Consider the following 72,089-nt stretch of genomic DNA (forward strand, 5'->3'; position numbering starts at 1 on the left):
AAGAAGAATGTCCAAGACTATTCCACAGGTTACTGGGTATGTCAAAAGGCAAACACTGCCAGGTTCACTTGTGTAAGTTCCAAGCCTCTGCAGTATATCTTCTGATCACAACTTCAGAGCTGGAGGTTTACACTGTAGAATACGATGGGCAGTAGTGTTTGCAATGGGGTAAAGCTGCTGTGCCACACTTCAGGGATTCCCAGCCTGATCCCTGCTTGTCCTGCTAATCCTTTGTAAGGACTTTCACTAAATGAGCCTCTGTTTCCTCTGCATTACAACTGTCTGGAATAGAATAGGAGGGCCGTTCTCCCCGCCTTGTTTATTTAGACAGCAGATTCAACTAGAGAGAGTTTCTTTTCAAGTGCAGGACCTCTTTTCCAACTGTGACCATCTCACAGGGGTTCCAATAACTCACAGCTGGCAGACAGACAGACAGACAGACAGACAGACAGACTTGTTGCTTACAAGCCAGCAGGTACATTCAACTGTGAATACTTTATTTTGAAAAAAAAAAAAGGTCAGATAGCAGTAAATTAAGATTGGTTTTAAACATAACCTATAGTAATTGTTTTTATTGTTTCTGAACATTTTCAAATACGCTTTTTAAATGCCTTGTTAAATTCAATTATGCATTATAACGTTCTTAATCTTTCTAATTTTGGATAACAACCACTCCAGCTGCTCGGTCTAGCTTTGCAGTTCTGTGGGTTTCAATGCAGTTGCTAACCTAAGCCACAATACTATGCACTACTGACAGAAATGAAAATTGAAGCTAAATTAAAATAAGCCTGGAGCCTTTGCCAGTGGTTTGAAACCTCTTTCGTTCCAAATACCAGACTACATTATTAAAGGCAATCAATAAGTATGTAAGTGTTAGCTACATGAGTATAGGACTATTCCATTAATAGATCAGTTACACTAGAGAAGTCATCAATATCAGACTATTGGCAAGCCCAAGACTTTTTCTGATGAAACAGTTGTGTACAGGGATAGGCCCACCTCCACAGACACCTGAAGACGGCAATCAAAATAAAAACACTAACTTAAAAATCTTTAATAGAGAAAACAAGAGGGTGGGAGTGCTTGAAACAGGCTGAAAGTAACTGACTGGTCCGATGTTTACATGCTGTGTGCTTAATTGGGTTAAGAAGTAGGTTAGGGGCAGAGATTTGTACAAAAGGGAGTGTGAAATTTCTCGAAGACGATATATATATATATATAGAGAGAGACACACACCCACCCACTCTGCAAGCCGAAACTTTTTAGAGGGGTTTTCAGAAAATGCAAAAGGGTTGAATTAGCCTTAAAGTGAACCAATAATGGGCAGCAAAAAGCCCAGAATCGATGCTCTCGAATAAAGCTGTTCTTGGGCCTGACAGCACTAAGCGAAGGGGTATTCATTTCAGTCATTCCCATGGTGGCCTCTGCTGTCTAAATGAATTGATCATGCTGTTTAACGACAACAATTTAACTGAGAGAGCTGTGTTTGGGAAAAAGCTTTTAACAAGCTGTCAGACACGCAGAACAAAGAGGGTTTGAGTGAATGATGCTGCAATGGTAAAGCAGGAGTTATTCTTTCTCTAGATCAGTTATACAAGGACATTCAGAACCTCCCTTTTGCTGAAAGTAGCATCCCAAGCACAATTCTTTGGTTCTAGAATGTGATGAGCAGATTGGTGGTTTGGTAAACAGACACCAAAGAATCCTACCTAAATAAACAGGTGAACAATAAGGAAACGTGTCCATGGGGGTATTTTTCTATTCAATGTTTTATTATTATTATTATTATTATTATTATGATAAGAAGCCACTGAGATAGACATCTTATTTCCAAGGAGGTCCTATAGACAGAAGAAGCTGCAATTCTAAGACGTAGGGGCCTATATGATTTGGCAAGTTATCAGCTACTTGGGTGCATAACTGCAAGTAGTAGAAGGAACGTTATTACTTATTGTGACAAGTTTCAAAGAGGGGAGGCATTGTCAACAGGGTCAGCTGTCCACTAAGGAAGAGTGAACAGAAGGAAAAGTAAAAAATGAATGTTGTGGGAAACTAGTTAAAATGAATAGTGAGGGGAAGGTGCTGGCTACTACTGTCAACAGTTACCCCCAGATGATCCAGGACAGGTTAAAACCAGTGTGTGCCCTATATTTCCTGGTTAAAGTGAACAAGTCTGGTCAAATTGGGCTGCCGGGATTCACGCCCCTGTGATAAGGGCGAAGGAGGAGTCAGGGGAGCAGGGGTAGCTGCAGATAAAACAGCCCTTCAAAACCTGGAATAAAGAATCAAGAGACTTCATAAAATGAACAGCCAGTGCAACCAAATGGAGAGTATTCGGTGGCGACTGCACAGGGCAGGAAGCAGGAAACACTGCTGTTTTTTTGGACCCTTTGAAAAAGGACCAAGCACCCCCACCCCACCCATTTGGATCTCCTTCTTCAACAGTATCATAACAGATTATAAAGTTTGACCAGATATCTCAGAATGACCTGGGGCCCCTTTTGAAAAACTGCAAAAATTGTTCATGTCTGCAAGCAACTTATTTCTTGCTGGTATAATATAGTATGGTACCGTTAAAATGGGCTTCCACAATTAATAGTCCTATAGAGTGGAGTTGGATGAATCTATACTATCACAGAATATATTTCTTCAGGTCCCAAACTGTAGAAGACAAATGTCTGAACCTCTGCATCCTCTATGAATAATTCACAGAAACCAGCCATATTTATTTAAATATAATCGTAACATACACAGGAAACTGTGAATATAAATACAACAGATAAAATCCAACATCAATATTGTAACAAACAAAATGCTAAATCAATGCATCCTAAGAGCCTGTCTGAAAGTACTGGGGAGACTATTGAAATTGAAAAGCTTCGCTTGAAACATGTGTATTATGGTAAGCGCTCTGCCGTCTCCTCTTTGAAGTGTTAACGGTATCTGGCGCTGTAACCTACAGTCCTACAAATGGCTTCTGTATATAAGAGGCTAAAACTATCCTCTTTGAACTTACTAGTCAGAGCGGGTCTTCCCCCCTTTCTCAATGACACGCCGTCAGATACCAATGTTATTTATAACAAGGCACCTCCATTCGCGCAACCGGACCGTGCACACCGAGAAAGTGGAGAAAGGAGGTACGCAAGAAAAAACTTTTGTGAAAAACAGCGTTACTAAATATAAACCATTTCAGCTGCATGTGGACTGACAAGTTTTTCGATTGCATAGCTGAAGTCACACTACACACGTGTTTCTTTTTTTAAAAACACTTTCTAAAAGCGTTGTTATTATTTTCATTCATTTGTTTTAGGCAAAGCTGACTATTACATGAACTAATAAAGTGAGATAATAATAATAATAATAATAATAATAATAATAATAATAATAATAATAATAATAATAAACTTCAATCTTAATATCTGCGTACTGCATTTAGAATTTTTTGTATGTTTGTTGGGACGTGCAAAAAAACGAAAAAGAAGGTTACCTGTTGCAAACGTTTGTAAACAAAGCAGGCAGTAGTGACGCTTACGGGCTTTGGCTCTGGGAAAGAAAATCATACGTAACAGCACGCTATTAAAACCCGAGGTTATAGTAACTCATACCAAAACAAACTTAAAAAACACATACCACATATGTGGATTTACATGTTACTTAGCGGCTACTTGCAGTGTGGGAGTCGAGAGCCCTCCTGTGGACAATAGCTAAATCTACAGCGGACTTTACAAACGGGAACAGTTCACCTGGAGCTTACCGCACCCTGCATAGTTTTGGACCACTCCCCCCCCCGTATTTTTTAAGTCCAGTCCTGTCATAAAATAATTACACTGTAAATTGCAACAGCACAATAAAAAAAAATGAACATTTATATTACAGTTCCACTTTCGAGAAACAATCCAAGATAATGTTATTACTTTTTAAAAAAATATTTCATAGTAATATGTATTATTTCATATCACGACATATTCCTATATAGTAGTGTTACATCTGAAAAAGTTGCGCAAAACAAACCAAATTAGTAAACAGTACTGTGCAGTACTGAGAGTCTTAAAAAAATAAATGGACTCTCGGTTTCCACAAGGAATTCGTAATATATATTGACAGTGTTGTGTTAGGTCTTCATAATGTGTTATATTCCAACCATCGGGTTCCTACACGTTCGAAACCATAGCCTACCAGTGTTGAAAACCACAAAGCGATCAAGTGAATAAACAGTATAGCAGTATAGTAACCCTTACCTGAGGGGTCCAGTCTGTTGATAAAAACATCTTGACATGCACGTTTACTGTAACCTTCCGTATATACCTACAGATGTGTTATTCTTGTGGTCTGTATAGTATCCTTGTACAGCAGCAACACATATTGAATTGTACTCTATTTGCAATGAACTCTGCCTTGGTTTTAGTCACGATGGGTAAGACTGTGCTCAGTTGGCAGGTGCTTCCACCCCAGTGATCATGGAACAAGATTATTTTGATCTGGTTCCATTACAAAAACCCTTACAAAGCTTGTAAACATTTTCTACATCCAATTACTGACCATATCATTTACCTGAAGCCTCAATTTGTAGTTTTAATCCAATGTTATGGTTAGTAGAAAGTGTGGCTCAAGAAAACATCACCTGGTTCATTGCTTGTGAGGATATTTTGTTATAATAGGGCCATTTACCAAGTCTCATTACACTTTCCAAGTCGTACTATAAACACTTATCCTTGGTTCCCAAAAGTTTTCACTTCCCTTTAAATTGGGCTGGATCCCATTATAGGATCTCATTAAAAGCCACTAATTGCTTGCCCATCAAGGGCAGCATTATAATGAAGGTGAAATTAAAACAAAAATAGTACCAAATTGGAATGCATATAACACAGTACCCTTCAAACTTTCTTTTGTGACTAACACACTTCCAGCAAAACATTTACCAAAAACGTGTTTATCTTAAACCAAGTGTAAGTGAAACTTCAGTACATTTCAGAGGTTTTCTGATGGATTGCAATTGCCATTTCTCCTTATCACTTCCATCTTTGAAGGCAGTATTACTTTTCAGGTGAAAAGAATATCCAAGTTCTAATAGATGTAGGGCTTGAACTTTGTGTTTTTATTTTCCAAATCTCTGCCTCCCTTTAAATGTCAGTTAGTAGTTGTCTCTGCATCCTAATAGAGAAAAGTTATAATTATAAACTGGGTTTAAGATTATTTTTTCTTCTCTGCTACTAATGAAGGAGATTTTAAATGATGGATTTACAATCAGTGCACACTCCGTACTGGGTATTTTACACTGAGAAGAAAAAGTCAGGACAGCTTAAATAAGTGAAAATAACAAGCACAACGATAAACTAGGCAACCGCAAGAATCACATGCAATTAGAATTAGCAAGGAGCAGTTATCATTTGTCACATCTGTTTGAATAAAAAAAAAATTAAACTAAACAGAACCCAGCTCAATCAAGATATGAAAGGAATTAACAGCTTTTTCTGAATTTAATTACAGAATCAGCTCAAAATAAGCTTAAAGGGACATCATGTGATCAAAAATAAAACCCCAAACGTCAAGCCCAAAATACATGCTACTGCAATTGAAACCATCGGTGCAAGTACATGGTCATCTGGGCTTAGAAAAGTTTTCAAAGTAGTTTAAATGGAGGGCAAAGTAGTAATGTAACAAGGTATTAATCCCTTTCAACACTGTGACTACAGAAATACCAGAAGCTTATACTTGGACTGATACCCTGCTCCGGTTAAGGCTTTGAAACTACTGAAATACATTCACATGCACTTGCTGACTCTTTCCTCGACCTGTATAAAAGATCTGCAGTGTAAGAGTTTACTTGCACAGACAGCTTCTAGTCAAATACTTTACCACTGAACATACACCAATTCTCAGGAATTCAATAAACCTTCAATTTTACTAATTGAAAAATCAGTGTTGCAAAAAGAAAGCTACAATAGTAGGAACAAATGACGGATCTTGATGTCAAGTTTATTTACATAACATTGGTGTTAACCATGTGAAGTACTGTTACAACTGTTAATGGTAAGAAAATAAAAGGCACTAATTTGTTTAAAAGAGACATGGATATTCTGTATGCACCCTAAATTATGATTATTGGTACTGTAATACTGTTAATCTGACAAACAAAAATAATACAATTTAGACATATGCCCCCTCCAAAGTCATTTTTGAAAGCAAACGCTTTATATCGGATCATGACATTTACAGTCCAGATGCAATATTTAAATACTAGTAGTTATTGTTCAATCACAGGGTTAGAACATATGTTGTATTAGCATTACACAGGAAGAAACATGTGCATTCCAGAGCGACACAAAGCAGCGTTTGCCTTTCCCTTAACACAAAAAAATCTAATTTAAATAAGGTTAGGATATCATGCAGAGGCGCCAGACAGGCACTTTCCCTTTTAATTCTTACTCAAGTTTGCGTTATGAATTTATTTCAGTACAAGTAAAAGCGCATGACGAGCGCAGATGTCATTACAAACTTTTACACTTTGACAACCTAATTTAACATTGGTTTCCTCTTAAAAAAAAAAAAAAAAAAACACATGGCTAGGGATAATCCACCAGACAGCCGCATGAACGATGTGGTTTCTTTGCAGACAGCCTCTAATGCAGTACTCTAGCAGCCTATAACAAAGCAAGGAAGAGAACATCCAGCAGCACAAGGCATTAAAGGGGAAACACTTCAGCAAACATTTTTTTGGGCAAGGGGGTTAAAACAGGTGATTAATCAATGACAAAAATGAGCAGCTGTGCTTTTTCAATAAACAGTTTCTGAAAAATACAACAGGGTTGTGTAAACTGGTCTGTGGTAAATGGTGCAGGAGAATGGAGCCTTCTTTGTTGTTTTCTAGGTACACCAATAAACTCTTGATCATGTAACATTGTTAAAGGAGTAGTGATTAACTCACTCTGGACAGAAAGCCCTAAACTACTGACCATGTCTGGAATTAAAGAGCTCAGGTAAAAATAGGTTATGGAGGTTTCTTCAAAAGGGACAGTCTTTACCATCAAACACATTACAGATAAAGAAAAACAAATACTGTAGGAGCCTGCAGAGCGTTTCCCTTTTAAAGCTTATCACAAACGCAGTGCTTATAAAAGTACATCCTCCATGATTGTGTTTCATAACCGTCCGATTTCAACCAAAATATCTTTTCGGCTGTTGCTACAATTTAATCAGGAAGTTTATGGCACAAAACGTTAACATTTTTACACCTTTCCTAGACCCTAATTTACATGCAAGCCCCTCTGTTTCTCTCTTCTGAGATTAACACAAGCTTCATTAAGGGAGGCAAACTTTTTGTTATCTCTCGGGTGACCTTGATAATGGTTGTCTTTGCTGCTCAAGAATGACTGCCTTGCTTCAAATAGGTATGGCTTACCTTATCCAGCCTGTGCCAAAGACACCATTTTACAGTTGGCCACACTGACTTTGCATTATTCTACAAGAACAGCGGCTGCCTTATTCTTACGTTTAAGGTACAAAAGAGAATGACAGACCTTTATAGCACAGTAATTCATTTCGCTGTCCAACTTTTTCACCTGTGATTACATTTCTTTCTCTTCCTTAAAAACGTCATTGTCACAAAGCTGAAAAAACACATTTGACTTCAGTCAGCCGCTCAAAAAAAACCTACAACTGTAGTCACTTAGTGAAGACACACATCAAACACCACGACTCAGGAGTTTTGTAGCCAACAGTTAAAAAAAAAAATATTAAACTCATAAAACATTCAAACTACTTGTTAAACCTGATTTTAATTATTGAAAGGGGTTAATGGCAGTTTATAGGCAGCGTTCTGAATTGTCAGACGTATCCCATCTACTGCATCAGATTAAACGTTGAAGACTTCTCGTTTGACTGAGAAGCTCATAGAAGCAATGCACCAAACAATGTTGATAACAGGACGGGCGAATGGAGGCAGCAGTGAAGATGTGAAGGAAAAAAAAAAACTCATTCGCTTTCTTCTGGGTTCTGGGGGTCAATTATTTTAACATGAGTGAAGGGGAACAGACCTCTTCGGCCATTCACCTCACCCTCCCACTGGCCACTAATGTTCATCCTTGTCACCTTTACAATGTCTCCGACCTGTATGGGAATAAAGAAAAAAAAAAGTTATCAAACTTAAAGCACAGCTTTAGGTTTTATGAATGTAGAATTTGAAAGTGTAAGCTATACAAATAAGTAAAATAGAGAAAAATGGGCATCACGTTATTAAAAGGCCAAGTATCAAGTCAAATCTGGCAACAAATATTTACAGCTTGATGTTTAAAATGACTCCAGACCACAGCAGCTCTGGAATTGAAGCCCCTTGATATAGTTCTCCCCTAGAAACTACCCCAACGAAATATATATATATATATATACACACACACACACACACACACACACATATATATATATATATATATATATATGAATTCAAGATTTTAAAAAAATTATATTGCAGCAACATAAAACATTTGATTTTAGGGTATTGTTTTCAGAGGTTACTAATCTATGGCAGCATTCCAAAGTCAATGTCACCGATGTTGGTGATTAAAAACTGATCTTTTGTGGCATAATTTAATATGAATTGATACATTTAATATCAAGTACTGATTATAATTGTACATTAGGATAAAGAAATAGAACCATAACTCAGTAGTGATTTTACATATACACACACGGTTAAAGATTATGACTAGGATATAAATCAAAACGCAACAGAAATAATTTCAAATTAGGCTTCAGATTGGAACTCATGCATTTGATGGTTCTTCTGACACCTTTGTGTAAAGCCCACACAACCTGTGTAATCCAGACACCGCCTCCAGTATGAGCACACCCTGATGAAACAGCCTGAAAACATGTCACCAAGATCATGAAGAATGCTTTCAGTTTCCAGTTCAAGCAGGAATTCACTGCCCCGAGCAACACTAGTTAGAGATGCATTCCACAGCTACTCAATGATCTACTTGCCACACCTTTTAGTAATCTGAAGTCTTAGCACACGTGGAAACCTATTGAGAGAACTTTCCCAGGTATCACTTCCCAATGTGTGAACAAAGTGCCAAATATAAAGACTTACAGCTACTACTACTCTCACTGTTAAAATGTATGCAGGTCAGAAAAGAAGCACTACCCAATTTCCACTTTGTCAATTTTGCAAATAATCTAATCGTGGAGCACTACAACATAATCTAAATACACCTTTTCAAGGGCTTGTCTAAACATTCCCCTTTATTGAGGAATAAGCATAATAGTCTACTTTCTAGTTCAATCTACCTTACCTATAAAAGTTATACAAGAGCTAGAAGTTTAGAATTGAACTGAAAAATAAGCATGTCAAATAGAGATGTTAGCATTATACAGCAGCAAGTGTTTTAATAGCCTTTCCATAAACACAACTGCTGTACAGGTGTAGTCTTTTACATGTGTGGCATCAATGTAGAAAACAAAGTATTAAAATGTTTAATATTTTTATTCTTAAAGTTTAAACATTTATGCTTGTTGTTAAACAACACTTGCTTGTTGTGCAGAGCTGTAGTTCTGATTGCTTTCGAAACGTCTGGTATCTGTTTAGAATTCAAAATGCAACCTCTAATATGCCAGATTCAGACACTAACATCAGAGGCCTGTTGACTACTGCAGAGTCAGCAGTGCTTAGCATTTGTGGGTTTTGTCTTTGGTCAACATGTATTGCTTTGATGTGGACTGCAGCAAGAATTCATTTAGCTCAGCCCTACCTCGCACAGCATTTTCAAATAATTTCCCGTGCTCTGCACTAAGTTTAGCAGCTAATGGTTAGGCTTCAATATTTATAATCCTGACTAAAATGTCATATTTTGAATCCTTTTACCACCTATGTGTCTTTTTCAATTTGTCAGGACCGGCAGTAATCCGGTTCAAAACAGGAAATAGAACTCATTAACAACTGATAGAATTAAATGCAGGTATTACTCATATGAAGACAGGGAAGAAAGGAGCCTGAATTTATTATATGTCCTAAAATAAAAAGCTATTTTTAGATGAAGCTAAATGAAGCTCATTTATCTCCCAGGCAGAATCCTTGTGTTTATGTCCTAAATACTATGAACCACATACGTCACAGACATTTTGAACCTAATTATTCTACTTCTAAAGTGCCATTTCATTTTCATTAAATGTAACCCAATTTGCACTTCCCTCCAAGGAAATGAACACCAATGAGCCAGCAAAAAAAGCAAAGGAAAAAACATTGTTCATTTGTATTTTTCTTCTTCAACTTGCAAGATATATAAAAAAATAAACAAAAAAAAACCCTTGATTAGACTCCCTACACAGGGAGAACAGACATTCCTAAAGAATGATTTACAGTACAATGTGTGTGGCATAAGTGTTCAACCTGTGTAACAAATCTCTTACCTCTAGTGCCAGGGCTGTCTTGTCGTACGCACACGGCACTCGTTTCTGGATCGCTTTGGCCAGGACAGGTCCGTTCTGTGTGGAGGGCAGAGGGTTGATGACAGCCCCTGGGGTGGTAGGGGGGAGAGGGGAGGGTGGCTGTGGCTGGGCGTAGGCATGTGCAGGCTCAGGGATGCCGTAACTGTTTGAATTTCTGTTGCCGTGGAACTGATGCGGCGATGGTCGAACAAGCTTTTCCACGTATGGCACAGGGATCATGCCGACTCTGCCCTCCTTGGTGCGGGCGCTCCACCACTGATCCTCGGGCTTGTCTAAGATTATCAGGATCTCGCCTTTCTTGAAGGGAAGATCCTCTGCATCGTTCCCAGTGAAATCATACAGTGTCCGAACATACTCCAGGTTTTCTTCTGCTGGTCCCAGAACAGGTGCAGGACTGGATCCTATGGCTGGATTTGGGTACCTATTAAGTTTGTAAGGTAGAACATAACAGTTATAATAAAAACCATGCAGAACAGCTTCCGCTAAAATAATTAAACAAGGCCATTGTACTGTCTTCACAATTAATTGTTCTCCTAGTATAAAAAAAGAATGCAATACTTGTGTGGCAAAAGGAACTAGAGTCTTCACATTTCCTCAAATCTGATGAGCAACAACTTAGAGAAGACAGGTCAAAGTTATATGACGTTTGCAAAGGAATTTATTTTCTACAGTTGACTTTGTAATCATGGATTTCTTAGGAGCATACTTCCATGTGCTTCTACAATACACTATTTGTTTAATTTCAGATTTTACATTCTGTTAACCCATAATATTTATTATCCGATTAACGTATACAACAACTTTGATTTTATATAGCCCGATTGTTGTTTCCTAATACAGTACCACTAAAGTTTAGAAAATTAAACAACTTTCAACCCGACCCCCCCCCCCCCCCCCAAAAAAGATGGCATACTGCATTTGATAGCTAGATCTTGGCCCAACCGTTAATATGTAGATGTAAGTAGAATACTACAATATATTTACAAGATTTTTGGCTTTTGCAGGTAAGTCTTTAATATTTTAAAATATATTAACAGGGCTGACAAATAAACCATTTGCAGTAACCAAATGTGTTCTGGTCGCCCGTACTAAATGAGGCCTGTCAAACAAATAACGGAAGTTTTCATTTAAAAAAAGCATTTAGAGGAAGTAGCACCACCGAGTATTGAGTTACAGACATGAAGGTTTAGACACAAACACTCCCACAAATCAGTTTTAACTACAACAAACACCTTACGGTATGGCAATCAGAATCCACCTCTACAGCTCAATGAACAAACGTTAAAAATAGTGTTACTGAATGTTTACCTCGTTGCTGGCTCTATAAGTGTTGTTGTGTCCAAATAATGTATTTTGTAGAATTCCAAAAGCGCTGGTAGATGTTCAAACTCCTGATCTCCTATTTTAAACCTTTTGTTTGGTAACGAGTTGATGATATAGTGAGACACTTTCGAGTTTTCCGACACCGACAGCACATAGTCACCGGGGCATGTAGATGAATCCCGGACCAGGAACATGCCGTGTCTCTGTCCCTGTAACCGGTTCTGAGCTTCTTGTCGGGAAACGGGTCCGAAATACCAGCTGGACCGATCCGAGGAATCGAACCGTGCTGATGACATGATTGTTGATTTTTTGGAAGACACACACACTAGATCAATCTAAACCGCTACTTAAAAAGAAGCACATACGCTTAAAGGATCCAGGGTGAACTGCACTCCAACAATCTTTACAATTTAAAAGCAAAATGGGGTGCAAATGTAACAGATTACTACCAGGAAATTAAAATAGATTTCTGTAGCTAAACGTTTCTAGAGAAACGTCTATGCACCAATATCTATTTAAATCATCCTAAAGCTCAGTTTCCACTTTCTATAAACACCAATTAAAAGAATACATACGAATACTCGAATACATACAAAGAATATTGCAATTAGTTTAACTTTTCCGTATTTTTTGTTATCAGTTACCAGCACACAACACATCTAACGGATTTGTCTTTTTACTGAAATAAATCACCCCTCATTGTGTTAAATATCAGGCATGCCCACAACCTGCATATAAAAAGATTCGTATACTTATGTTTGCAGTGCGGAATATAGAGCCCCTGATTTCGTGAAAGCGGTTTATAAAAGGCTTTTTGTCCAGTACTAGACTTTGCTGTGAAAATGGCGGCCTTCGATCCGAACAAGTCTCCGGTTTGAAATGAATTCTGCAGCGATCCTCTGCTTCACTCTCCTCGCCGCATTAACACAGCTTTACGCCGCCGGGTCCTGGGTTATAATTTTAAAAGCTGGATAATTCTAGATAGGTTTTTAATGCTTTTTTTTTTCTTCCCCCTGTTGATATCAGTTCTCTCTTTGAAAATGCTTAGAAATGGCGGATAAGCGGGCGTGTCTGCGCTTTCCCACTCGCCCCACACCACGTTGATGACGCCTCAAGGCGTAAACTCAATGATATTCACAACAGACGTCATCGTGGCTGCCTCAACAATTGTGATAGGATCCACTGTTCTCTCAGGACCATGAAGTTGGAGCCTGCATGGCTGTCAGTTTCACAAACTTCTCCGTTCTACAGTCTATTGTTGCTTTTTTTTTTTAAAATAAACAGTAGTTCATTCGTATACAATATTCACCTTTTAAATTTGTAGTACAGGTCATTGAAATACATTAACATACTTGACAAAAATCACTGTCTAGTATACATTTATAATAAAAATTATAATAATATATATTTTTATGTTTTAATGATATTAATTAGCAATATTTACAAACAATAAATTAGAACAGTTTGCCACTGATAAGCTAAAATAAACAATATTAAGAATAAAATATGAATACATTGATTAAACTAATAACTTTTAAAATAGTAAAAAATCTATGAGATATATATATATATATATTATATATATATATATATATATATATATATATATATATATATATGTGTGTGTGTGTGTGTGTGTGTGTGTGTGTGATCTAAATATACATACATGACCCTGAATTCCCCATGTCTAGTCTACATAGATTATATTTTAAATACATAAGAGGTTAGCTATGTATTAGTACAGTCGTACTAGTCAGAGTCAGAATATTCGAGTAATCGAATTCCCTAAATAAAATTACTACTCGACTACTCGTTCATTTCTAAAACAAATGGAAAATGCGCTAACTGCACCCGAAAAAAACCTTGGCACGGTATTTTTAAGAGAGGAGGAAGTTAAAAGCGCCACTGATAATAGACATGGAGGCGGACGCGCTTCATTACCTAGCTCTGCTATTGGCTAAGGGACTTCATGAGCAGTTAAAATGGCATCTTAAATACATTTTATTTAAGTATTTCTTACATATAGTTTAAATCTTTTTTTTTTTTTTTTTTTACTTCGAATACATTAGCGCCTTACATTGTTTCTTTGCTGTTACTGTTGATGTATTTATCTATGCGTCCCAATGTCACACAGGGTGTTTGCTGCTTATACGTTCTAAGGACCTGTTACTGAGTAATTAGAGGTCGAGTACGCGAAATCTTTATTCTTGGTATACTCGAATATCTTATTATTCGAAATCCCCACCCCTAGAATACAGCAAAAGCATATTTATCATACAATCATACAAGTAGAAAAAAAACAGCTACAATATTTATGTGGCTTCAAAGAACCAGCTATAGCTGAGTATATCTAGTTTTTCTCTGCATATTCAATACAGTTCATTCTAAGAATCTCATATTACAAATTACTCTCTGTTAGCACGCCTGTTCACATTACTTGCAAATCCCCACCCCACCTAAATTGGAGCCCAACCCTTGTACTAGAAATTACCATGCTAGTCATTTATAATAGGACTCATTACAATGTTCCATCAGCCTGTCAGAAAAAGATCTGATTTATACAGCATGTGTCATTCACGGGGGTTTCCCCGAGTAATACCCTTGACGTCAAAATTGCTGTTCAACATTACCTGAAACTGGCTGCAGTCAAGTAAGCCACAAGAAATAGTAAGACTTCCTTGTAACTGTTTTTTTTTTTTTTTTAAAAAAAAGCACACACATACATCATGCATGTGTAAACTCAGTGCTTGACTGTTATCTGTATTAGTGTTATTACAATTATGTAACCACAGTGTTGAATTATATTGATTTGACAGTGCAAGTGGGTGCTGTGTTCACACGCACCAGCAAAAATAATGAGAAAGAATGGGAAGCTGTCTCTTTAAACATAAGTAACGTGGTTACATACGGATTGTCTCTGAACATAGCTTGTAATACATTCTAATGGTGATTTTATGATCATTTTGAGATATGCTGCTCCAGTTTTGAGTGGTATTTTCTTTCCCCTGAGCTGGCTGACTTTCGACTCAATCAAAGTAAAATGCCACATAGCATTGCAGTGGATGTGAATTTAACTGACAGTCATCTGAATATGCATACACATGTAAGTACTGCCTATAGGTGCACATGAAAACAATGTACAGTATATTTCAGTTAGAGGAAAAGCCTAAAAGAGGACCAAACTTGAGGTACAGTACAGCATATCCTAATTGAATCAGGGAGAGCGATGCTGAGGTTCTACAAATCAGGCCGAGTATGGTGTTTCAGTACAGCAAGCCTATGTGATCAACAGCTGTGATGAATTCAAAAGGAGCATAAAAACCCGAATTTCACACTGTAGCTGTAAGATAGAGGCTTGAGATACCAAAGCGGAAAAGCTGCTGGACTCCTGCCTGGTGTTCAAAAGGACACAGTGAGAGTGTGAGTGAATCCTAATTGATTTGCACCCGCCCGTGCTGAACCAGTAAAGCCTGCCTGTTTCCCCACATGAACACAGCTATGGCCAAAAGTTTTGCATTGTTCTATATAATTAGCAAGTTTTTTCTATGTTACCTTAATATTTAAGGACACACTGCTTTGTAGTTTTCCATAAACGATAACCAATAAAAAAAAAGCCACATTTCGACATGAAATACTGTACCACTATTATGGCTTCCAGTAGACTTTTGCAATATAATTTTCTAGTTTCTTGATTACATGATCTTAAATGAAAGATCTATATTATGTTCACATAGTAAATGATGTCTCCATCTTAAAATTCTAGGTGATGCAAAATGTTTGGCCATACTGGCACAGACTAGCAGTGCAACTAATTTCTCGAAAGCAAAGTAGAAGACACTCCTCTTGCCTTTGAACATTATATAAATAACCAGAGCTCATTAATTGATGAACAGCTGATGGAGAAGAGCTAGCAAAAGCATACACTACATGGAAATGTATTTTACCTTAATAATGCATAATTTGAATAAGATGGTAAAACCTATCAGGAGTACCCTATAAAAATTTCTAAAGATTTATTTAAGTTTGTTTGCTTTAAATTTTATTTTGCATATTATTTTATCCTGTCTTGTATTTATTTATTTTTGTACTATTCTGTAATCATTGTGTGTGCATGTTTAAATCAGCTGATAAATAATAAAAAAAAGATTAGACATTAGCTTCATACTTTATACAGTGTGACTGCAGTCTTTCAAGACCAGTAATCTGCATCTATCTCTGAATACAACTAGTAGTTCTTTTCTTTATGCGATCTGTGATGTGCAAGTCTCCTTTTCTGTTTATACAATAAAGTACCCCTTTGGAGTAATTGCAACTTGCAAACACATCTGGTAGCTTTCTGTTAGATTAATTGTATTAAAAAGACATACAGCTTAGGCCAAAAGTTTTGCATCACCCTATGGAATTAACTAATTTTCCTTCATAAAGTCGAATCAAATCTGCTGAATAATGTTACGTTAACATATTAAAATTACATATTTGTAGTTTTTCATATACTTAAGGAAAAAGTGACAATTGAAAAAAGTGACATTTTGAAATCTAACAAGAAGTACTGACTATTACTATGACTTCTGCGACATCATTTTGTAGATTATTTGATTACATGATTTTGAATGAAAGATCTAAACTATGTTCATATAGTTTTTGTTTTGTTTTTTAAATGATGTCTCAATCTTAAAATTCCAGGTGATACAAAACTTTTGGCCATAGCTGCATATGGTACCATACATTTTCAGATCTGTTACATCCTCCTTTTCACATCTTTTTTTAGTTTTGTGAACTATGAGAAAACTAATGAAAGTGACAGTTACTGGCTGTTGAATATTTAAAAAGTTGTTACATGGGAAAAAGAGATCCATTATGGGGTTTGTATAATGGGCAGTAGTTTACACTCATCTGGGTTACATATTACAATATTTATTAACCCTCTTAAATACGTACAAAATATTTTACCAACCCTACACCTTTAAGGTCCATATGAATGATACAGTACATGTCAGCACAGCAACACAAGGAATGGACAAACAAACCAACAGTTTACTATGAAGAATCTAAAAGGCATACTATAATGTGAAATAATTAATATTTTATGCATAACACACTTGAAACACAAGAGATAACAGCACTCAGTAATATTGGTTATTTTTTTATATATTTTATATCAATTGATGCTGACAGTGCAAGAATCTCATCAAATCAAAAGTATTGTGAACGTGTGGATTAAGCGGCAGGCATGGGATTGGAATTCATTTTTAAAAGTAGGACTGGAGTATTTTGCACTGAGAGCTTCAATTTGTTTCACAATGCAAAGCATTCTTGATAAGGTAACAAAGAGCTAACTAATTCAACTCCACCTTTATTACAAAAAACATTTTCCTCATTAACTACTAAGTTTTTTTTTGTAAAAATAAATGTAATATATACATTATAGTTATTCAGTTCAAGCTTACCCTTAATAAATGCAATTAACTAATGTGAACAGTGATTAATTGGCACATTTGCACTGCAGATTAATACAAGGTAGATTGCGTTCAATGATAAACATACTTGGCAATAATACCATTGCTGCAAGGCCACTCCATGTCATGCAAATGTTGTCTAACAATACCTAAAATACAGTGCTCCAATTTCACTATCTGACTTGCACATTAAAAAAACCCCCAAAAAAACCAAAACAAACAAACAAAAAAACCCAGTGAATTAATGAAGGTCAATTATTATCAAATGGTGAAATATCAATGGAGCACTGTACATATGAAACTGTATCTATATAAAAATGTTTGTCAACATAAGCATTCAAATAGTGTCCCTCTATACACATATTAAAAATAACTTTTTCAACAATAGCCTCTACCAAGGGTATCTAAGCAACACATGAGAGGCATCAGTACCATCAAAAGTAGGACACCGCAATCTACCAACAGAGTCTCAGAACAAAATCATACAAGCGACAAAGTGTAGCCTTTATCAGATAAGCCAATCAGCTGACTCAAGTCAGTAACTGTGGCCCACCTTTACAACATGTGGAATAACTTTGTAAGATGTCCATGCATAGTTTCACGGGTTCCAAGATATACCGCAACAGTTATGCAAACAGTAGGTCAACATTACCTAAACTCCAATACCCTTGAGGACTCGTGCTAAGGAACATCCTCACACAGTTTCATCTCAAGAGGATGAGCATTTCTCAGGATATCCTTACAGGTAGACACGGGGATCGTGCTCGTATACCTTCATTGTAAATAGCGTAAAGAGTCTACACAGCTCTAGGTTATGCACTGGTTGAACAGCAAAAAGGAATGCACTTTTTAATTACAACATAAGGTTGATTAAATTAACCAGATTATATATCAGGCATGTTGTACCAGAAAAAAACAAACAAACAAACAAAAAAAACACTATGAAACAAACATCTCATTTCAAGGGTGTCCTGGAGAAATACTCCATGGAAAGAAAGACAGAGGTACAGTAAAATCACAAATGGCATTGTTGAACAGGTTGTATTCAGTAAACCCCTTTTAAGGCACTGGGGGCACATTCCCATCTGTGTGTTCTGTGTGTGTGTTGAAGAGTTTGAACAGATACCACTCTGGGTATGTGCATTGCAGGATTAATAGTCATCCAAAGTAACAATTCATCATGTTTTTTTGACCAACATAATTTAGCAAAACTAAGCACTGTGACATAACAGCTGTTGTGAAAGCTGTTCTAATACAGAATACGATATTTCTAACTTGAAGGGGTAATAACCAAGGCCTTGCAATCCATTTGCTGCTTCTCATTGGAATAACATTCTGACTAGCCACTCGAGCTAAAGTTTTCAGACTTTTTTTTCCACTTTGAAACGGCGTGAAGCTCACTTATCAAGCCAGTACGCTACACATTCATTTCCTGTGTAGTAACTCCACCTAAGCCTCAAAGTCTATAATTCTGTCGGTGATCATAATACTTACTGCACAGGAAGTGAATTTGTAGTGTGATGTCAACAGGATACATTATCTTTACCTGAATCAAAGTGAAAATAAGATTATTGATTATTTAAGATTATAAGATTATTTTGATTATTGTCCCCAGTAAGGCCAATTTTTGCCTTCATAAAATGGCAAACCGTAAATTTACTTTTCAGTGCACATTCAAATTTCACTAGAGACAGCATCTGACCAGACAGTTTGAAATGGCTGTGATTTTACATGAATGTTTCATTCATGGTTTTGCAATGTTGATATAAACTTAAGAGCTTTTATGCTGTGTTAATATTGGGGGTTGGGGTTGAGTCACCTACTGAATTTTCTATTTAAAAAAAAAAAAAAACCTAGAAAAATTAATCCTCACTGGAAAGATCAGATTCATCCCCGTCGGTGAGGCTCATGACATCATCAATGGTACGGTTATACAAAAACAAGGAACGCCAATCCGAGGTCTGGTTTTCCGTATCCATGACAACGGAGCGGGGGAGCACCAGGACGCAGGCAGCGAGTCCGGAGATGTCATCATCGAAGGAGGTCCCGCTCACCCAGCGCTCTACCTCGGCATCATAAACGTGGACGTAATCTGTGCGACTGCTGCGGTTGTGGGAGCGCCCGCCCAGCACGAAGATGCGGTGATCCAGCACAGCGATGCCAGGCTCTCCGTGCCCAGAAGGCAACGGACTCACTGTTGTCCATTCATCATTAGCAGGGTTGTAGCATGCTACCTAAAAACAGAAATAGAGAACAGCTTTAAAATATTAACTGTTTTTTTTTCCTTATGTGAAGTCAATTTTCCTAAACTGTAGGAAAAAGAAGAAACACAAAATAAAAAACAAACATGCAAGTTTTATGCAAATGCCACCCGGCACCAGCCTGCTCCTAAATGTATAAAAAATTGGGAGCAGGAGCCTGCACTCAAAACATAACACTAAACACTTGATATAAAGTCAAATGTAAAATAATTTGGCTAGTGCTTTTATCAGTACATTCAAACGTAACTCGTTGACATGAATATTATAGAACTGGTTAACAATGGTTTTTAAATGTGCCTATCTAGTTCCACAAGATAAACCATGAAAGTCCTATAATAAAAACAATCTTTGAATGGTTTTACCTTCAACACGTCTTTGCGGTAGCCCAGGTTGTCGTTGCTGCCCCCGATGACGTACGCCCTGCCGTTGAGCCCCGCCATACCGTGCCAGGCTCGCCCAATGGGACTAGCAGCCCTGCTCTCCCATTGGTTCGTCTCTGGGTCGTAGCAGTGTGTCTCGTTCAAGTAGAAGGGTCCTCTCCGGCCACAGGTAATGTATATCTTCCCATCAAGCACTGCCCCAGCATGAGCATACACCTGGTACGAAGAGGACATGTTACTGAAGCGCTGTTAAGGAAACAGCTCGTATATGCAAGAATGTAACAAAAATACAAAATACTTTACAAGACAATACTTTTTTTTTTTTTTTACAATAGTGGTCGGGAATATACATGAATATCAAACTTGAAAAATAGTTTATTATTGCAAACATGATTTAAGTAACCAAACAAATATCCTCAACTATTTTTTATTTTTTTTTGTAAACATTCAGGTTACAGGGTTAACTTACACTTTTCACATTTCTATTTGTTTTGACATTTCACTGTATGACAGATCTTTGAGATTACCATAGACTTTAAACTTCTTTTACTGACCGAGACATTCAATTTAAATCTAACAAGAACAATTGTGTTAACCTATACTTGTAACATCACTCCCTCTAGAGGACTTTTACAGAAACCAGAAATAAACACGGTTAAAATGTAATCAGACAAAACAGGAAATAAGATTACAATTAACAAGCTAATATACTGTAAAGTATATTAGCTTGTTAATCGTAATCTTAAAGTATTTATGGCTTTACAGTTCTTATTTTTATTTTTTCCCCCATTTGGAATCGGCAGTTTTTTTTAACCCATTTTCTCTCCAATTAGAAATGCCCAATTTTAAGTCTGGCACACCACTGCAAACCCCGCGCTGACTCGGGAGAGACAAAGAGGAGCACATATGCGTCCTCCGAAACCGCCAGCTGTCCACTTCTTTTCATGCTGCATGCCTGCTACACAGCTACCTTCAGAGCTACTTCGTCGGAGGACCACGCAGCTACCTTCAGAGCTACAGCGTCAGAGAAGCACGCAGCTACCTTCAGAGCTACAGCGTCGGAGAAGCACGCAGCTACCTTCAGAGCTACAGCGTCGGAGAAGCACGCAGCTACCTTCAGAGCTACAGCGTCGGAGAAGCACGCAGCTACCTTCAGAGCTACAGCGTCGGAGAAGCACGCAGCTACCTTCAGAGCTACAGTGTCGGAGAAGCACGCAGCTACCTTCAGAGCTACAGTGTCGGAGAAGCACGTAGCTACCTTCAGAGCTACAACGTCGGAGGACCACGCAGCTCTGGGCCGCAACAGCCCTGTTTTTTGTTCCAACCTGCTTTTAAATTGCAGTGCTTTTTGTGCACATAACAAAATGATTAACAGACAACATGAATATTTTACATAGTCACTAACAATTATACACACCGCAATTAAAACTGTTTTGCTAGATATTTGGGGCAAACTTAACAAAATTCTGCACATATTTGTGCCTTTTTAAGGCCTAATCTATTACACCTTTGCAGATGGCACATTAGGTTAGAAAGCATTGTTTTTGCGGCAGTACATCACTGGGAATTACAGGTTAAAAACTGTCCCTTACCTCCTGTTTCAGAGGGTCCACAAATTCCCAGGTATTGGTTTGCGGGTCATAGCGCTCCACCACTTTGAGCTCATTGTGATAGTCCCGGCCCCCTATAGTGTACAGGTACCCCCCTAGGGCACACACACAATGGTCAGCGTGCTGCTGCTGCATGGACTGGATCTGGAACCAGCGGTCGTGACGCGGGTCATACCTGCTCACAAAGCAGGCAACACAATGAGAGTCGCTGTCCCCGAGAACTCACGTCGTAACAACTGCAAATTAGGGCCAAGACCAGCATTTTGAAAGTATTTCTTACTAAAAAAAACAACAAAACTGAAATCATTTTACCGTAAGGGAAACACTGAAGACAGGTGAAGGAATTTATAAAGGGGTATTTTACAAAAACTGGTATTGGTTTCAGATTATACACTGCATGCCGAGTGGAAGTTAGATATGGGACGAGGTGGGGTTTAGTTTCATGGTTCAGACGGAAACGTGGCCTAACTTACCTCCAGCACCTGGACTCAGCTCGAAAGCCCCTGGTATTGTTATCGCCCCCAATGAGATAGACAAAGTTGTTGATGACGGCGATTCCCTGGTTGGACATGCGGGGAGCCTGCGCTGCGGTAAGGCTCCTCCACTTGCCTGTGAGGGGGTTCAGGAACTTGGCCTCGTTGCTGAGGGTCTCCGAGCGGGAGGAACACATGCCTCCGAAGCCCACGATGCAGCGGAACTCGGAGCGAAGCTGCGTTTGCGGGCTCTGGAGCATCGGCTGTAGAGCTTCCTTCTCGTGATACTGGAGAGCCGCCGCCAGTCTGTCCTTCATTGGGCAGCCGTTGAGCTTGTCATGGAGCCGCTGCAGCACATGCTTCTCCATCAGGCAGAACCGCACCGTCTCCAGCAACTTCAGGGAGTCCTGGGGAACAGAAGTCAAATCTGGACCTGTCACCTATTCCTACGTTTGAGTTTGCTCAGATGTAAGTTCTACTGAATGTGCAGCATGTGCGTGCATTGTTATATTCCTAACATTGCCAGCACAGTAACATTCTCCCACCTGGTGGCATGGTGTATAGCGCAGGAGTTGAGTGTAATAAAAAGCCCCCTACCTGCAGGGACACCTGATCAGTCTCCACCTGCTCGGGCGTGTAGTGGTAGTGCAGTGCAGCCTCGTAGACCTCGTTCTCACAGCCAACCTCCAGCTGGTTGTTGGTGAGCAGGGAGTAGACCTTATCCAAGGGGAGCTGGCGGTAGGTGGGAGTCCGGGAGAAAGCCAGAAAGTTCTTCAAGATATAGGCGTCAGCTTTGGCGCTTAGCTGACTCAGCCCAAACAGGTCAGCCAGTTTGTAAACCTCCAGAATGTTGTCATCATCCACCCAGGAGATAAGGAATTCGCAGCAGAAACCAATCACATCCTGGATCTACAGCTCGCATAGAGAACAAGACCACAGTCCCGTCATAGACACTTGTACAAACCTGTTTGCAGGAAATCAGATAGAATCCCATTCCATAGCATTTTCAGGCTTTACTGTGAGCTTAATTAGTCACACCTATGTTTAGACATATATTAAATGGTTGTGACTGTGCAATATAAATGTCTCCCGGTTGTATGGTCCCTCTAGGAAACCTGTATTGTTATAATAAATGTCTATAGTAGAAGCAGAGCAACACCATTCTATATTTTATTTGAAAGGCCATTCATTACTTTAGACTAATTTATAACACAATCACAAATTCAAAGGTTTCTTCACAGATGTCCGAACTGGGAAGATTGAGATAATCATGTAAAGCATGTCCCGTACGTGTAAATGTCTTCACAGTAAAGTCTGGTTTAGAGTGTGAACCACTGCAGAAGACTTCGATACTTTTGTAAATAAGCAGGAAATGGCAACAGAGCAAAAAGAGAACAAAATGGGGAAGGAAGTCAAGAGTCAAACTGAGACAATCCGATGCAGGGAGGAAGAAACCTGATGAATGTGTAAAGCACATGTGAAACGCCACTGGATTGCATGAATTGCAGGAAGGCATTTCTTTAGACCACTTTACATATCTGCACACACTACAGGACTCCTAACACAGGAATTCAAAATTAATGGAAAGATCATTTTTTACCAAATGCTACATTACTGGGGAGGCAAAATAATCTGATCGCTGGAGCCAGCATTACACTTCAGCCATCAACACCAGACAGAAGGATATCCATCAGCAGATGGAAAGAAACACAAATGGATGGAGATGCAGATGGATCACATTAGTTTACTGTGAAGCTACATCTTAGTTGGTGCTTATCTTGGCAAGAGCCGTCAGCATGAAGTTTAATATCTACTCTCATGTAATGATAATCAAAATCTGCTGTCCAGGCCTGCTGCTGTCCTTTAAGAGTCTTTGGTACTTATGAGTCTTACCTGAAGCAGGCAGGCAGCAGCCAGGATTTCCTGCAAGTTCTCCAAGTTTAGTTCCAGTTCGGCGGTGTAAATGAAGTCCAGGAGTTTACACATAGCCGTGTACGAGACGCCATGCACCTGAACCTCCTTCTCCTGCATCTCCCGCAGGCCGCCCGCAAACATCCCCCTGCAGAGGAACAGAGCGAGCAACGTGTCAGCAACACATCACGCGTTTCAGCTAGGACGGGTTTGTTCAGCTCACAAGATGGTACTGTTCTGGACAAGTCTTAAATGAACCAGGACACTGAGAAGTTGTTATCCCTTTAAGCACCAGTTTTAAAAACTTAAAAAAAAAAAAAAAAGAAAAGAAAATGAAACTCCTCTGTGTTTCAGAAAAGTTTACTTTTACTTGTGTGGTTTGAAATGTGTAATTTTATAATCAAGTTTTTTTTAGTACTTCTGCATACATTCTCTTCCTGAAATCACAACGTAGGTCAAGGTTGGCGCACAAATGTTTTTCCCCCCCCACATTGTCAATGAAACTGAGCAGAGGAAGACTATTAATGGAAATGTTGCAGCAGGACTTCCTTGCACCAGGCATTTCAGTAATATAACTAGCCTCCCTGCCATGGATAAACAAAACACATTACAGGTTTCAGCCAGCATTACAACAGGCCACCAGCCATCAGTACTCTTAAAAAAATAATAAATAAATCAATCACAATATATCAAAATAACAAATGTCCATGCAATGTTTAATCAAATTCAGATGAGAGGTCCCCATTAAAAAAAAACACAAACATGTGCAAGGAAGTCTAAAAACATCTGAATTACCGGAAGTAGTCACATGATGCTGCGAGAAGAACGCGGTGTGCTTCAATGGTTTTCCCCTCCACCACCAGCTTGACGTCAAAGAGGGTTCCGCTGTTTCGTAGGGCCACAAGTCCGTCCAGCAGGCTCTGAGAGTACACACTGCTGCAGTATGTCTGACTGCTGCACCGGGGGGGCGACTGCGGCCCTGGGGCCTTGCAGACCTGGTTCAGCTCCCGGTCCTCTGCCATCGCCCACCAATTCACATCAACCCAACACCAGGCCGCCGTTCAACCACCTGTCAGGGGAGACAGTACAAGTAGCAAGACAAATTAATCAGCGTCCTAAAGCCCAAAAAGAAAAGAAGGTTGTCAGTGGCATACATCGCCTGCCATGGCTGCAAACACAAAATCAGGGCTGTCACTGTCACGAGTAAGTAAATCACCATGAACTGCACCCACTGTAATATAGACACCTCCATACTTTATAACCCTCCAGTCATACTCCATAGCTGTTAAAGAATGTCCTTACCAAGTCTCATCACAACTGAATAAGCTGTACTTCTGCAGATATATGTGCCCTTATAAAAGTTTACCATGGTACTTTTGCACTTTTACCACGGTTCTACTATGCATTTAATATAGTTTATCATATTTTGCCATGTTCGTTAATATGCTTTACAATACTTACCAATGCTTCCACTTTCCTTTATTACACTTAGCAATGCTCTTACTATAGTAAACACTTAAAAGAGTTAACATAAAAACATACAGCCCACTTCACTATATCTCTCATTAGAAACATGCATCCCAAGCAGAGTTAATAAGATGATCATCATCTAAGATGGAAAGAAGGTCACATCCTCTTTCTAAAACATTTTCTCTTCCAGTTTCATTGTTATTGTTGTTCAGTTAAAGTTTTTTTTCTTTCTAGAAATATGTATTAACCTAGACCTCTCTAACGTGCTGGTACATACGCACCTATTAAATTACGTGTTCCACCTTTGCACTATACATTTCAAATATACTTTATATCCTGTATGAATGATGCAGTGTTTTATACTGTATAAATATATTTTAAGATGACTCTTTTAATTTAACAAAGATTTGTAAAACCAACTATACTGGGAGAATTATCCAGATAACAAGTGAAGTCAACCACTTATCTGTGGTAATAAACGAGGGGTGTGATCCAGGTTGATTTCCTGGTTCTGCAAAACACTCTTACATTGCAGGTCTATATCGCCAATTACTAACTTACAAAACCAGAAGTACTTGAATGCACTTGCAGCGTCTTCAGTTATTTTAGAAATGTAACCAGCAATTAAACAAACTTAACATACATGCATACAGAACAATTACCAACACCGAACAAAAAAAACTTTGAAATGAAGGTCTGTTTTTATAACAATATACGATTGAATTTGCAGTTTGGTCATTTGCTTTTTTTTTCCATAACAGGCGAGATATAAAGAGATATAAAAATTGTAAAACGAGTTCTTCTACCTTGCTCTTTACTGAATCTTTTCAGTAGGTCTTCTGTTTTTGTAAGTGTTTCACTGCCCTGCTTCAACCAAACCACAAAAGACTAGATGAAACCGCAGAACTCGTCACGTGATGCGTGTAAACAATCACCATCAAGGCGAGGTTTACGTCAACGGCGAGGGAATTCGCACGATTTTTAAACGAACAAGCAGAACATTTGTTTAGAAACAGACAACCTTGTTTCACTTTCCTTTTTTTTTTTTTAACCTTCTTGGGTCTGGACCGTCCAGTCGCTTATCTTGCGTTCAACACACAAACCACTTTCACATGTACGTCAGGTCCTGCATCATGACACGTTCTAGGATACGTCTTTTCACGTTGCTTTTATAGCAGTTATTTATAAATCACTAACTAGCCCAGTGTCACCCTGATTACTCTAACAAAACAGCGTTAATAAGATGAATGTATATTATTATTATTATTATTATTATTATTATTATTATTTGTTTATTATTTTATTTATCTGTGGCATTGCTATAGCGTATTTGTATTTCTATAAACTATTGTTCTATAGCAGGGAGCTCTAAGAAAATCAGGTTAACACACATTGAGAATTCTATCTATTGAATGGTTCCTGAGTCGTGAAAGGTCACGTAGCAGAACTATCCCCAAGTTATCGAATTAATAACAACACCATGTACTCTGTCTGTATATGTGGAGTGGGGTTGAATGTCAGCTTGTTGTTAAATTTCACAAATGCAATGCATAATCTTTCTTAAAACGATATTGAACAAAAACAGCGACAGAGGCAACTATTTGCACTGCAGTTTAATGCTCAAATGTGTCATTTTGGCATAATTCAGCAAAATCTTTTGAATATCTTTGAAATTACTAGCATACCAGTTTAAAAAGACATTAGTGCGGTTTTACTGGTGGATACTTACAGTTCTGTTAAATGTATATATAGATACCTTATCTGCTTGGAAAGTAAAAACAAACAAACAGGTGATTTAACATTACACTATCGTTGTTTGATGTGGTATATAACAGCACGGGATGCGTTGAACTGAATGACTCTCCATTTTTCGTTGATGAGGTACAGTTTAGGGTTAGGCTTCCTTACTTTTGTTCTGTTTTCCAAATCTGGGCTCCGGGCAACCAGGTTAACATTGCAATCCCACAATGCTTTGCGTCTTATTTCGCAGTTTACTTTCTCCTAACAAACAGCAACGCAGTGATGGATCCTGGAGCAGAGAGCGACTGGAGGAGTCTCGCTTTCCGACAGAAAGTGGTAGGACAGATGTAAGTTGCCGTGGGTTGTTGTATACTATAGGCAATGTTCGAAACGCTGGTAGCTGGGAGTCTAGACACGGAAGCGACTGAAATACCAGCCGGGAACTGGCGCATTCAAAAGGCCATGATAGCAGCCTCGGTGTTGCTTGTAGCCTCACAGGCGAAAAGCAGGGGTGGTTTAGATGATGACTTGCGGTCCCTCGCTCGCACTGTCCCTCTTTAAGCATAATTTATTGCGATACCGCAGTGCTCTCTTCGTCACTGTAAAGTCGACTGCGATCATGTTTGACATTTTTAATAAATATGAACTGATACAGACACGTGCAGAAGTGCAACGAACTGGTTACAAACTCGTAATGAACGAGAAGCACAAAGCACGGTTGATTTGTGTGTTGAAACCTTGAACTTGAATGAACTTCACTTGTAAAACGTGTACCTGCTGCTTGGAATAAAGCGGTAGATACTAGGAAGAAGTCGTGTTTGTTCTACTGTCGTACACCGGAGATACTACTGTACCAGTTAATCACTAAGACCGGCGATGATGGCGTTTGAAATGTCTGCCATGGTGACAATGCTGTGATTCATAGTGATTATACTAAAATGGATGGAGTTGAATAGCTAAGGTCATCTGTTTAAGTTAATTACTGGTTGTTTGTCGAATCACGTGTATTAAACAGTAATTTCATGTATTACAGTTTTTGGAAGTAGGGAGGTGGTAAAATACCCAGTAAGAGATTACATTCTTTAGCCGGGTTATGTTTTATAGTTGTGTTTTATTGAATTCCTAAGCTATGAGCACTTCTGCCCTTTACATTTTAAATTCCCAATTTAGTAGTTTCATCTTTCTGTACAGGCTGGATTTTACACTGACTTGAGTAAAGTGGTGGATTGCGAACTTTCAATTAGTTTGAGATTTTTGTAAAAGCATATTAGCTTTGGCAGGTTGCAAATCTATTGAAATAGTTGCATAACATTTCGTTTTAAAAATTGACCGCTCCCAAATAAATCATAGCTGAATAATAATACGATTCAAGCAGTTACAGTATAAAACGATTTTAGAGATATACAGAATGTATAACAGATTGGATATTTGAGTCTGTCGTAAGCTACTGTAATATTAAAGGCACGTAAAGGACTGCAATTGCTGTAATTTAAGTTTGATTTAACTTTGTTTTCTGATGTGTTTTTATTTCAGTGAAGAGGCTATGCGTAAAGCAGGCACTGCTCACAATAAGTCTAGCAATGACATGGAAAACCACGTATTCATGAAAGCAAAATCAAGGGTGAGTACTCTGCAGGGATGGAAATAAGAAACACTGCATGGCAGTTTCACCAACTTCAAGTTGTAATACCAGCTTGATTAGCCAAAGTGTACAGGTAACACAGGAGTGTCTGAGTTAAACTTATGTGTTTCCCTATGTTTTTTTTTTCATTCCTCTAATGCATTAGTTGCCACATTTGCTGTATCCTTTCTATTGCTTCTTTACCAATGAAAATGATAGCCGAATATTTTATTGCACAGAAATTGCATCAGTCGTGGTGTGAGTCAGAAGACCATGTGACATAAACTGGAGGTTGTTGAAAGTCTTTGGATTATTGTATAACTGTCAATCTACTAGATCATAAATACAGTTCTTTTTTCATATACAATATTCATATTTTCATATACAAAAAACAAACATTGCCAATAATGTTTTCTAATATGCGTTTTTGTTTTACTTTGAAACAGGAGGAATATCTGTCCTTGGTGGCAAGACTAATTATTCACTTCAGAGACATTCGTAAGTACTGTTTAAAATGCAATATGCTGGGCTTAGTTTTTCGCTTTGCAATGGAAACTTTTTTTTTATTTTTATTTTTAAAAGAATGACGTATTGTACCTGTTATATTCCAGTTGAGACACTGCACCTTTCTTTTTCAGATAAGAAGGCCCAAGGCCAAGGTGGTAAGTAAACCTTTTTTATATTGCATTTTTGGAGATCTAACAGTGTGGTAATATAAAGGGCAAGATGAGCTCAAAATACTTAATAATAAATATATTTAAGTTAATAAATATAAGCTTGGATGGTTATTAGTTATGGTGTCCAAGCTGGAATATATTTGGTCTGATCACCCTTGTAAAACAAATTATTTTACCATCTTATTATCCCAGACCCCATGAACGCATTACAGAACCTCACAGGGGGTCCTTCCAGTGGGGCGGCTGGCATGGGAATGGTGCGGCCTCAAGGAGTCGGGATGACTGGGCTCGGACAGATAAGCCAACAGATGCTGTCTGGGCAGGCGCAGCCAGGGGCATCAGGGATGCCACCTCATGGCTTGCAAGGTGTTGCTAACGCTGCACAGCAAAGTAAGTGGCAAGAAACTGCAGACATACTGTAAGAGATACCATACTTTTCAATTAGAAAAAAAACAAAGCCCTCTTGGTGGATAGAGCCCATTAAGCAATTGTAGAGGTACTGACTTGGTTCTCTAGCTTATTCACACACTTCCTTCTAGCTCTTTGAAATTATGCTTTTTGAATTTAATGGAAATGCAGGTAAAAGTGCTGTATAAGATTAGTCAACAAGCACAGTCTTTATTTACAGTAGATATTAGCTGTGTACAGATACAATAATACATACAATACTGTTACATTCAGCCTCGTCCTTTTCCATTGTAGATCAGCTCCAGATGCAGCAGTTAGCTCAACAGCAACAGCATCAGCAGCAGTTTCAGCAGCAGCAGGCAGCCTTGCAACAGCAGCAGCAGCAACAGCAGTTTCAAGCGCAGCAACAGTCTGCCATGCAACAGCAACAGTTTCAAGCGCAGCAGCAGCAAATCCAGCAGCAACACATACTCAAGCTGCAGCAGATGCAGCAGCAACAGCAGCAGCAGCAACAACAACAAAACCAACAACAACAGGTAATGAATGCTTGAGATTTTATTTTGCAAAGTCTCTGCCAAGCTTGTTGTTGGTGCTGCAGTGTACGCTACTATAATGGCTAATTGGGCCAACTCTTCAAGTCTGTGTACCATATGTGGTTCTGTGAGCCATGGGTTGTTCATGCCTGCAAATGCACCAGTTGTGTTCAGTCTTTAGCACTGCCTTCCATGACAGCACAAGCACTCGTCTGTATTCTTTGCTTCGGTCTCCAGCCATTATTTTATTCTGTTTTGTCAAGTTTTTTTTCAATCAAAGTTCTCGATCACATTGGCACTTCAATAATGTGAACACTAGTTTGTCGGGCTAAGTCCGGATGACCCCGGACAAGTTTTACACTCCATCAGATATTAGTTTTTCTAAGAAGTTGCATATATTCTGCTTTAGCCACTAGCTGTGCAGCTTTGCTTTAGCTTGAAGTGTGTTGATTAATAGTTGAAGCCAAATACGTAGTTAGCAGATTGCTTTGCACCATCTCCTAGATTTAGATTTTAAATTTATTCTCTGTTTTAATGTACTGATCTCTTTCACCAGTTGCCAAGGTTACAATAAGCTTGATCTAGACCAACAAATATATTCAGGAAATTAGTCTCACTCCATCTGTTTCTAGCAATCTTATCCCATTTCCACTATAAGGTACAGTATTTAGAGTATTAAGAATTGGTGTGTTAGGGCCGCTGTGATCAGACAGGATTTAAAGATACAAAATATTTCATGCAATATTTTGCTTATGACTACTGTTGGTCCTCTATAAATACAGTTTGGGACCTTTTTCATATAAAACAGTATTCTCAATTTGTGCAACTCATCCTTTTGAAATATTAGTTTCTGCAAAAGGTATAGAACGGTAGTGCTGGAGGGCGGAGGCATCACCTCTTGCTTCAGCTCTTTTATAAAAATAAATAAATATACAAAAAAAACTTCGGCATTCTTCAATTTCTTTTTAGATGCTTCCTCCAAGATTGCAGCAACAGCATCAGCAACTGCAGCAACTTGCACAATTGCAGCAGCTCCAGCAACAGCAGCAGGCGCAGGCGCAAGCAATGCAACAGCAGCAGGTCCAGCAGCCAATGCAACAGCCTCAGCAGCAGCAGCAGCAGCCTCAGTCCATACAGCAGCAGATGCAGCAAATGGCACAGCAGCAACAAGCCCCCCAGCCCCAGCAAGCTCAGCTGCCACCACAGTCCCAGCAGCAAACCATGGTGCCCCAACCTCAGTCCCTAGCAGGGCAGATACAAGGACAGCCAGGCCAAACTGGGGGTCTCACGCAGCAGCAGCAGCAGCAGTTAAAAGCCATGCAGGTAAAACTGGGCAATTTTATCGGATTAAGCCTAGAGAATAAGCAGCAAAAAAAGTTTAGTAAAAGCTGTAGCAGTGTTGGGCTTTAACTAGCTACTGCAGTTGCTAACTCTTGTCATTGTTTGCTTTTTAAAAAATAAATCAATTAGGGTGCATGCCTGCCTGCTGGCCGGCTGTCCGACTGTCCCGTAATTTAACAGAAACTAAAAGTAACTTGAATGAAAATATGTTACTTGTTGCAATACATATGTCACACATATCCCTGCTTGTGACAAAAATGAGACATTTATGTTTACTAGAACCAGCTCAAGAACAGTAAGAAGTGTTTATCGTAATTTCATATCTTTGTTCAAAAAAGCTTTTTGTATGTGGCCCGTTAGTCTTCAAGTTTTTTTTTTTTTTTTTAAAAAATACCTAGAAGCTTTGGTTTCAGTATTGCTTAGGTTATAAGTGATGTGAGTTTGGTGGTCTAAGCTTAGCCCTCTCTGACAAACCAAAGTATAAATAATTCTGAAATCATGGAACAATGTGTGCGGCCGACTCTGCTTGAGGGAAGTGCTGATTGAGGTCCCATTTTTTCATGACCACTACAATACACTATAATATAATTATACATCAAATCAGTAATTCTACACTGTTCTGGACAGTTACAGGCTCGTGCACAAATGGTTCAGCAGCAGCAGCAGCAGCAGCAGCAGCAAGCACAACAGGCAGCTCAGCAACAGGCTCAACACCAAGCCCAGCAAGTTGCACAGGCACAGCTAGCAGCAGGAGGAGCTCCTGGACAGGTAAGGCTGGCTCACAGAGGAAGGTGTGATTGGTGCTGGTCTGCAGTGAATGCATGCTTCTAATTGGCATGGTAGTGGGGTAACTGGTGGCTTTTGTATGTATTGTAATAGTGATAAATGGCAAGATTAAAAAAAAAAAAAACACCTAGACTTAACATTGTGAAGCACAGAAACTTGCTGCTATTATGTTTGTGGTACAAGCACTCTTGCATTGATGCTGGAAGTGATAATCCGGTTTTCTGTGGAAAATACAATTGGGTTGTCAGTGCATTTGAAGTTGAAATATGTTACTTGAATTTACGTTATCGAATGCTGTCTTAAAATTTGAGTGGTCACCGAAATCCACTTTCCTGGACTCTATGATGGTGCTGCTAGTACATTGAGGTGAAAGGAAGACTGCACACAATTGTCAGCAATTACAACCATGTAATTGCCACTAATGTAAGGACCTCTTTTTATGAATGACAGTGTGTTATTCCTTTCTGGCTGTTAAAACTCCTGTTTTATATTATGGTTTACATTCTGATATGTGGTTTAAAATAGCTTGCTGATTTATCGGGTGTAAATTTTCGCCAATGATTTATATATGAATGTCAGATTCTGACCCCACTGTCTGTCAGAGATCAAGAACAGATGCCCGTGACGGGGGCTTGTATAATCTTGTCAGTCCACTGCCCCAATTTCAACTGTTAATAATTTCAATGTTATGGTAATTCCTCAGGCAAAATATTAATGTTGACCTATGATCTAAGGTGGCTGCCATATTGTGCTCCTGTGGCTTTTTGTTTTCCGGATGATATTGGCTTCATGCTCAGTACACTACTGTATGCTATGATTCTCGTGGTCAGATTCGATCGTGGTTATTGTATCTTTCTGCGACAGTAATGTTTCTGCTGCTTTGTCGTTGCTTCGTGTCTCTGTTTCTATTTGTGGTACTGATTTCATATTTGCAGGGTTATATGAGCACTGTGTTATGTGTGTTGAAGACCTTAACGAAAGTGTTAATTTCATATGGTATGTTCCCTAAAACCCTATAGCAATCTTGAATTGCTTTAAGCAAAAATGGGTTTGAAGCAGGCGTGAAAGTTACGTGGCGAAAGTGGAGAGAGGTTGGAAATCACTTGATCACTGGTAATTCATTATTTTACTTTTTTTTTTTTTTTTTATCAAATTATAATATATTGGAAGAGGTTATACTGTCTTTATTTTTTATTTTTTTAGATTAACTGTGATATACAAAAACAAGCTTTCAAAACCTCAAAAGACTCTTCAGGTGTAAGTGGAAATAATAAAAAAAAAAAAAAAAAAAAAAAAACAGGTGCAAATTCATTTGTATTGGTGTTGCAAATGAACTATCTGTTCAAGGTGATCCATGGATTTCATTTTTTTGTGTTGGTGGGGGGGGTGGGGGTGAATTATTCCCTAATTTTTACATTCCAATATAGTGAATACAAAATCTCTATCTATGGCCTGGGCAATAGAAAAATCTAGCGTTAATTGAATTGGCAGCTTTTGGTATCTTATGAGCACACAGCTGTGCACCTCAGGACCTAGTTAGAATTTGCTGTAGCGTGTCTCATTTTGTTTGAGATGAAAGCTTGTCAGATGGGTTTGAACAGTTACTCTGATAGATTGCTGAAGCAATATTTACCAAGTAATGTGCACCGTTGCTGCTGTGAGCCTCACTTGGTTAATCTGTAACCCTCTCTGTAGCTGCAGCTTATTGGGTTTGAATATAAAGAGTTGTCACATTCTGTTCTACCATCTGGGTCTGTTTTTAATTTGGTATCAAGATCCGTTATACCGATTTTAATTGGGTTTTGTAGTCCAGGTTGGAAAGGCACATATAGAAACTGCTGAACAATCAATGCAGTTCCTGCTGCAGACTTTCTGTAACAGTAGTTCTAACGAATTGTGGCTATATGTGGGGCCGGGGCACAAAGCTAACCATGCAGTGCTTTGTGAATGATAACTTCCCATCTGGAGACCATGAAGTGGAGTCGCTCTGCGTTTTGACAAGTCCTTTTACTATGGCTGGATTGAGAGCCATTGTACTTTTCCCACCATGCTTCATGCCATGCACCTATGCTTCATGAGAATGTTGTATGCGTTTTTTTTTTTTTTTTTCTTTTCTTGTGGCTGCTATTGCATGCTTGCCTCTGTGTTAAAGTATATTTTGCTAGACATCACTGCATTTGTATTGCTTTTATAAACTAATAGAGACACAGAGTTTGACTTTCAGTCTTTGTTTCCTTATTAGTTCTTTTCTCTGTTCTGGGTGTTGCTTTTATTTTGTGCTTTTTTTCTTAACAAACTAAAAGCACATGCATACTTTTAGAACCTTGTCCTATCATTTTATAATTTGTGCTGTACATCAGTAAACATTCATTGTGCAAGATCACACCCCCTCACACGTAACACCAAATTTAGACCACAAATATAACCCAGCTGGTGTGATATAAAAACAATTGCTAATTAAAAAAACAACTATTCTCATAAAATGTTTTCAAATCTATTCATACCTCAAAATAGTTAAGCATACTATTAGCTGAGAAATGTTGTAAAATAAGTAGTGAACTGTATAAATTATCAGGAATGTAAAACCAATTAGGATAAGCATTCCATTTATTTAAAAATAGCACCTTTTTAGTTGGTATACCTGCCATCGTAACTGTAACCCACTGGTCGTTTAAATATTTTCCTAGCCCTTTTTAATTTCATTTCAACACCGACCTAAATTTCAAGATCTTCAGACCTCCATATTGCACTCTGTTTGTCATGTAGGATATCTATGCATGCATGTGCTTCCTTCCATTCCTGCAATGCACTGCGTTTCTTGTTTTGCTATTACATGTCTGTTGTCCCTCTGTCCTCCAAGATGATGTCCCCTAATATGCTTCGAGGTGGGATGCAAATACAACCACGGTTACCCCGCGCGGCCGCAGCCTCTGCAGTGTCTCAAAACTCCGCTCCTTTGGGAGGACAGCAAATGCCACAGGTATTTCCATCGTGTATTGCGCACAGCGACAAAAAGATAATTGCAGCGAATCTGCTGGTCATTGGCAAATAGAACACGGATGCCACTGTAAGTAGCTTTCACAATTTTAAATATCATTAGTACCTCGCACTTGATTGGTCCGAAGCGCATGTTTCTTTTATATCACGGGAAAATGTGGTTTGGTGTGTAGTGTCTTTTATTTCTACATTTATTTCTATTAAAGGCATCCCAGCTTGTCAAGCTCTTCTGCGTATGAAGCCCTTGATCCTAGCAGTAGCTATTTGTTTTGGCGAACAGATGTCGTGCATATGAAATGCCTGGGTTAAAACCAAATGAGATTGTATAAAACCATTTACTATTAGCATGGCTGTGTCTTCCACTTTACAGTATGAAGATTGCATAATGCATTTTAAAGGTTTGAAATGACTAAGTACTGCAAATGTCAATAATGTGGAGGGTGAGGCACCTGCTAGTACTGGTTTTGTTAGTTAGTAATGTTTGCATTTTAACAAATAAGATAGTATATCTAAGGTAATGCCTGAAGGTTCATTACAGCTGTTTGTTTAAAAGACAATGGTTTGGGATAGAAAAGAGATGGAAAAACTGTTTCATCAGTTACTGGAACTGGATGTTTTCAGCTGCATGCTAAAGTTGACGCATTTCTGAATCCTGCTTCTTTAGTAAATGCCAAGGGGTTGTGTGTGTGTGTGTGTGTGTGTGTGTTATTTTTTCCTTCTCAGACTCACAGTAGGTCCATTTAGTGGCATTAACATCATAGGTTTGGTATGTGGCTTTGGAATGATGCTTGAGTACAAATGACAAGTGTTTTGTCTGTAATTTCTGGTAATGAAATCATTGCCATTTTGTGTAATTTGTTTTGTGTTGCACTGATTGCTCAAAAAGTAACCAAATTGCCACAGATGTATCGGGGCATACCCAAGACCGGGACTGGTTAACTAGCCTGTTGTGTACAGTTATTTTTTTCTAGATTATTCTAGACCTCTTTTAGAGAGTGGTAAATATGGCCAGTACTGAAGTTCAGTTAAAATATTTAGTTTTTTTTTGCTTTCTAAAATGCTTGCGCCATGTGCTAAATAATTTTCTATTTTTAATATAAACTCCTTCTCCTTTTGTTCCTTAATAAAGAACATTGCACATCCTTATCTAGCAAATGTCTAAAATTGTACATGTACATCTGTAGGGGGATCAGTGCGTTATAAACAGTGTTGATTCTGCACCGTCATAATTTAACACTGACAAAAGTGTTAATTCTGTGGATTCCTTAGTCTATAACAAAAAAAAAAAAAATTACTTAATTTCTTGTTGCTGATTTTCATTGGACCCACTTCCACTTCTTTCCAATCCGCTCTGTATTTATTTGATTGGTTTGTGTTCTCAGGTCAGTCAAAGCAGTATCACCATGATGTCATCCCCCTCTCCGGTACAGCAGGTATCGACGCCCCAGTCGATGCCCCCTCCCTCACAGCCACAGCCTTCACCTCAGCCTCCGACCTCCCAGCCCAACTCCGTCAGGTAAATGACGCCGCAAATTTAGTATTTAAAACAAAGAAATAGTTTCACTTGTGATTGCTAAGCTTAAACCCAAAGAATGCAGTTCTTCCTTTTTGTTTTAAGTCTTTACAGGAATCTGGACAACCCTAGGAGGTGCACAGTTTCGTTCACTTTCTTTCAATACGCTGTCAAATGGATATGTCATTGTTATGAGTTGCCAAATCAAGACAATTACCTTTTAAAATTAAAATTGCTAATATCAAATCAAAGGGTTGTTTTTTGTCTTTAATGGAACACCTAGACTCGTATTGGAGCGCTTCTCAGACACTGGTGGGCTGTTTCTGTTTCAGCTCCGGACCGGCTCCATCTCCAGGGGGTTTTCTTCCCAGTCCCTCCCCACAGCCCTCCCAAAGCCCGGCCACCGCACGCACACCACAGAACTTCAGCGTGCCCTCGCCAGGACCACTCAACACTCCTGGTACCTGGTTGCTATAAGCAACCAATATGACTTATTATAAATCAACCAATCACAGTGAAGTGTTTGTCAAAATTTCAGTACATCTTATCCTGTATACTGACGTTATCTCGTGCTTGGAACACTACACTTAATTCCAGTGTTCAAAACTCAAACCAAAACACACATGTGCTACCTTTTTATGAACATGGCACTAGTTTCTCTGAAGAAAATGTTACCCTGCAATTAAATGACCCATAGTGAATGCTGGTAGTGCCTGGTGTATGGGTGTTATGGCTTAAATATTGCATGTGATTTTGTGTCTCTTTGTGTGTGTTATTTTCCAGGTAACCCCGGTTCAGTTATGAGTCCTGCCAGCTCATCACAAACAGAGGAACAGCAGTACCTGGAGAAACTCAAACAGTTATCAAAGTACATTGAACCTCTAAGGAGGATGATTAACAAGATTGATAAAAACGAAGGTAAGTGAAGCTACCGCATTCTGTTTGCATTTACAGATTGAGCTTGTGTGTGTCATTAGTGTTGTATACAGGATTTCTTCAAGTTCAGTATTTACTTGTCGTCTTGTGATCCTCAGATCTGTATTATTGTATTGTAGAATTTCACAACATAGATCATCTCCACTCCTCTTTTTGCAGTGTTTTGATCCCTGTAGATCAGGGGTTTCCAACCCTGGTCTTGGAGAGCTCCTGTCCAGCAGGTTTTATAGATGTCTTTACATCATCAGTGGCTAAAGATCTGGAACACTTGGTAATCTTAACTAATTAAGCCAATAATTGGTTCTGTTAAGTAACTCAGAGATTGGTTGAAATGAAAACCTGCAGCCCCAGTAGCTCTCCAGGACTAGGGTTGAAGACCCCTGCTGTAGATCATAATGCTATTTGGCCACATGTTTCTAGGCACTGGTAGGAATGCAGCTTTAGCATTTAAATGGCATGCATGCGTACACATAGCTATAGCACAACAGCCCGCATGTTGTATTCAAACACTCTTGACAGTTTTTTGAATGAATAAATTCTTTATGTCCCTTTTTAAATAGCTGTATTAGTAGTTGCCACCCCTACTAGTTGCAACAGGAAACTTATTACACAGAAAATATTTCAGTGGGATATAGTTCAGTTAAAAGCACAGATTTTCTACCAAGCCAAAGAGAGGATGTGGAATTCCTTTGACAGCAAAGACCCATTTCACTAGTCATATAATTGTTTAACTTTAAAATAGAAACCAACAAGAAGCTTTCAGCATGCTTGTTTTTAAATTATTTTATAGTTTAGAAGATGTCATTGCCTTATTGAATTAGAAAATGGGATCTGGTGTATTCTTTCTTTCATTCATCAGTTTAGTTGTGTGTTTTGTTCTTTGATCTTGTTGACAGACAGGAAGAAAGACCTCAGTAAGATGAAAAGTCTGTTGGATATTCTGACTGACCCTTCAAAGCGGTAAGATCTGGGAGAGGCATGTGATGGTCTTGAAATAAGACTGTGCTTGGCAGCATGAGGCTGTAGAGATTTTAGGCTAGACAAGGCTACAAGATTAGCTTTAATAAAACCTGTTACATATGGGCAGTCATGAAAAGCACTCATATTATTTTTTTATTATTATACTTGCGCTCATTTCTGTTGTAAAGATCCAACAACTAAATAATTCTGTTGAAATAATGAGCAAATTCCAAATTCTGCAACCAGATGGTGAAAGAAAGTGTCATTGGGATTTTCTTTTAAAGATCTAGCATGTAAAGATTCTAAAATGTAAATTAAAAATGTTCCAGTCATTTTAACATTCATGACTTCTCTTACAGCTGTCCATTGAAAACTCTACAGAAGTGTGAAATTGCTCTTGAAAAGCTGAAGAATGATATGGCAGTGGTGAGTTCGTGGCGCTTTAAAATGGTGTTTATTTATTTATTACTAGGTGTTTGTTGAAATTGTCGACACATTTGGCATTTACTTCCTTTGCAAATGTTTTGTGTTGCAGCCAACACCTCCTCCCCCGCCAGTTCCCAGTACGAAGCAGCAGTACCTGTGCCAGCCCCTGCTGGATGCCGTCCTGACAAATATGCGCTCTCCTGTCTTCAACCATTCCCTCTACCGCACCTTTGCACCTGCCATGACCGCTATTCACGGACCTCCAATCGTGTAAATGTTACTGTTTGATTACTGATAAATTAGGTCTTTTTGTTTATTTTTAGCGATCCTTCAGCCAAATATTTTATTTTTATTACAACCCAATAGTGCCTACTGTTACAATAGTATCTTGTTAACCTATTTTTGTTTGAAGTGCATGTGTTGCATTCTACAGCGTAAAAGAAAAGTGAACCCTTTCATTTGAACAAAGCTGTTGTTGCCACAAGGAGCCTCGTATGTGTCTACCCCCCCTGGCTGCTTTTGATTTGGTTTACAATACAGAACATTTCTAATGGCTATTGATTTGCTTTAGAACCTGGATGCTTTTACAGTACTTGGAGATGAATATAGAGAGCAACATGGGTAAAAAAAATATGCTATCTTAAATGAACGTTTTAAAAGAATTTCAACAGAGTCAAGCTGAATGGACTGTCTGTATCACAGGGGCCCAATAATCTCTGCTCGGAAACGGAAACATGAAGACGACGAAAGGCAGACAATCCCAAATATCCTGCAAGGGGAAGTGGCGCGGTTAAATCCGAAATTCCTCGTCAATCTCGACCCTTCCCACTGCAGTAACAACGGAACTGTTCATCTCATTTGTAAATTAGGTGAGCGTCAGATTGTAACTTTTGATGTTACGTTCCTATTGTAAATTAGGCCGTCATTAAGATCAAAATTTTAATGCGTATACAGTAAAAATATTTTTAGTTTTCTTTCTTTTGTAGGCACCACTTGTATGTTGACTTTGCTTGCAGCTTTTTAAATAAGAGATTGGCACCTGTTGATTAGTTTATTCTTGCCTAGTTATGTTTTGAGGGTTAATAGCTTAATGTTTTTGCCATTAGCAATACAGATACAGTAAGCTAATGTCATAATGACATAGCTTGGTTGGATAAGTGTACACCCCGCTTGTAATAGCAATCCTAAATTAGCTTGTGTAACCAATTGCCTTCAGAATCACACACCAAGTTAAGTGACCTCTACCTGTGTTAGTGTAGTGACTCACGTGATTTCAGGATAAATTCAGCAGTTCCTGTAGGTTCCCTCTGCTGGGTAGTGCATTTCAAAGCAAAGACTCAATTATGAGCACCAAGGTGTTTTCAAGTGAACTCTGGGACAAAGTTTTTGAAAGGCACAGATCAGGGGATGGGCATAAAAATATATCAAAAGGCCTTGGAGCACGGTGAAGACGATTATTAAGACGTGGAAGGTGTATGGCACCACCAAGACCCTGCCTAGATCAGGCTGTCCCTCCAAACTGGATGACCGAGCAAGAAGGAGACTGATCAGGAAGGCTACCAAGAGGCCAATTGCAACTTTGCAAGAGCTACAGACTTTTACGGCCAAGACTGGTCAAAGTGTGCATGTGACAACAATATCCCAAGTACTCCACAAATCTGGCCTGTATGTTAGGGTGGCAAGAAGGAACAAAAAGGTAAATGTCCTTGAGTGGTCCAGTCAGAGCCCCGACCTAAATCCAATCCAAAATTTGTGGCATGACTTGAAGATTGCTGTCCATCAACGCTCCCCAAGGAACTTGACAGAGCTTGAACAGTTTTGTAAAGAAGAGTGGTCAAATATTGCCAAATCTAGGTGTGCAAAGTTGGTAGAGACCTATCCCAACAGACTCACAGCTGTAATTGCTGCCAAAGGTGCTTCCACCAAGTATGAATTCAGGGGGGTGGAGACTTATCCAATTATGATCTTTCAGTTTTGTATTTAATATATACTTTTTAATCAGTAAAATCTTTTTTCCCCCTTAACAGTGTGGAGTATGGTGTCTAGATAAGTGGGGAAAAAAATCCTCATTTAAATGCATGAAAATCTGAGGCACTGACACAACAAAATGTGAAAAAAGTTCAAAGGGGGTGTAGACTTTCTATAGGCACTGTATGTAATTTTGTAAATAAACAAACAAGCTATAGGAATATCACAGAAATTGAGATCTTATGATTTTTATATATATATTTTTTTTTTAAGATGATAAAAATCTTCCCAGCGTACCTCCACTCCAGTTGAGCATCCCAGCAGATTATCCAGAGCAGAGTCCACAATGGTCAGATGATGCACAGCACTATGGTAAAGAACCCTTTCTGACAGCTTCTAACTTGATTTCTTTTTCCAGTATATCACTTACCAAGTAAGAAAATGTTCATACCATTAATTTAATTGAGAACAGTGGCTGATAAAAGAAATTTATAATTTATAATTATAAGTCCCTTATAATTTCACTTTATCATTTGTTTTTTATTTTTCTTGTAGAAGCAAACCCCTTCTTGCAAACAGTTCATCGGAACATGACATCCAAACTTCTTCAGCTTCCTGACAAGCACTCAGTAACTGCACTTCTCAGCACGTGGGCACAGAGTGTAAGGCAGGCCTGCTTGTCAGCAGCGTAGTGCTGTTGTAACAAGTGCTAAGTTGGCTTGTAAAAGTCATGGCAATTGATTGTTTGTACTGAGAACATATACACAGGGCAGTTAAATGACCCCCCTCCCCCATATAGAATATTGTGATGAAGAATTTATAAAGTGTATACTCCTTTCTTTCACTTGCAGTGTGCAAGTTTATAATTTTTTTTTTTTTTTATATGAACCTGTCTTCTGTAACAATCTAGTAGATTATTAAATAAATACTTATTCTGTAGTTTGGAGATTCACATTTTTTTCTCCAGATATGCAAAGGATCAAAAGTACACTGAGCGTTGCATGAAAAGAGAATTAAGAGCTGATAACTCATCAGCACAGGGTGCACAAAGTGGAAGGATTGGCTTGAATCTCATCCAGACAGCAAAGACTGCAAGTGTTTTTTTTTCTTTCTTGGAAACTCCAAGAACACATCTGTGCTGTTTGTTTTGAAATTGATGGAGGTGTTCTGTGTCTGTGAAGCGCACCGAGATAAAGCACCCAAACATATCGTTCTCCAATTATGGAAATGGTAAGTAATAAGTACCAACAAATATATGTCTTGGTGGACTTCACTTGAAAACTGGAAGTAGTAGTCGTGAATCCACATAGACTTTCTCTTTTTTTATACACCATAGCCTTATGGTCGGCACCTCGCAGGGGCTAAACATTGGAACGCACAGATGCCTTTCTTTGGAATATACACCTGCTTGAAACCAGGTTTTTCATGATTTGATTCTTTTAACTGTATAAACTTGTCTATAAACACTTTAATATTTCATTATGTGATACATGTACTTATATAAGCTGATAATCATAAGTGAATTGCATTCAAAAATTTAATTTTTAAATGAAAAAGACAAGATTTACATTTTCAGTGAAATGGACACCCAAAGCAAGGGGATTTCAGTCTGAAGCCCAATTCAGTTAAAAGTCTGAAATGTGTATAACAACGGTGTTAGAACACTGGCCTAAGTATAAAAGTGTCTTTGTTAGATGTTAACTAGCATGTTACCTAATTAACCTTTTGTCACCAATTATTGTTAACGGGAGGGTCCATGATTACTATAAATATAGGTAGCATAGGCACAAGTTTGTCATTCCTGAATGTAAGGGAGCAGAAAATGGCAAAATACGCTCCAGTTAAGCAAAGAAAAAAGACAGTCTGTAATTACTTTAAGAAATGAAGGTTAATCTTTAAGACAAATCGCAAAAACTTTGCAAGTGTCTGTAACTGCTGTGGCCAAGACCATCAAACTATTTGAAGAAACTGGCACTCATGAGGACCGAACAAGGTCAGGCAGGCCAAGGGTGACCTCAGAATCAGTTTGTTCGAATGACAAGTCTCGAAACCGGCCATTAACTGCCCCTGAAGTACAAGCTCAGCTAAATGCTACTAGAAGTACAGATGTTTCAGCATCAACTGTTCAGAGGAGATTGTATGAAGCTGGCCCAACTGGAGGAATTGCTGCAAAGAAATCATTGTTAAGAGTGCAGAATAAGAGGAAGAGACTTGCCTGGGCCAAAAAACACAGAAACTGGATGTTTGAGGAATCCATCAGGATTACAGCTAGTTGGGCAGTCCTTCATTCTTCAGCAAGAAACACACCTCAGTTGTGCAAGAACTATCTGGCGAAGAAGGAAAGTGAAGGACAACTCAATCTAATGACCTGGCCTTCCCAGTCTCCAGACCTCAATCCCATAGGACTTGTATATGACGAACTGGACAGAAGAGTCAAAATAAAGCTACCCACAAGTGCCTTACATCTCTGGGAATTGCTGGAGTTGTTTTAAAAACAGGCATGAAAATAAAGAATTGCAAAAAAAGACTGAAATAATTTTGATTTGCAGTGTCTTTTAAAGGTAGTTTTGGAAAATGTGTAACATCCTCACTTCTTCTGTGAGGATAAAAACAAAACAGCAATTTTGTTGAATGCTATTTTGAACCTCGCTACATTGTATGTTTATCAAGCCTAGGTGTAGTTTACCTGATCAGCTAGGCAAGCCTTTGTTAGAATATAAGTTTCGGGTGTCAGTTTGTTCTTATAGATAATATCCTTCAGAACAGATTTCAAACGCAAAATCTGAAGCAAACCAGAAATACATTATTCACATTTACACCAGTATACTAAATAGTGGTGAGATACAAGCATCTTGCATTTCTGGATATTACATGGACTGGCATGACAGTACAATATTGTCATTTAGTTAACATGACTGGTTTGATCGTTGAACAACAAAGGTCAACAGCCTTTCCGCTGAAATCTGACATGTTGCTTTTATCTAACAAATGAGAAATGGTTTGTAATGTGCACTGTATATTCCCATACCCACCTCTTGACTGTGGATGCTGTTGGCGTTGTATAGTTTGTGAATAATGACCTCACATTCCTGCAGGGTGGGGGGGTGTGGCACTTCGGAGGGGCCGTACTGGATCATAGGGAGGTGATCAGCCCCTGACTCTGCTCACAGTTGGGGGGGAATTGCGAGTGCATTGGTTGGGGGGGGGGAGACGGAGACATCTCCACTGCTACATCAGCATCAAAAAATAAAGACAATCAAGCTATAAACAAATTATTAATTGAAATATGTAATATATTAGTCAAACATGCCTGTTAGTTTCCAGGGTGGTGATACGGAAGGCTGCTCTGTATCTTGCCTCTTTTGCGTAGCCTCTGGAGGGAGATTTTGAAGATGCATGTTGTGCACTTCAAAATCCAAGAAAAATCCTTTCAGTCCCCGGGTCTTGTCCTCCTGCTGCAGTCCTCAGAGTCTCCTTGAAGAACCCGAGTACAGTGAAAACGGACATCTTTGCTGTTTAAACGTGTGTAGGGTTTTTTTTTCCTTCATTTTTTAACATCTATTGCATATACAGATTATAACAGTAGGTTGAGCGGTTCTCAAGATACAGCAAAAAGAATGTACCTTAAGGATGCTTTCACTTCATTCCTGTCATTTTTGCTTTTTTTTTTGCAGTAATTTGCCACTAAATGCTACTGTGTTGTTTGTATTTTCAGTTAATGCAAAATATTACCTGTTTGTCATTTGAACTAAAGTTGCAGTCCAGAGGTGAAGCACATGCTAGGTTTTGTGTTTTTTTTTTTTTTTTTTTTTTTTGCATTTAAATACATCCTATTTCAACTCAAAAATACAAATGTTTGGATACCTTAGGAGTGTTGACTGCTGCTGGACTGTCTAATTAAAGGCAGAGTTTGATTGGCACTGGACGATGCACTGCTTTGTGCAGAAGAAAAACACAACTTCAATTAGAAATTAGGCACGGTTTCAATAACAATACAGATACCAAAAAATCGTGTGATTCCAAGAGAATTTACAATGTCATGATGCACAGAACTGTTTATAGCTCACAAGTTGCACTCTGAATTGAGGATTAATGGTGCTAAAGTTAAGAAATACCTTTTCTGCATAGTTTTGGTTCCATAATTAGTTTATACTGCAGATCTGTAATAAAACACAATGAACAGAAATCTATATAAAACTATATTAGAAATCTTACAAGGACCACTACAGGTATCAGGGTACTGGCATGGCACTTTGAACAAATCTTTTCAAAACCTTATTTTCATGTCAAGTTTTACACTCTTTTTAGCACTTCAGGTGCATCACTTCAGGGGCATCAATCTATATTACAGTAGCAGTGTTAAATGGATTTTACAAGAGCCAAATGTAAAAGAAAAAGTGTTAAATACGTGGTTAGTTATTACCACTTTAATAATCTTATAGCTGTGTCCTGTGGTCTAGGATAAGGATTGAGCCTATAAGACTAGATCTGTCCTGGCAGCCATGATGCACAGAGGGGGAAGCTTTGACCTGCAAACCACTGAGAGGCTTTTATTCTACTGGGCTTGGCATGTGCACTGTCCAGGGTGATATCTATATCAGTATAAATAGGCCATGCTGTAAATTGATACCTCTTACCAAAGGGTTACCATAACGACCTTCTTGCACTTTCTTAATCCTAACTTTGTTACCAGGCAACCAGTTTCCATCACTCTTGTCAAGGATTCTGACTTTGGTGAGCCAATGTGTCATGAAGTTACATGAAACAGCATTGGAATGCGCACTGCTAGTATAAACAACTTATTAAGTATATTATTTACCACACTGTTCCATTCTTTAATGAACGCCAATGTTATGTTATATAGTACCACCAAATTCATGTTTTATTACTTGCATTAATATAACTGTTAAGGCCTACCTTTATTTTGCCACCTGAGCTGCTCAGTTTCTTCATGCAGTTTTTCCAGTGTCTCACTGTGCTGTTGTTGCAAGAACTGTAGGCTCTGCTCAAGCTTGGGAGCTTGACTCTGATCAGAATCCATGCAATCTTGTGCGTGTGACAACTTTCCAGGTTCAAAAGAGGGGGGCTCAAGTCAATGGCTGTAGCAGGGTATCCCGGGATAACGGGCTTTATCAAGATACACAACTCGGGAGCACTGGGGAAGATTGCCCATGGGAGACAGGTTACTGTTAGACAGCTGTATTACATAAGGGCTTAACTACTCTATTTAGCAAATGTTTGAAATCGAAAGCATTTAACTTATACGTCTAAAAATCTGTTGGAGAATTTCCGAAGTTGTCCAGGAGGTATCCTACACTTCTTACAGGTTTGTATTATTAATGTTATGATCAAAACAAAAACATTACCTACATCAATTTAAATAGACGATCGAGCCTCCAACTTTGTTTGGACAACTGTGGTAATCAGTAGGCAAGGGTTATACAATTTAACATCAAAAACGTATTTGTTTCAGAGTACTGTGTGGAATGTATATTTATCTCGCTATTGATGTACAGCTACAAAATGGATTCTGTTTTGAATTTCTTTTCAACATTTAAAATAAATCACGTTAATTTACAATACAGACACGCCGCGTTTCTCCTAGTGCAGCACTAGTTTAGGCAGAAAGCTCTAGATATTTACGTTGTAAAAAGAAACACACGCAGTTAAAATAATTATATAAAACATGCATGTATCATGTATGCCTATATAATATTCTTTCCAATCTGTGAAAGATTCAATTTTAACATTGCCTCTTGAATGTACCGTTATAACATTTTACAAAAAATAGCGCACTAATGACAGTCTCCAAAGTGTTTTCATCCAATCATTCTTTTAAGTCAGACAAGCACATTTTTTATTAAAAAAACAGAATCCTCTACGTTCAATTTTTTCATTCATGCATTTTAAAACTATACAACATATTAACAATATTATATCGCTCTGCTTAAAAAATCGTGCAAACTAGTCAACTAATTGAAAATCACCGCAAAAATTGTAAATAAATAAATAACCCCACATCCTGCACTCTGCGTCCTTTGTGAAGGTTCAGTTCCTGTCCCAGTGTGTAAACGTCGCCGTGCCAGGAGGACTGTTACACTTAACACATATTAAGAGAAACTATACTCGCGTTATCGTATCTGTCGGATACAGTAATATCCCATCCTAAGCAGTTATATACTAAATGTAACAAAGTATTATTGGAAACCAAAAGTAACAGCAAATCCTGTACCAAGTTATTGATGGTTTAGACCATTATCTCCCGACCCCCGCGTTGCGAGTTCGAAGTCCAGGCGCCTGGTTTTCTAGAATCACTATTCGTTTATCTTCATTATTTTTAACACAGTAATGCACACCACAATTGTAACACAATATACCGTTTTGTAGAATTATGTCTAAACCAGTGCAACCCCCCCCCCCCCCCCCCCCCCCCCCCCCCCCCCCCCCCCCCCCCCCCAAAAAAAACCCCTTCCTGTTAATCTACTATCATTTGTGCCTTTATTGATGCATTTGTCAGTTTTTCTTAAAACAACCAAATTAGTAAAATTGTGAACTTAGTTTATTGTTTTTTTTTTTTCAAAGTAACTGGATAATTTAACATGTTGGCACAGTGCGTAACAGAATGCAAAACTGGGAAATGCAGATTTTATTCTGCGTTTAAATATCATGTTGAGACACTGCACAGCATTACCTGTTCCTGATTTGAGTCTTAATTTTATAATTATTGCACTGTGCTATTGGCCAGAGCTGTTTTTGGAGTGCATACACTGTGGCCTGTATCAGCCTTAAATCACAAAAGAAATAGTTTCCATTACATAAAATGACTTTTTTTATTTTACAGTTTATAAAAAAAAGCAGAATTATGCTGATAACAAAAACAAAACAAAAACAACCTTTTGAAAAATGTAATGCACAGCATTTGTTTGAAAAAATTTAATAATATATATATATATATATATATATATTATATATAATATATATATATAATTTTTTGTGTCCACCTAACAACGTGTTTACACAGACTGTTAATGAGTTTTTTGCTTGTCAGCAAACATTGTCATAACAACTCCATGACAAAAACATGCAAGCAGCCCCGAGAAGATAAATGACACAGGCCCAAAGCCGAAAAAGGAGGCTATTACATAGAGCATGAAGATGGAGAGCAGGGTGCGGTAGCTGGCCAGGTATCTCAGGCTGATCCGTGGCTGGGGTCGTCTCTCTAGGCTGCGGCGTGTCAAGGGGCTTCGCTTTGACGTCTCTGCCACGGACGACGTAGTCAAATAATAACGGGCTAGCTGGCTGCTAAAATCTCGTCTTGAACAAAGCGAACGCATCTCTCCTGCAAACTGAAAAATACATTACTAAATTAATGACTTTGAACCTACAGCCCCATTATATATATATATATATATATATAAAACATATTGTATTAAACATATATGGACTCGCCACACTCACCCGCTCGTTTATCAGAGATGACAGCCGATACAAGAGACGAACCAGCACAGCACTTTCGTAACTTCTTATCGGCTGCAATTCAGGGTCTCCTTGATAGTTGATGTCAAACTTGCGCAGTCCGTTGATCATCTGGAAATACACAGCCATTTTTAAACCATCCCCCCCCCCTTCTGAAAATTACTACTACAGCAAAACAAACAAATGATAGATTCCAAGTCAACATAAAACAGCACAGATTTCTGTTCTTATTTTAAAGTTAGCAAGTTTTGATTTAGGACTATTCGGAAGCAAGTTCTATTGTTCTACTTTTGTGCTTTTGTTCAAATTTTTTTTTTGTCCTACCTGCAACCTCCCCAGATCTGTTAGCAATAATCCATTTGGTTCCTGTATACAGTCAGGAAGCTGCTTCAATCCACCATCGTCCTTCGTCGACACAAAACTCACCATCAGCTGGGACAGCTGAGCTGAATTCAGCTGTGTGGAAACAAAGGTTTATTATTCGTCTTGGGACATACATTTCCTTTCCCGTTCTAAAGGCTTTATTGAATATGACAAATAAAAAAAGCTGAGTTCAAACACCCATTATATAATGCGAGAATCAAATGAAATGGCTTGATTGAAAACCTACCTTAAATATCTGACAGACGTAGTCCAGTGTTCTGTCCAAGTATTCATCTGTCTTCTTTATGCTGTCCAGTCCCATATAATCTATGTCGTTCCCCACATAGGAGGTGTTTAGATCTGAAGATTCGAACCCAAACCACGAGAGGAATGACTGGTTAGCAGCTGCTTCCGCAGAATGATCCGATATGGATTTTGCTGTTTGTTTGGCTTGTGCTATTAACTGGGAAAGTCGCAACACCTAATTGAGAAAAAAAAAAATCAATAATAAAAAAAATTGTAATCATGCGTTCTGCTGCCATCGTCTTACCTAGACAACATTATCCACACAGTTCCATCTGCACTGTGAAAAATGATCTACTAGTGTTTTAGTAAATTTCCTTGAAAAACAATAGGAACTAAGAGTAACTACAATTGTACAAAGTTGTACCCAAACCAGATTGTTTATTACTAGTCTGGATTAAAGCTTACTGGAGTAGCTGCTGCTTCTGTTTACTATATGTTACTATACCACCTCTGTCTTAGAACTTTGACAGACAACCTAAACTTCAAACTACCTTCAGCAAATTGAGTGTCATGACCTTATTTTGATGGGAAAACTCCTTAGGAACAATGTAAAAGGGTGCAATGAAAATCACTACAATTACACAGATCTACGTTGCGTTGCTCACCGTGTTGCGCACTTCGGCTCCAAACATCTGCTTGTACTGGCAGTCCTGGCCCTCCAGGCTGTAGACGTGACTCTTCACCTTGAAGACGGAGTCTGTGATGAAGGGCTGCCGTGAGGACAGGAAGCTGCCGCCGAGGCTGGGCGTCAGGAAGCGGTGCTGCCTGTGATGAAGGACATGCTCCGGCTCCAGAAACAGCTGCTCACCTGACCAGAGACACCAAGCAGAACATCTCAAGCACCTCTGCATTAACTCAACACACCGCACACTGGGCACATGCAAATCAAAGCTGCTTACAATTTTATACTCCTGTTCCGTTACAAAACATTCACTGTATTTTGGTTACATGACAGTTTTTTTTTCTCCTTCAAAACATTGTGGAAATTACATCCTGGAGTAAAAGCTTTGATTGAAGCAGGAAATTGTGTCTTTGCAACAAAAGCACAATTAAAGTTTGGCACTTATGTCTATCAGTCTCATCACACTAACTGCTCAATATCAGCCTCATTTTCAGGGGTACTCGATTCTGTACTGTTGCAGCTTTGAGTAACAACTTGGGAGCGCAAATATTTCATTTCCTACCTTTCTGGATCATTTCTGATAGGTTAGGCTGAGCAAAGACTTTTGCCACTCTGAAAGCCATCAGTGCGTTTTTTGGGTTAACAAGGTCAGTCCTAACGGTTCTGTTTAAAAATCCTTGGAACAGTTTGGTGTACATTAACAAATTCTCCTGCACAAAGGCAGCCCTGTTTGTAAAAAAGGAAGAAAAAAAACAGCAATGGGGACTGGGTTGCAGATTGAATCAACAGAACCATTTCAATGCCTTTGGACTGGAGAGTGGTCTGTAGGAAGTACTGTACCATTTGTCTGGCACAGTGCGGTCCTGATTGTCCATGTAGGGGCTCTGCTTTTCAGGGGTATATCTCCATGGCTGCAAGTAACTTAACCATGTTTCTAAAACCTTTAAAGGAAATGCATCACACAAGGCAGCATTAGAATTTGATGTTACATTTTGGAATAAGCAGTTAGTTTAATGTCAAGAGAAATTATATCATGCTCTTCAATAAATACACATATATGCCTGTAGCCAAAAAACATTGAGGACCACTGTCTTAATAATCAAAATGATTACTATGAGGAACAAGAGTACATACTGCTCTGAAGGAAGCATCAAGGGGCCAGTGACCGAAGCAGTGCTGGAGGAACACGTACAGCTTCTGCTGCACAAAGCGAGGGATCACAACCCTACAAAAAAACCCACTAAACATGAAGGGTAAGTGCAATCAATATGATTGTGAGAAAGGTTATGTTTAAGCTAAATTTAATAACATGCATTCAATTTGATATAAATGAAACCTTGGGTGCTTTCCGAAAAGCATGTAGCTTAGCCTACTCCAGTTCCCAGGGCTCACCGTTTAAACTCCTCGAGTGGGCTGGAGTGAGAGTGTGTAGAGGGGGACGAGGTGATCAGCTCTGGTCTCTGACTGCTGGAGAAGGAATGGAGGTGTTTCACGAGGAGTCTCACCACCAGAACATGCTCCTCTGTAGGGCAGATGGGCTCCTAGAAAAAACATCATCAATAATGTAACCACAGTGTATTCATGACATGGGTTATATTTATATATAGTTACAAGACCGTTCTATTTGTGTTCCGCCTTATAACGAGTATTAAAGGGCTACTGTAATGACATTATGAAGCAAATGGGAGCTACGACCAATTACCCACTATAACGGGGGGCATTACAATGGGAGAGCACTGTATGTTTGTGTGTGTGTGTGTATGTGTGTATGTATGTATATATATATATATATATATATATATATATATATATATATATATATATATATATCTGAACATATATCTGTTTACAAGATTACAAAACCAGTAGCTCCAATTTGTTCAGCTTTGATTTTAAACCAGCAAATCTTTTGATAATTGGAAAAATAAATACTAAATGCCACACAGAGGCCCTCATGATAAAAACATAAAATTGCCATTCATAATATATTTATAATGGTGTTATTCTGAATTGAAATATCCATTAAATATCCAGTTAAAGCAATTACAACTAAAAAAAAAAAAAACTAATTGTTACAAAAGTACCAGTACTGTAGTTCTACAAACTCAAAGCTTTTTGCACACTTTTTATTTTATTTTAAATGGAACTTGCAATAGTCCGATAAAATAGGCAATTCAAATGAAACAGTAAACGTGACAATGCAACAACAGCATATAAAAATGTACTGATAGAGAAGTGGTTGCTGACACGACAGGCAAAGAAGGAAAAACGAAAAAAGAACAAAACATTGACAAAACAAACTGATGTTATGATATTTAAGCTGCCCTTTTTTTACTTTTTAGGGTATTCCTCGTATGCCATCAGCCGTCTGTTTAGTTGTTTTTTTTAGCGTAGGGTAGACAGAAGATCCATCTTCTAAAACTCCATTTTCTTATCTTACTGACTGGTCCCCTTTTTTCTCTGTTTAAGCTCTTTGATTCAGTTTGGAATATGAACATATTCAAAGACAGCACTATAGGGGAACAGGCTCTGTTGCTGCCTGGTACTAAATCTCTCAATGTGTTGCACTACAGACTCATTCCAATGGTCTAGCTGCAATCAAACCACCTACAGCAATTACCAGGATGCAGCAGTTTATCGATATCGGATTTGAAATATGTGCTTATCTAATGTGATAAAAGACAAATCAAGAGGAAAGAAACTGATTTTTGGTTAGCAGTAGAAATCCTTTCTGTTTCTTTTTCTAAATAATGAATTATAACATCATTTATCTGTGATTGGGATCCATCAGAGTCAAATATCACAATATTTATTTTTTATTTTACCAGCTAGGGCAATCAATAGTCTTTTACAGTTTGGTGCATTTGTCTGTATTTTATTTATAAATTACAATCAAATGTTTGTATGAATGCCAGTAGGCCTTTCCAGGTTTTGGACAATACATTTTTGGGTACTGTTGGATTTATAGACAACAAAAAGTGATAACAAAAAAACATAAAGAAACCCAAAAGAAAATGAGGTGACGGTATTGTGTCGTTACAAAAGAGAATTATCAAAAGCACCCCATGAATTACACTTCAATAAAAACAAACTGCAGACTCAATCTGCCGCTTAAAGATTTCCAGAAGATAGCGCTCAAAAATAAACTGTGGTTAATTCAACCAGTCAGAATCAAACTAATCAAAGACTCTCTTGCTGGGAGATGACTGGCTGAACCAAACAGCTGCATGCTCAAAAGGAACAGAAGGGGAAGCTAAGGGAAGCTGCTGCAAACCCCCTACTTTGAATCGTCACTTTTCAAGCTTTACTGATTAGAGCCCCACATGCTTTCACAGTGATAATCAAACCTAGAACATTGAGGTAAGGCACTGTGTGTTTGAGAAGCAGATTGCAGCACTTGGTTACCTTGACCTGCAGACACTGCATCTTCTGATACATCTCCAGGGAGTAATGGTGAAGCCACATCTCGATAAACACCTGCAGAACAACAAACAAAAGCTGCAGAAAATATTTTATTTTTATTTCTGACGATCTAATGCTGGTAGCTGGCTCGAGTGAATGCTAAGATAAAACATTTTTCTCAAAAAGGTAGAGGTGTCCTGATTCAATATGCATTAGCATGTGCTGGTCACAATATATGCATCACGGAATGTTTGATAATCTTGCTGAGCTGCTTTTATCGCAAAGTTAATGATCAAATACAGTAATACAAAAACCTTACAGAAATCTTAATTTTTTCTATTTATTTTATTTGCTATTAAGCTCCCTGACGTTACTTTACCTCCGAATTCACCTCAAATGCTGTAGCATTAACTATTGTAGCATTAACTACCATCTCCTTAGTTATTTTCTGGATTGACCACTGAGGTGGTAAATCTACACATTTACTGGTTAATCTATACATTCACCGATTTTACACATGAGCCATAACATATTCACATGCTTAATATGCCTTTGGTGTAGTGTTGAATAACATTCACAATTCAGACCAAATTCTGTGGACTAAGTGCCTCACCTGAAGAATAGTTTCAGACCTCCAGAGCTCCTGGGCAGCGGGGTCTGTGTTCATAGAGGGCTGGTGTGAAATGTGTCGCTTCAAGAGGCTGGTGTGGTGGACACCACAGCCTATGAAGGGCACTGTCGGGGACCTACAACTAAAATAACATTTATTGGTATAATTCTTTCAGAAGAATATATCTTGTTTGCCCCCTTTAGAGGAGCACAGGACGGTTGACCTGGTAAAATGTAGCCTTCAGGTTGTAACACCTGTTGGTTAAAATCTAAGGTACCTTGGAGGCGGAGGTGACACCGTTCCTCTGACGATCGGAACAAGAGAAGGTGGAACGTTCCCCTCCGTAGGTAAGAAATACTTCAGGTAACTGTCAACCAGCACAAAATAAGCACTGTCTTTAGCACTAAAGTGCTGCTCCGGTAGGTAGCTCTGTAAAAAATAGAAATGGAATGTTCTTGTCATGTGTAACATCATCTATATAACTTCACCTTGCTATAGTTTCAAAATCTTGGTCAAACTTAGGTTTTGAGACTGCAACTTAGGTTTAAAGATTTGGACTCTGTTCAGACAGACAAGACTCCCCCATATCACTGGTCTACAGGTTCACACACTGAAGCCCAGTTCTACTGGTGTTAGCGTTATTAATGTTTAATGGGGCAGACAAGGGAGTAAGGCTTCCTGTTCTTTATCATATTCCAAGACAATTTGATCTCAGTGTACTGACACATGACCGTACAAAGTTTTGGGAGTACACAGTATGGTACTTACTCTTTGAACCATGAGGCTTGCTGCAAAATAAAACATGTAATATTCAAAGGGATCTGAGAACAGTTAAGGACTCCTAGTTAGGTCACTTTTTAGGGAAGCCCATAGTGGCATTTATGTGTTCTGTGGATATGTTTCAAATGTTCTATTTTATTTAAGCTAAGGTTTGTAATTACTGGGACAAATGAGTGTGACCTCTTGAAAACATGGTGCCACACAAAGACAATACAGTCAGGTATGTAAAGTAAGGTAGCTCTGACTCCAGAAAGGATACTGAGAGAGAGGCTGAGGCTCAGGAGTCCTGAAGGTGAGAACTGGAGCTTGTTGTGGAAAATCGGGCAATCTGGCAGGACACCTGTCTGGATTGAAGCCCTTACAGGACCCTAAAGAAAATAGTCATATTTGTTAATAATAAAGTGGTGCTTTATCAAATAAATAATATATAAATAAATATAACAAATATAAAAAGAGATATGCATATATCTAAATATAAAGCAAAAACTGATATGGGTTTACAATAAACTGAAGCACTTAATCAAGGAAACAAAAAAAACATATCTATAAACCACAGAAAATCTGCACAGAAAAAAAAAAAAATTAGGCCTAGAGAGAGAGAGAGAGACACACACACACAATAAATACTTTAAGCAGTTTGTTTGAAGCTATTTATCAACTTACTGGGAGATAGACGATCGGAAATTCGTACTTGTATTCCTCAGCATGTAATTTGTACACCAGTTTCATCATTGGGCCACTAAGGGCACAGAAAAGGTATAGAAATCCCATGAGAAATTAACAGGCAGGACACCAATGCAAAGGATTCAATGTGGTGGTTTTACTCCTAACCCTTTCATGCAGGAAACATTTTTAAATAGCTGAAAAAAAGTACTTTTGGGGACAAATACATTTTTCATTGAAAATGGTACATTATTTTCCATTGCTTTATATAGGGAATAAATGGCATCCTCATATGAGGCTATCATGCATTTGCATCTTCCATATGTCCCCACAAAGACTAGCTTTTATCCACGTAGGAGGTCGCCATGCATGAAAGGGTTATGGTCGACATAACCGGTTACAGTATCGAAGGCTTACTTGGGATCGAGGAACTCCATAATAGTATTGTACTCATTAGTCCGTGCTTGCACAAAGCGCAGATTCCAACCCACAATGCTGCCATCCAGGCTGCCAAACACACTCTCCACCAGCCAGGTGAAAAGCAAGTGCAGCTCCTGTAAATTAAATGACTGGATTTACTCAGAAAAGTAAATGTTGGGGACTTCACAAAACAAAATACCTTGTTTGCTATTCCTGTCAAACCTGGTTAACAATCGTGTACGGATCGGATAGGTGGTATTTATGTACAGGCGATTTAACAGAGGAATTGTATTTAAACAGGGATTCCTCAGTTATCATTACAGACCATGCACATCCCAAGGGGATTACTGTGAATACTGTGCACATGTTTGGTTAGTCCCACCCTCCTGGAGATCTCAATGAATTCTTTACATATCATACTACTACTTATGAGTATGTGCTGCTGACATGATTCTCTGACCTTAAGAGGGTGAAAATCATCTTGTATCTTACACACTACCTTGTACTATATTCTGCATAATATATCAAATAATGAATTCCCTTTCAATACAACCCATCCGATACAAAGGAATTTCAGATGGCTGTATCACGTAAATATCCGGTTCAATACGAGACATACATACACACATTTAAATAAGTAAAAAAGTGAGAGTAATCATTGTTAATTACCATAGCTGGGTAGTCATCGATAACCTTGACTAGATCTTGACAGCGCTGAAGAAAAGGCTTGTTCAAGTAATCTGCTTTCAGACTCGCCTAAAGGAAACAAAAAAACAAAAAAACCCAAACATTTGACCCAAAAAAAAAAAAACAATCAGGAAAACTAACATTTGGACAGACGGAACAGATGTAAGACATTTGTCCAAACTTTTGTCTACCTGACCTAATTGTATCATGTACCTAATCCACTTACAAGAAAGAAGCTGGACTGCTGCAAGGGAGGGCTGGGCATGGCGGTCTACACCTTGTGATTCCTGAGGTTATACTGTCTCTAAAACAAAAAAGGAAGAGCACATTAGAAATATCACATAAACCATTGAAGATCGGAAAACAATGTCAAAAAACCGCACCTTTCATATACTGTTTGACTGGTTCGTGCTTAATCAAACGATTTAACTATTTAAAAAGAAATACTCTGCGGTATTCACGTATTTACCATGGTCATTTTTTTGCTTTGATTTTATACCTTCAACCGGGTTACTACTAGTTCTCACGCTGAAAATAATAATAAACAAAAAATCAGGTCTAAGGGCGGGGGCTGGCTGTTGGTTTACGTCTCCGGCTCAGTGACTTACGCACAGTTGTACTCATCAAATCTGTATTATTTCCTTACATTTCTGTTTTTTAAGTACATGCACAAATTAACACGCGGGTTTTCGCTAAAGAATAGGGAAACTTACAACTAAACACGAAGCAAATGTCATTTCCACGAATTGTGTATGAAATTAAATGAGTTGTATTACTGTAATGAAATGTATTACAGTCGGTAGCGGTATATCTAGATAGTTAGTGTTATGGGAAGGCCAAGTTAAAATGTTCTTAAAAGGCAAATTAAAAAAAAAAAAAAAAAAAAAGTATCAGTATGTGTAATTAAAGTTATTATCCTATCAAGTTAACAATGCATAAGGACATGTTTGTGCTGTTAAATAAGGAGCTTACGCTTTTCTGAAGATGCCACAGCAAATTTCAGTTCCAATCTACCGCGTCGACGTCACATGTAGAGACAGCCAAACCCGACGTCGTCTTGCTGACACGTCCCACTGGGCGCAAGGAGGGCGCAGCACTCAGTCGCTGCTCGTGCACGCGGAGGCAGCGCCGCTTGCTGTGCAGAGCGTGAACACGTGAGTGAGCAAACATTTCTGAAGCTACTCTATAAAGATACAAACACTGTAACCGAGTTGGAAATAAGACTCGCACGCCCAACTGCTTAACGTTGCGCTTAGTTAAGCACGCTTGAGAGACTATGCTACGTCTAAATGCAAACCACGTGAATTAATGTGCACATTTTTTCTGCAATGTTTGGTGGTAAATAAACGTATGGCTGGGGTACCTTAAATAAAAAATCTGAGCATTCAAACTTCGTTTAAATACAAAATGAAACCCTTGTAAAGGAATGTGTTTAAACAATTATGCAAAAACAAACAAACAGAAGCATTTCCCATGGAAATAACCTCCTTTGTCAGCAGAGCAAGGTGTTTTGGTAGTAAAACTGACAGAAGTTTAGTAGAAGTTATGTATGACATTTCCAGGTTTGAAATGTACCTTGTGGATCCATTATTGTTCAAGAAATGTAATACGAATCCCCTGCAGAACGCTGTTCTCTTCCATTAGAAACACAAATATCCCAGATACACAAAAGACGTGCCGATTGTACTGTTAATCTGTACTGACTATTATTATCATTATTAAACAATAATATAATGATTGTTCAATATAAGGTAATTTTGCTTGAAAAAAAACATACACTGTAGTGAATAAATCATTTAGTTGGAAAAAGCATATGACCCTTGTGTTTAACCTTAATTACAAACATAGTGTACCTGGTTATACCATCTGAGCACACAGTCCATGCAGTTCCTTTTTCTGGGGGTAGGTGGCAGTTGAGTATAAGAAGATTGCACGTGAAGAAATCGAAGCAAGGAGATGAAAAACTTGTCCCGATGCAGATTGTACTTATGGGTAGCACTGAATGTTCAATGTTATGCGCAAATCACTTGTTTCGAGTGTTCCCTAGTAGTCGGAATATTGGGCCACACGTGTATTGTTAGCCTATATTGCTGGTTTATAACAAATACACAGACAGTGCTTTGCAGAGGACAAACTTCTAGATATCAGTGTTGTGAGTGTTTCTATTCCAGTGGATGGAAACGAGTTCACCTGCTAAAGTTCCTATCTTTTTATGTATGTATACAAACCTCTAGTTTGTCTTAAAATATGAAAATCAAATAATTGTGTGAATTGCATTAGATCCACATCACTGCCCTGTGTTTATCTGACCACAGCATACTATTCCATGAGAAGAAGTGCAAGGAAGATGGGGTGTTTAAATTCCTTGCAAGAGCCTCAATGGTGCAGCATGAGGCATTTTGTTGCGGTTCCATTTTACAAAGCATTTTCATCAGTCACAAGCCCAGCTGAATCCTGTCAAGTGTGTCCCTAAATCAATGAGGCTATATGGTGCAGTTTAATCAATGGCTGATTCATAATTCTAATTTCACCACTTCCAGGAAGGGCATTGTTCAATATCCTTTTGCTCTCTGTGCATATTGATAGGAGGTTTGATTTGGCGGCTCTCTCATGACACTCCCACCACCACATGATTTATAACAAGTCTTACTCAACTAAGTGTTTAGGATTGATGATTTTTTATTTTACATTTGCCTGAAGGCTCTGAGTTCAAACCTTAGCCTTCAGTTGATTCATCGCTAAAGCTGGTTAGGGTTCATACGATATGATTGCTTGTCAGACACATTTCATCACAGGCTTTGTGATACATGCACTTGATTGCTGGGGAAAAGAACATCCTGTCTGTCCAATCTCAAAACTAGTTTGTATGCATTGTGCAATTACATTTACAGTCATGTTATAGATCTTGCCTTGCTGATAGGCCATTGGAGTGAAACTGAGATACAACGCAAGTGATTTTGTACCAGGAAGTAATAGGATCATTTACTTCTATAGCATTGTTTTTGCAAATTCAAGTATACAAAACCAAAGAAGAAAAGGGGGACTAGTGAGAATGCTGATCATGATAATAGCACTCTATTAAAATATTGCGTTAGTGTTAAATAGTACAACAGCATTATAGTACTAACTGTATGGATATATATCCTGCAAATAATTGAGAGAGAGAGAGAGAGAGAGAGAGAGAGATGAGATACATTTGAAATTCAGTCCCCTAACTCTGTTTCTGCTACAATGGGTGTAGAGCTAGCAGATATTTACGTGCAAATTGAATCCTAATTTCTTTTTTATGCTTCTTTAGAGATTGGTGTTAGTTAGGCTTTATCACATGGATAATTTGTTCAATGTTCTTTCATCTGTTAAACGTTCTGACCCTGACTTTAGCCTTTCATGATGGAAAAAAAGGGAAATTATGGCAAAGAAATCCTTCCAAATGCCCTCGTAATTGTCTGAAATTACTATAGTTTTTTTTTTTTTAATTGTGCTCATTAGCTTCTTTCTCCTTAGAAAACGCATTAACAAAAAGGTAGAAATTGCAGCTGTTCACGCTTACAGAATGCCAAAGTGCTATTAAAAGGTAGTTCAATGCATAATGTTTAATCACAAAGCAGGGCTGTGCATAAGGCCTGCCTGTGAGTGGTGCTCGCTGGTAGTGGGGAGATCCAAATGGCTGTTAACCAACAAAGTGAAAACTGTTAGGACGAAATAATGGAGAGCGGCCCTTTCCCCTCCAAGAACCAGCACAGCAGCTATCCACTATCGATCTCATTGAAATGGGGCTCAATTACTTTAAATTACTGTTTAGCAGACCAGACGGGGTTTCGTTATTTCATGACACCCTTTGTCTTCGTTAAAATGATTACTATTAATATGTAACTATTAACAAAAAACAAACAGCCTTTGTTTATGTGTTAGTAAGCTAGTTATTAAAATATAGTGCAACACATATTTAATAATCTTTAAACAGATCAGTGCTTTGTTCCATTTCCACATATCAATTACAGAAAGCTTAAGGCTAGGGTTGAATCTCCACCTGAGTAAAACTTCACTGTCTTGCTCAAGCAAAACACAGTCAACCGGCAACTAGCTATTATTCCACATAATTGCACGAAGACTTCTGGAAAGGCACTGTGAGGTTGGATTACTATTGTCTTTTTGGATTTGCTAAGTATTGCAATATAATTGGTGAATTCAATCATAGATGGCTAGAAATACAGATGTCTTATTTACCCATGAGCACTTTTTTATTTGTGATAATTTCCATCTAATGCAGCAGGAAAAAAAAAAGAGACAAATGTTTCCCTGTTAAAAAGGTACCCAGGGGAAAGTTTATCTGTGTGCCAGATGCAAACCAAGGGCTATGGAAGCTTTGTCTGCAAGGCTGAAAAATAACCAAGATGTACACATTCCAGACTGCATCCATTATATAATGTGAGTGCCATCATTAAACAGCATGATATTTAACTATATGAGCCACAGAATTAAATCAAGTGCCAACTATTTAAAAAATAAAATAAATAAATAAAAGGGAAAGTCATCAGGAAGTTACTGAACAAAGGTTCAAGCAATAAAAAGGCTTTCCCTTTATTCTTTTTTTTTTTTAAATATGAAAATGCATGCTACAACGTACTATGGAACTATTGGCCAGAATGCCAATGACATTGTTGAAAAGGATTTTGAAATGCTCTCTTTTCGTTCAGGATCTGTTGCATCGAGAGGCAGCCACTGAAGCGGTCATTTCAGGTGCTTGTCTGTTCAGTTTTCAGTCTTCCTGATCCAGATAGAACACAAAGAAACAATCCCATTCCTTCCTACACCCACTACCAATACTCATAGTCCTTATTAAATGTAAGGCCCAATCAATCAATACAGAAATCTAGATTGTTCGGTCACCTACAGTTCCAAATTGCCCTAGTCTAATTCAAGCCTGAGGTATTATTTGTTTGAGGTGAGGTGTGGGAAGGGGAAGGCAGTGATAAATGTACCCCCCTAAACTTCTGATTAGTGTTTTTTTTTAATCTCCCCATTCGCTCAATAAAAAGGTATTAAAGAGTGGGATTAAGTAGAAATCCATTAGACAGTCGTTTACTTGCATTCAAACCATCTCCTAGCATTCACTTTTCAATTTCAGGCCATCATTTGGAAGTTACTGATCAAAGTTCAAGCACTGAAAGAGCCCCGACCACGGAAATAACATTGTGATGGTTTTGATACAGTGTGCTCGCTTTATTTCCAGTGTTCACAAGCACACTGAATGGCTCTCCAATACATAATATTAACTTTATTCTGTTTTCCAAAATGGAGTTCACTTTTGTGACTGTTCTTCAGGCTATCAGGGCTCTATCAAAACCCCTTATATTGACTTACCTAAAACGGACTTGCTAAAGAGAGATACATAATGTATGTAAAGGGTTCTATTTACAAATAAAACTGTGCGCAACTTATCAGAGGTGATTCTAAATATCTTGCCCAAGCACTGCAGCTCATTTTATCTGTTGTGGTGGTCTAGTAAATGTAAGACAAAATAAGAAATTATGATCATAATCCTTGTTATTATTATAATGATTTCTATTATGATAACATTCTGTTTTTACTGTGGTCTTTTGAAGAATACTTTGAAATAGTATTTCATTATTAATCCCAGCTCATTAAAATTATAAAGAGATATTACTACTACTATGCCTAACAGACATCAGTCCGTCCCACAACCCACTCGCTGCTAAACAAACTATCGTCTGCCTGCCATAAGGAGAAATAATGTGCTCCCAGTGATATTAATAATCACTTGAAAACTCATTTGGAACTCTTTCCCATTTGCTTGTTATAGAAAGTGGTAGGTATTATCAGTTATATCTCAGAAAGCAGAAGAATCTGTTCAAATCGTCAACAGAAATTAAAAGGTCAAGTAGGTCACAAATCAAGGTAGCTGATAAAAGGAAAGCTGATGAAATAAAGTGGCTTTTTCTTTTTTTTCTAATTCTAATTATTACTGCTGTGGTCAGTGCTCCCCTTTCTCCCCTTCAGTTGCTTCAAAATGTAAAACCCACACTTAAAATCTGTGGAATATCTTTTTTTTTTTCTCAAAAAACATTAAAATGACAAATATAGAAATAAATAATAAAGATAGGTTTAGAATATACCAAAATCCACCACAGCAAGCCTTTAGCCATTTTGAAAGTGAATGCTCAGAGAATCCAATGCTGAAGCTGGAGCGGCCATAGTGTGGCTCCGAGCGCTCCGAAATTCATCTCCTCTGAGTTTTTGAATGACACCACAGAACTCCAGAAGTTTACGAACGGTCAGAGTGCGCTCTGACACTCTGAGACTGAGTTTACGAACGCACCCTAGATTTGTAGAGAAATAAATGTGTGGTTACCATAACATCAAAAGCCTATAAATACCTCCAATGTTTGTTTTCAAACACACTTTCAAGGTGTGTTAAACATATCGAAATATTGGGAAGTTGGCTCTTTCAGTATATATGAATCAGTGATTGGAAATTCTGACCTGTGATTGATTAAAACCTAATCATAGGAGCAAAAATAAATTGAACTATTGCCCTAACATCCTTACACCACCAGGCAATAGTCTCCATCTGTCATTTGATTGGTTCACATCACTGTCGGTCCCCCCCTCCCTTCAAAGGAATGCCTTTCATCTTCACTCCTCACAACAAGAGTAAATGGCGAAATGTGAAAAAACTGCTCAATAGCTATTCTGTGACTTAACAGAAAATGAATTACAAAACATACTACAAAAGAAAAATGCTTCAAACACTAAAATGGTGATTAAAATGTCACTGTCACTGTTTTTGAAATAGAAACAAATTCAAGGCGACGAAAACAAATGACAGGAGGGATGTCAAATGGATTATGCAGCAGTCCAGACCGAGATGGGAAAAAACTTTGCTAACTGCGGTATGAACTTCAAAAACATTCTATGTTATTTATTTATTTACTTCTGCTGTATCAGTTGTATTTACTGTCCAACCTTGCCTCACTTATTTTCTTGACTGATTCGTATATTAAATATGTACTGCAGAATCAGCTATAGTGGAAAATTAAATGCCCCTTGGGAACATTATTACCTTGTTATTTGCTTATGCTGTATTAGCTATATTTCAACAAAATACTGTATAGCCATAAATATTTACGACCTAAATATTTGGCGAATCACACTCCTAAAACCTATTTTGCTCCAGAAACATTGGCGACCTGTTGCACCAGTAATTATGTTATTTGAAGGCATAGCACTGCATGCTCGTGCACTTTACTGTTCCTATAAAATGTTTTTTTGTTGATAGCAAATGGAGCTTTTTGATTGGGTAGAGAAGGAGGCCAGTTATTTATAATAATATTATTTTAATCCAAGAAAGCAGTGCTATGACAGGCAGAGCTGTACATCATTTTAATATGAAAAAGGCTGAAGATGATGATGATGCTAGATATATATATATATATATATATATATATACATACACACACACACACACACACACACACACACACACACACATTTGACTTACTGCTGTTGGGATGAGCTGACATAATAAATTAATTGCATTCTATATCCAATGTTCTGGTGGGAGGCAGATTTGAGAACGATATGAAGATGCCGTTTCCTTTCATGAGGAAGCAGTGATCCATGGTAAGTCATTAAGACCTTCTCCTGATTAATGAGATGGGGCTGACGGTATTACACTGTGAATTCAACGTGTTTAAAACTGGGGACTGTTTCCTTGCAGTATACCCATCTTCCCGGTCGTTCCCGGTCATTGCTACTATTAGGAAAGAGCGTACTGCACATGCATCTCAATATGCTTTTCCTTGGAGACTTTTGCACCAAGATTGAGGCTGTTTTTAATGTAATACTAGCACAAAAAACCTAGGAGCAGGCTGGAACAATAGTTGTATTACTTTTGTAGTTGCTTTAAAATCACCTGCTTACTTACTTATTCCTTGCTAGTTCAGTAACATCACCAGTTTGTTATTCCTTGCAAGTAAATGTCCTGTGAATATGACAGACTATGTTAAATTCTTTAAAGGGGACAATACTATTCTACAGCACTTGTACAATTTCTTTAACAGGAGAAGGTAATTTTGTGATTTCCTTATGGGACGTTGGCAGGCAAGGAAACAAAGCTCTGGCGTGGACCAAAGTGAGAAGCAAAAGTAGTTTTAACTGGATCTTAATTTGGAGAACCGTCTCGAAGGCTCGAGGAGATCCCTGTGTCTGATGCTATTAAAACTATCTCAGATAGAAGTGAGAACCCAGAATGAACTGGATGGGTTTCAGGTTACAGCAGAGTTGTAAAACCCACTTCAGAAAATGCCTGACTTCAAGTACATTGTGACTTAAAATGAACAGCTTAGCTACCCCTTGTGTTGGAATGTTACCTGGCATATTCCAAATGAACAACAACAATTCCGAGGCTTCAAACAGAGTGTGCATTCTAAAGCTGTGGTGAAATTGTTATGTTCCGAGGGGAACAGCCTTACTAAAAACACCTTTCCCTTTCTTAGTGTTTTGCTACAGGCTTTCACTTAATTTTTTTAATTTACTCTTTTGCAGAACAATACCCCCCCCCCCCCCTTTCCGAGTTTGCTCAGTATGTAAATTCTGACCTGTGTGTTTCACTTTCTAAGATATTGCTCATGTAAAGAGATGCCTGAGTGCAATGACGACTTTGTTTTTGTGTCAGGCGTTGTACAGCCCGTCAGACCTGTATTACAAATATACAAGTTTGCTTGAGGCAAAGAAAGGCATATATATTATTAAAATCTGTATTCAAAAAGCCTTTCACATTTATCTTTATAGGATGTCATCTGTGACAGCTTGAGTGATGAAATAGCTTATGAATTTAGAGTAAAACCCACCAATTACGAGCAAATGCCATAAAGACATAACAGTCGGGAACAGCTTAGAGGGACATAGAGCCAGTTTTTATACAATTAAAAAAACACGATTTTGCACGCTGGATTTTCCTAATCCAGGTAGTTATTGATACTGTAACTTTAGAAATGTCAACCTGCCCCCTCTCAAGTTCTGGCAGTTTAATGGTTTTTTTAAGTAATAACACCTCAGATTGCCACTTTGAACTTGTATTCAGGTCAAAGAAGGGATCAGACATGCATGAGCTAGCGATGCGCATTCACATTAAAGTGAAAACAGAACTCGCACGTTTTCCCCTTTTGTGGTTTCTTCTTGCAGCTGTTTGAGTAATTTTTTTTCCCGGGGATCAAGTTAAAAAATTATATTTAACTCTTAACCTTTTTTGTAGCTTTATAAACTCAAATAAGCCATTCTGAGGTTTAACTGCAAGACAATAGGCAAGGAGACAAACACTTTGGCCAAGCTTTTCCTCCAGTCATCATTAACTCTTATTTTCTGAAGGGAGAGAAACAGGTCAGCGAATCCATGAAATAACCAAATGAAACTAAATATTTATTATCAAGACATGAACTGCATTTCTGAACATGTGCCCAAGCTAGTTTTAGACATTTTTTTTTATACCTAAAGTTTTAAGACTACGTGTACTGGGTGATAATGGACAATAAACTACGCAGACTGCTTAAACTGTATTCTCCTTTTACTGTTGCTTTCATGACCCATGTCTGTTTAATGGCGATATTAAACTTAAACAGAAGAGCATGTAAAATAATAATAAGGGGAAAGTGGAAAAGCTAGGCCATTATCACTCAGACTCAATTGCAAAGCCTGAAACTTTATCACTGGATAAGCAACTCCTGAAAAGACAAGATGCACTGAATCTGTATTTTAGTTAATGTTTGTTCAGCCTAAACCTGACCCATATAATAGACCTCTTAAGCCGGACACATCAATTGGAAAGGGACTATTTAGTAATTGACCAAAAACCTTTCAAGTTAACAATTAATTTAAAAAGCTTCCCCATTCATCTTTTGCCTAAAGCAATATATATATATATCTATATATATATATATATATATATATATATATATATATATATATATTATATATTATATATAATATAATATGGAAGTGTATTTTTTCACATTGATGCTGTAACCTTTATTCTTTTATTCCATACACTACAAAGCAATTTTTCCTCTGGCACAGTCTTTAAATTTTTTTGTTTTACCGCTAAATCACTTGGTCACTTGTGGGAAAATATGTTTGTATTCCTCTTATATGTATTTCTTTCAATTCCCTGCCATAACTGACCCCTCAATCGTTTCTTACTTGCACGGTGCATTGCCTTTTCCATTTAAAAGTAACCCAATGCATTTGGGAATTTTGTATTTATTTAATGGCGCTAATAAAATCACCACACACACACACACACACACACACACACACACACACACACTAAGCATCAAAGCTAGACACTGTGTAAGATCATTTTTTAAAGCTTAAAGCTGAGCTTGATAAATCCATTCTGCAGTTTTCCAGGCGCATGTGTTAACTGGGGTTGAGTTATATGTGTGTTTTTTCTTTTCAAGCTGAAAACGTGTTAGCTGGATTTCCTTTTTTCTTTATCGCACCCCTTCCATAAAACAGATTAAGGAGTGCTTGAGTTGGACAAACCTGTTTAAAAAATGTTTCTATGAGGTTCTTTCTAGTGCTCCATCCATTACTGCCATGTTTCAAAGAGTTATGCAAACTTAAAGAATAAACAGCTTGCCATTTTAGTATTGATTGGTTATTTATTTACATTTCCGCTTCGTATTGTGTGGTGTTTGGTGTGGTTCTGAGTTCTTGAGCTTGTCTATAGCTATAGCCAAAAGTTTTGCCTCCCCTTCTAGAATGAACTGATTTTGCTTCATAAAGTGTGACTGAGGACGACATACGATACAATTGTATTAATGTATGACGAAACGTTTTTTTTTTTTTTTTTAAACACACTTAACGAAAACCATACTTGCTAACATTGTTCATATAATGACCATGACCCGTGGTTTTCACTAACCCTACCGCGCAGAATAAATGAATATTTTTTTTACCCAAGTCACTGTTAAATGAGCACCTGCTTTTTAAGATGCTATTTTCATTTGCTGGAGCCGACAGGCTGACTTGATTTAAATTCAAATTCTTGAATACAACTCAGAATATTCGTTTTTCATGTTTATTTCAGTTTTTATAGTTCTAATTCTAGTTTTATATAAAAGATCTAAATGATGTTTATATTTTTTTTGTGTGTCATCCTAAAATTCTAGGTGGTGAAACAACCTTCTTCATTTAATACAAATCATGTGGCAGCGTGACCTTTCAACTCTGTCAGTCCCACTTCTAGACAGAGATAGTAGGTGGGGCTAACAGAGCTGAATGGTTACACTGTCACAAGGCTGTTCATCCCAACACTTAAAACAAGCTCAAAGCCTAAAGATAACTCAATATTGGGGAAACCTAGCACCACTCACAATGGAAACTGTACACATGCATTATAAGGTATACGAACTTTGGCAACGGTTTAGTTAACCAACTTAGACATATTGATATTCTAGACAAGAAAACCTCCTGCTTCTCCTCATTGAAAATGGAAATTGTTTTAATTAATTTACCGTAAGCCATTAACCGTGTCAATAAATAACAAATTGCAGTTAACCTTAATTAAGCTAGGAATCCCCATCAGTGCTTTATTATCTTCAGTAAGAGGAATTCATTTTGCCTATTAAAAAAAAAAAAAAAAACTACTTTTATAAAAAAAAAAAAAAAATTAATTAATTAAAAAAAAAAAATCCATAACAATTTGCTTAATTTGCTTGTTGGCTTCAGGGAGTCAAACAATGGCATATGCCTCCAGTAGAACAAAATTTATCTCAGAAGAGATGCCCCGAGATCACCTGTTGTACACTGTATAAGAGCTTGATCAAGCTTTAACTGTAAATCAGATAAATAGTCCTCTCATTCTAGACTTTTATTTTAAAAATGACTCCTCTGAGACGGTACTATTGTGCCTCTAAAGTAATAATGAAGAAGCCTATGTCATCCCTATTGACTGCTTCTGAGCGTGAATTACATAATGAAAAGCTGCTGCTGCTTTTATTATTATTATTATTCTATTTTATTTTTTAAAGACCAGCATGCCTACATTTTCATTCTCTTGCCACACCTTTTCATCCCATGCCATCCCATCCCAAGATTTAAGGCATTTAATAACCAATTCTAGGGTTCATATGTACGTATCTGCTTTAACTTCACAGAGCCTGGTTGGGCAACAGGTTATAGCTCATCAAATTGTCATTAATATGTATTGGGATGTTACCTAGAATATTCAAATCAGTCTTTGTTTACATCATGCAACCCCTTGTCAGCTAGTCAGGGCAAGGTCAATGCAAGTCACCCTAATCTTTAGCTAATTTCATGTCTCCAGTCCTAAGGCATCTGTATACATTTGCTTTTTAAGTGCTGGTCAAGGAGCCAGACATCTGTGCTGCATAATGGAACATTTATGACGGGGCTCGTGTTCAAACAGTCTTTGGACTGAAATAGAAAGGGTATGTGGTAATGCCACCTCTATCAGAATGCACTCCTCAAGCTCTAGCCTCATGTTTGAGAAGCTCCACTCTCTCTCTTCCGGGCGCTCTCGTTTCTCAGACTATCAAATCAAGTTAGGCCTGGGTCAGTATTGTAATGTAGACTGCTATGCTGGAGAGAATGTTTTGAACTGGTATGTTAAATAGTACTTTTGACTATACAGTATATAAATACAGTATATAAAACGTATTTTTTTAAAGTTTTTACTCAGTAGCTTCTTAAATATAACTGTGCGTTAGGTTTCACCGATCATGCCGGCAGGTTGTGGGTTATGCAATGTTTGGACACCCTGTGCAGCTGAAAGAAATGGTTTTGTCTCAGTGGTGCTAATATACAGCAGGCTTTTACCAATTGTAGTAAGTCATTACTGGCATCTCAGCCTCAGACATCTCTGCATTTTGCCGCAAAAAAAGACCTTTCTTTGGGTAGATTCAGCCTGATCCTAGTAACCCTCCTTCCCTTTACTGGCGACAGGCAAAATTGAAACATCAAAGCCGAAATTAAGAAGCAAAATTATGGAGACTGATGAAAGTGAACCACTGCAGTAGAGTGCTGGCTATTTGCATGCTGTTTCCATTTTAAAGATTTTTTAAATTGTTTTTTGATAAATGCTTTGCAGATTCACAAACCATAAAAAAGAAACAATAATGTAAAGACAATTAAGCTCATTGTACAGACCAGTGAACAGGTGCAGAGAATAAAAATAAAGGTTCAAAGCAGCTGGGTGGCACAGCAGATTCAGGGTAAAATGCTGGAGCGAATGAAACAGGGTTGTTGTTGCAGCGAGTCTCAAAACGCATGGGTGATGTCCCTTCTGGGCAAACAGGGCAAGACAACAAAAACTTTCAAACCTTTCTAGACAGTTGTTAAAGAAGTTTGTGACTGACTGATTCAAGGAGTTTATAGCGTATTGAAAAGTGCATACAGCTGTGGCAAACTACAAAATGATATCGCAAAAGTAGTAGTACAGTTATTTCATGTTAGGTTTTGAAATGTCACTTTTACTTTTCATGTAGTATATGGAAAACTACGAAGCAGTATGCAATTAAGTGTTAACGTGAAATTGTTCAGCAGGGTTCATTAGACTTTATGAAGCAAAATGTGTTAGTTCTATAGGGTGACGTAAAACATTTGGCCATAGCTGTATGCTACTGGAAGCCTGGCTTTATTAATTAGATTTATTGTATATGATTAGCATTCCCTGAATATCCTGCTGTAATAGTTTAAACAGAGGAGGTCCTGGCTTTGCATATTGTTGCAATCATCAGCGAGTCAATATTGTCCTCTCCGTTTGTCTCTCTGCTCTCACACAGTGCGGAGCTGTTATTTATTTTCCCAGTGTAATTAGTTTCTCGAAAGAGCACAGAGAATCACCTGCGACAAAGGCCGCGGCTTTGCATAAAAATGACAGATTCAATCACAGATGTGCCGCTAAAATGGCAAGCTGGTCCATTTGCATCGGAGCAATAGCTGAACACAAGTGATTAAAAACCTTTTAGCAACCTTTTAAAAGGGGATTTATTTGTCAGCCCTTGAAGAATTAGTAAGGAAATGAAACAGAGGCAGGCTTTCTCATCTCCATCTTGGAGGCCTCAAGCACTGCAGAGTTTTCTTTTGGCTCAAGTGCAGAATCATGTTTAAACTCTCATTCCATATGTAGGGTTTTAAGGTTGTCATTGCAGGGGTCCAAGGCTAGGGACACTCCGTGATTGACACTTAGGAGAGGGACTGCAAAGATAGACAAGTCTATTGAAGAAGCGAGCATGATCACAACATCTCACCTTTATGATCTTAGTAGATGAGGAGCTGACTGCTTTACTCAGCGAACTTGCACAAAGTTACCATGTTGTTTTATTTAGGGATAGAATAGGTGACCCAGAACAAAAGGTAACTAAACTACATTAGACAAAACACATGCATTTGCTTTATCTATAATCAATTCAGTGGGTTTGGTTGCAGCTTAAGAGGGTGTTTATTATTTTCGGGCAGTTGTCTCTTGATAACTGAAACCCTGGTAACCCACATTGACCTATGATACGAAGCAGGTTTGATTAGTGACAGTCTGCTGTATACATTTGCAGGGCAATTTGAGAGAATATATGAAAGCCAAATGGGAATAAAGTGCGGACAAGTGAATTTTTTAGGTTTTTTTGCAGCTCATTTCCATTATTTTATTTAAATTATAATCTAACTAGTACCTCCCTCATTGTTCCCATGTTTGTGTTATTGACTTAATCTGAAAATGCCATTATAGATTCAAATTCAGAGCAATTAAAAAATCCCAACGATTTTTTAAAATTCAGAATGAGTTGATGCACCGTCCCAAATTGGGCATTATGATCACTCAAGAGAACTGCAAATTAGCGCTGTCAGGGAACGGTTTCATGAATATGCTTAAATTATTATGTTGAAGGGAAGACTAGTTTAACTTCCCCTGTCTCTACTGCCCAAGTTAGATGTAACTTGCAATTGTACGTCAGCTGTTAGTTTGTTTGTTTTTGCTTTGTTGTGCACGGGATTGGAAAGTCTTTAGTCTGTCTTTTATAGATTTTTCTAGTGGTATAATTTAGGAAAATTGACTATAGAAAGTATAATGTTTATTTTAAGATAGCTGTGATTCAAGACCCCCCCCCCCCCATCCCCAGTCAATCTTAATCTTGTAATAAATTAATCTGCAAGAATGATCTGCTGTATACAAGGGCCTTGGCTTTCCCTCTTTCTAATTAACTACCACCTGCCTGCAGCGAACCCTTCCCAAGCTAATTGTAATATCTCGGATAATTTCTTCTTGTATGCAGTACTCTTCAGCATTAACGTATAATGGCTTTTAATTTGTTCTACAATACATGTGTATGTGTTTAAACCTGAAATATGTGCATCTTACATTTGTGGTATAAAAATGAACAACGTGTTCCCCCAAAACACCCACCCAGCCATTGGATGTTAATAGATTTGCATACGCACATTGTGGTATACATGTGTTTTTTCCAGAGATATAGCTCTTCTACTCTAGT

The 72,089-nt window shown here is 38.2% G+C and overlaps 4 protein-coding genes across 9 annotated transcripts; 1 reads left to right on the forward strand and 3 right to left on the reverse strand.

The window, feature by feature from the left end:
• Positions 1–5,955: 5,955 nt before the first annotated feature.
• On the reverse strand, positions 5,956–12,846 carry LOC121299985 (crk-like protein). The gene is made up of 3 exons (XM_041228292.1): positions 11,752–12,846; positions 10,405–10,864; positions 5,956–8,106 (listed from the first exon to the last, which is right to left on the reverse strand). The coding sequence occupies exons 1-3, from the start codon at positions 12,060–12,062 to the stop codon at positions 7,972–7,974; spliced, it is 906 nt and encodes a 301-aa protein (XP_041084226.1). The 5' UTR covers positions 12,063–12,846; the 3' UTR covers positions 5,956–7,971.
• Positions 12,847–16,435: 3,589 nt separating this feature from the next.
• Positions 16,436–26,406, reverse strand: LOC121300007 (kelch-like protein 22). Its single transcript, XM_041228333.1, has 8 exons — positions 26,134–26,406; positions 24,653–24,926; positions 23,840–24,005; positions 22,544–22,855; positions 21,947–22,353; positions 21,456–21,648; positions 19,846–20,079; positions 16,436–19,456 (listed from the first exon to the last, which is right to left on the reverse strand). The coding sequence occupies exons 2-8, from the start codon at positions 24,877–24,879 to the stop codon at positions 19,085–19,087; spliced, it is 1,911 nt and encodes a 636-aa protein (XP_041084267.1). The 5' UTR covers positions 24,880–24,926; positions 26,134–26,406; the 3' UTR covers positions 16,436–19,084.
• An 899-nt stretch (positions 26,407–27,305) lies between these two features.
• Positions 27,306–42,172, forward strand: LOC121299976 (mediator of RNA polymerase II transcription subunit 15-like). Of its 6 annotated transcripts, none has more exons than XM_041228270.1 (18): positions 27,307–27,414; positions 28,601–28,688; positions 29,135–29,186; positions 29,300–29,350; positions 29,558–29,755; positions 30,068–30,309; positions 31,276–31,629; positions 32,275–32,415; positions 35,294–35,413; positions 36,813–36,946; positions 37,276–37,403; positions 37,727–37,861; positions 38,776–38,839; positions 39,199–39,265; positions 39,375–39,535; positions 39,968–40,134; positions 41,507–41,605; positions 41,789–42,172. In XM_041228270.1, exons 1-18 carry the CDS (start codon positions 27,350–27,352, stop codon positions 41,923–41,925), a joined length of 2,403 nt encoding a protein of 800 aa, XP_041084204.1. In that variant the 5' UTR covers positions 27,307–27,349; the 3' UTR covers positions 41,926–42,172. The 6 variants fall into 6 exon arrangements, with proteins under 6 accessions (XP_041084208.1, XP_041084204.1, XP_041084205.1 ...); XM_041228271.1 differs by having other exon boundaries at positions 32,281–32,415; XM_041228272.1 differs by having other exon boundaries at positions 29,327–29,350.
• A 6,086-nt stretch (positions 42,173–48,258) lies between these two features.
• LOC121300111 (sphingomyelin phosphodiesterase 4-like) lies at positions 48,259–57,613 on the reverse strand. The gene is made up of 19 exons (XM_041228512.1): positions 57,535–57,613; positions 56,789–56,866; positions 56,545–56,631; positions 55,873–56,009; positions 55,456–55,531; positions 55,052–55,160; positions 54,781–54,833; positions 54,290–54,441; positions 54,016–54,154; positions 53,406–53,477; positions 51,393–51,541; positions 51,135–51,225; positions 50,841–50,941; positions 50,563–50,726; positions 49,984–50,186; positions 49,320–49,553; positions 49,034–49,165; positions 48,692–48,820; positions 48,259–48,579 (listed from the first exon to the last, which is right to left on the reverse strand). Exons 2-19 carry the CDS (start codon positions 56,825–56,827, stop codon positions 48,259–48,261), a joined length of 2,388 nt encoding a protein of 795 aa, XP_041084446.1. The 5' UTR covers positions 56,828–56,866; positions 57,535–57,613.
• Between the last annotated feature and the right edge of the window lie 14,476 nt (positions 57,614–72,089).

The sequence above is a fragment of the Polyodon spathula genome, chromosome 25 (genome assembly GCF_017654505.1).
Source record: "Polyodon spathula isolate WHYD16114869_AA chromosome 25, ASM1765450v1, whole genome shotgun sequence".
In the NCBI taxonomy this organism is placed as follows: Eukaryota; Metazoa; Chordata; class Actinopteri; order Acipenseriformes; family Polyodontidae; genus Polyodon; species Polyodon spathula.

Coding starts and splice junctions, on each gene's coding strand:
- LOC121299985 (XM_041228292.1), bottom strand. CDS start 12,062: ATGTCATCAGCACGGTTCGATTCCTCGGATCGGTCCAGCTGGTATTTC. Junction 10,865..11,751: donor CTTATAGAGCCAGCAACGAG/GTAAACATTCAG, acceptor CAAACTTAATAG/GTACCCAAATCCAGCCATAG. Junction 8,107..10,404: donor AGACAGCCCTGGCACTAGAG/GTAAGAGATTTG, acceptor ATTCCCATACAG/GTCGGAGACATTGTAAAGGT.
- LOC121300007 (XM_041228333.1), bottom strand. CDS start 24,879: ATGGCAGAGGACCGGGAGCTGAACCAGGTCTGCAAGGCCCCAGGGCCG. Junction 22,856..23,839: donor CTGCTGCCTGCCTGCTTCAG/GTAAGACTCATA, acceptor TGCGAGCTGTAG/ATCCAGGATGTGATTGGTTT. Junction 19,457..19,845: donor ACCGCAAAGACGTGTTGAAG/GTAAAACCATTC, acceptor TTCTGTTTTTAG/GTAGCATGCTACAACCCTGC.
- LOC121299976 (XM_041228270.1), top strand. CDS start 27,350: ATGGATCCTGGAGCAGAGAGCGACTGGAGGAGTCTCGCTTTCCGACAG. Junction 39,536..39,967: donor ATTCACGGACCTCCAATCGT/GTAAATGTTACT, acceptor TCTGTATCACAG/GGGCCCAATAATCTCTGCTC. Junction 41,606..41,788: donor AGATGATGCACAGCACTATG/GTAAAGAACCCT, acceptor TTTTTCTTGTAG/AAGCAAACCCCTTCTTGCAA.
- LOC121300111 (XM_041228512.1), bottom strand. CDS start 56,827: ATGCCCAGCCCTCCCTTGCAGCAGTCCAGCTTCTTTCTT. Junction 55,532..55,872: donor ATGGAGTTCCTCGATCCCAA/GTAAGCCTTCGA, acceptor CTGTGCCCTTAG/TGGCCCAATGATGAAACTGG. Junction 48,821..49,033: donor CAGATCTGGGGAGGTTGCAG/GTAGGACAAAAA, acceptor GTGTATTTCCAG/ATGATCAACGGACTGCGCAA.